The sequence below is a fragment of the Eublepharis macularius genome, chromosome 4 (genome assembly GCF_028583425.1).
Source record: "Eublepharis macularius isolate TG4126 chromosome 4, MPM_Emac_v1.0, whole genome shotgun sequence".
Classification (NCBI taxonomy): Eukaryota; Metazoa; Chordata; class Lepidosauria; order Squamata; family Eublepharidae; genus Eublepharis; species Eublepharis macularius.
In genome coordinates this window covers 68,837,634-68,909,722 of record NC_072793.1, presented here as the reverse complement: position 1 = coordinate 68,909,722, position 72,089 = coordinate 68,837,634, and the positions used below count along the sequence as shown (strand labels likewise).

The 72,089-nt window shown below is 42.1% G+C and overlaps 1 protein-coding gene across 1 annotated transcript; it reads left to right on the top strand.

Annotated features, from left to right (window-relative positions):
- Positions 1–25,991: 25,991 nt before the first annotated feature.
- Positions 25,992–69,742, top strand: HSPA4 (heat shock protein family A (Hsp70) member 4). The gene is made up of 19 exons (XM_054976026.1): positions 25,992–26,381; positions 36,586–36,643; positions 38,980–39,120; positions 45,889–46,011; positions 47,188–47,287; positions 48,204–48,337; positions 49,352–49,596; positions 54,246–54,322; positions 54,786–54,937; positions 56,790–56,896; positions 57,105–57,238; positions 61,642–61,823; positions 62,398–62,490; positions 65,575–65,727; positions 65,864–65,989; positions 66,526–66,633; positions 67,392–67,511; positions 67,904–68,065; positions 68,490–69,742. The coding sequence occupies exons 1-19, from the start codon at positions 26,275–26,277 to the stop codon at positions 68,694–68,696; spliced, it is 2,529 nt and encodes an 842-aa protein (XP_054832001.1). The 5' UTR covers positions 25,992–26,274; the 3' UTR covers positions 68,697–69,742.
- The last annotated feature ends 2,347 nt before the right edge of the window (positions 69,743–72,089 follow it).

The window sequence follows — 72,089 nt, the reverse complement described above, 5'->3', positions numbered from 1 at the left end:
TAAAGAAATACTTGTTTAGTGTTTATCCTCAACCTCATTTCCCCCTCCATTTTAGCTCTCTTATACAGTACAGAGGATGGAACTAAAGATACCTCATATCCCACACCACACTGCTCACTTTTGGGTCTAAATGAATAAATCTGCTTCAGCAGTCAAAACTATAGGATAATTAGATTAGATGTATCACATTTCTCCTTCAATCCTAAAAAAGAAGACAAGCCCCCACCCCACCCCACACCCGCCGTTGCAAAATAGGCAGATACACTCTGGATGAATGCTGCCTTGAAACCTTAGAAAGTTATCTAGGCCTATATACACCAGGGAGGTATTCTCCCCATCCCCACCCCTCAAATTTTTAGTCCCTCTTGAGGAACCTTGAACTGTTCATGGATTGGCCCCATTACAACTGAAGCAGTACTCTGAAGGAAAGTAATTAGTGCTATTCCTCTGATTCTTTCTATAGTCCTAGTGAGTGTTTTCAAAAGGATAGTTTAATCTGTTAAAGGATCAGATCGTGTAAAATTTAATGGCTATAGGGAAGGATCTAGGATGTGCCCTGACAGGCTTGGGAAATCTGATTCCCATTTAAGCAAGTAATGCCCCTCCCCAAGTCTATACAGCTCAGGTCTAAAACTGAGAAATTTAATGCTATTGCTTAGTAGAGGGAGAAGGAGAATTCTCCAGTGTTTCTTCTCCTACCCTGCAACTTATGAACTAAATTCACATATATGTAGATAGTCTAAATTAGCTGTGATTGGCCTGGAAAGATTTGGGGATCATAATGGAAAGTGCACTATAATTTCTGCACTGAAGCAATGAAAAAAAAAATTTTAGGAGTTAAAATATTCTGATTAGATATATAGGAGAGATGGCCAAGGAACAGGCAACCTCAGACTCTTAATGAGACATTTAAATGTAGACATTTGGCTCATATCTATAAAGATGCCGATCCCCGCTACATTGGTATAGAATGGACTGCTAGCAGTTAGTTTGCGGAACATTCAAACCCCATTCACTAGTAATACTTTCACACTGGCATAGATGGACAATTTAGTTTCTTCTCCTAGTATATACAAAACTCTTTTTTTGGTTCATCAAACACCCTAAATCATGCTGGAATCAGATCTTGAAGTTATTACTGAGCAAGTGGAATAAGAAAGAGCCTGGCCTGGATCCTCTGGAAATTTCTGCTGAGTGAAGAGCTCTCCCTCCTTACTACCACTACAGTAGAGTTAAATGTGTCCCAAATGGAACTGGTGCAAATCATCCCCTCTCCATTTGTGGAAGACGACCACAGGAACCAACTGCTGTATAACTGGCTCAGTTACAGCCATCACTGCCAGACAGTCGACATTTAAGAACTTTTCAAACTCATGCCTTACTCCCTACAGAACTCAGAAGATATTTAAAAGATGCTGAAAAGGCAGCCAAGAGGTGTGAACTTTGATATAGATGTGGAGATGGTAGGTCAGTTCTGGAAAAATTCACTTCTTAAATCAGCGAATGCTTGTTTCTTGTATTTTGCCTGGAACATCAAAGGACATTTGCTCATAAAGACTTAATGCTGTCAGTTGCATGGATGCTGTAATGATTTGCTTGTTTTCTTTTAATAACTGTTGCATTTGGACCTTTCACTCGGCTTCTCTAAACTTATACCTCAGGAGGGCTCTGGTCACAACCAACAATCTTTTCATTTCCACTCACAGATCTTAAGGTATTCTCTACTTTACCAGGCTTTTACCTCAAAAACACCTTTCCTTTTGTGTTTCTCTGACCTGTATATTGCTGCTTTCCTTGACTCCCTCAAAAGGCTTTTGCCTTAGACCTTGTCAGTTTAACTGGTAATACAGGAAGGCTTGTTATAGGTAATGGTACCTATAGTGGTACCCCTTTACTGTTTCAGCGGGAGGCTGGGGACCTGGCACGTACCTTTTTTGTGGCCCCAACATGCTTCACTCCGGCCCTACACCTGTGCGATGACATCACTTCTGGTGACAATACTTCCAGGTGATGTCATTGCATAGGTGCTGTTGTGGACTTGGACAACCCAAGAGGAATATTCAGTCCAGTCCAAACTCAGAGCGCAAGTCCAAAGCTAGGGGTGAGTCCAAAATCCAAAAGATAATCAGGAAGTCCATAGGTCAGTTACCAGTCAGGTTAGGTCTAGATGCAGGCAGCGACCGGGCACGGTCCAAAAGCTGCAGGAGCAAGGAAAGGTTCAAGGGAGTGGTTGCAGCAGTAACAGGAATCCAACACACTGCAGTTCCCCTAAACTGACTTTTATTGCCAGGTGTGGTTTGCAGCTGGCTGCTTGGACTCTATCCTGATGTTACTCATCATCGCTATCCCCAAGCAGCAAGCATTGGCCCAGGAGGTAAGCACTGCGCCATCTCTCCTACAGCTCCATTCTCTGACTTCGTCTGCAGCACTCTTTGGGTGTGGGTACACTTGGGGCAGTGGAAGCTCTTGGCTGAGCTTCACCTGTGGTGTTGGAAGTCCTTGGCTGAGCTTCCTCTGTAGTGTTGGGGCTGGAGGGTGCTGGTGGCTCTGCCTCAGCGGCTGGCTGTGGACTCTGATTAGCCAGCAGCTGTTCTTCCTGATCACTGACTTCTACTGAGTTGGGGCTGGCTGGCTACATGAAGCTTCTCTTCTCCTGAGGAGTCCTCACTTTCACTGAGCCCAGCCTGGCCCATGACAGGTGCAGAAGCACATGTGTACTTTGTAGCAGACCGATTTGGGCCTCAAACGGGCCCAGTTTGGCCCATTTGGATCCCAAATCGGCCCATTGCAAAGCACGCGTGCACACTCGGGACAGTGCAATGATGTCACTCCTGGGAGTGATGTCGTCGCACTACCTCTAGGAGCATGCCCAAGAGGCCCGTTCCCACACTCTTCTCCCCTGCCAGCCAGGTGAGTGGTGGTGCGGGGGTGGAGGATGAAAATGGGGGATCTCCCACCCCCATTGGGGGAATGGGATCCCTAGGTGGTAGTTTGATGAAATGGTCAGCACGTGAAGGTGATTGTGAGGTAAAAAAGGGATGTTTTTGCTTAAACAAAAGAATTTATAAGCACAGAAGTGTGATGGTTGCAAAGTTTTACTAAGTGTGTTGATTTCAGTATAGTGTTTAAGCTTGGTAGTTTTAAAAATAATTGTATCTTCTTTTTTTTTAATTTTTTTATTGACATAAAACAATTACAACATACAAGCTTAAACAACAACAAATTGTATCTTCTTAAAGGTTACAGAGTTCTTCTTCACAGTTACAGAGACTAATTTTCCAGACAGATCTTCACCAGCAAACTAAACTCTTCTCATCCACACAGGCAAAGATTCTCTCAGGTCTTCCCTCGCAGTTTGTCTGACCTAGATAGATTAATCTTTCTCAGATATATATAGACTGACCTAGGTGCACATATAGTTTGCCTGACTTGTACAGAATTTCTTAGAACTGCACACAGATTCACTGAACTTTACGGAAAGAGACCCCTTTCAGGCTTCCACAGTTTGCCTGATTTAGCCAGTATCCTTTGTCTGAGACACCCAAAGACTGACCGAAAACCTCTTCCCTTGGCCCACTGGCTAAAATCTATCGTTCACTCCGCCCCCTAGGGTACAGCTACTGTCCAATCAGAACAGACTCCATTCACCCATCCAGCCCTCCCTCCTCTGCGCAGAGGTCTGCAGTTAAACTCACAGTAACGATTATTAAAAACCTCACATTAGCAAGCAGAAATAAAATCCAAATTAAATACATAGCATGTAAAACATTACAGATGCAAATTCAATTGCATTGGAAAGAACCATTATACCCATTATGTATAAAAGGACATTATTAATTTTTAAATCTTTCCAAAAGCTTTTTTGTCACACATAATGTAGACTTTATCGACATATGTTATCAAAAGTTACTGGGAATAGCTTAAGTAAGCAGGAAAAGGAGGCTAAAATAAAGAAGCAAGAATAATGCCATTACAAACTACAATAGAGTCATATTTAGAATGCACCATACAACTGTGACTAGTCCAGAAAAGGATACCATAAGGACAAGAAAGGTGTGGAAAAGGGTAGCAAAAGTCACTTGGAGATTAGAGATTCTTCCCTAAAAATAAACGCTAAAGAATTAGAGAGGAGGGGTTTTTTTTAATTTAGGGGGAAATTACTAGGACGAGTATAATAGGAGATAATACATAGAGAAAAATTTCTCTCTGTCATAACGTTTGAACACAGAAACACCCAAAGAAACAGACTAGCAATAGGTTCAGGACAGTTAAAAGGAAGTACGGATACATACACTATGTAAGTCACTAATGGAATCCCCTACTATAAAATGTGGCAAAGGCTTCCTTCTTCTTTACATGTCTTTTTAAAAATATTGAACATATGTATGAGGAATAGGTCTAACAGTAACTATTAGTCACAACAGCTATATGGAACCTTTATGCTTTAACAGTGCACCGTGGAGTGCCCAGTGCTATCGAAAATGATAGGGGATGGATATTACCATTCTGTCCTGCTTTGATCTTCTAGAGAAATATAGTTGGTCAGGGGACCTACTGTGAACTGGAGATGTGGAGCCAATCTAGTGCCTGACAGCAGTGTAGAAAGGTAAAAAGTAGAGTGCAAGAGAACTGCATGCTCTGGTATCTCCTCTAGGGACCCCAACCACCAGGTAATGGGTTGAGTTGACCCAGAGGCCTCTGGGACAACGACCTGTTTCCTCATAAAAGGAGCACTGGAAGTAAGAAAGCCCTGAAACTTTTGTCTTCTAGATCATTCAGTGCAACAGAGTTTTAAGTGAAGGTAAGGAAGTCATACTGTGGTTACTCCCTCCAGGGTATGTATAATGGGAGAGAATAGAAGGAAATTGCAGTTTATTTACTTGTTTAATTTATACTCTGCCTTTCTCCTCTGTAGGGATCTAAAGTGGCTTACATCGTTCTCCTGTCCTCTCTTTTGTCCTCACAACAACTCTGAAGGAGGTTAGGCTGAGCATGTGTGACTGGCCCAAGGTCACTCAGCAAGCTTCCATGGCAGAGCAGGGATTTGAACTTGGGTTTCCCAGATCCAAGTCCAATCAAACCACTATACCAGACTAGATCTCAGAGGTCTGTGAACATCTTGAACCCGTGGGCTGATATATACCTGAAGCTCACCTTGGTTACTTCTTTTTTTCCTTTTGTGACCAAATTTTGTTTGTTTATAATTACATTTAAATTAGAAGACACCATGCATAAGTTGGGCTTTCCTGACCATACAAGCAAACTAGGAGGATGCCAAGGGTTCAAGGTTTTAAGGGATGAAAATTAGAAGATAATTTCTGGTTTTTTATAAAGATACTAATGTTTATATCTTATAAATTGAATATCAAATATTGTGCTTCTTATTTTTCTCTGTGTAAAATGCTGGTGTGTTAAAGATATAGTTCACCTGGAGTACTAAAAATCCTTGTGTCAGCCTTGCATACAGTTGTACCCTTTATAATATCTATAAAATTCAGAGAAAGCATGAAGAAAATTAGACTACTTTTTAAAACCAGTCTGCTGAACCTTTGTTTTGGAGGGAAGTGGAAACACGTAGTTTCACTGAGAGTGAATATTTTTGTGAACTATGTAACATTAGCTGCAGCATGATCTGAATTTGGCATCTGAGAAACATGATACTCCTGAGTACAGAAGGCTGAAAATCCCCCTTGTGCATGAACATCTCAGAATAGCACTATGAGCAATACATTAAATGACATGTTAAGAACTATGTTCAGTGACGTCAGGATTGCATGAGACCAGTATTAACTAGGGTTTATATTTGGATTACATTTGTTTGGACATTCGGCATCCGGTAGTGCTTTTGAGGTCATGCTACAACAAATAAGGCTAAAATGCCTGGGCATAAACCAGGATGGTAGAGGGCAGGCAAGCCTTAAGTATGGTTCTGCACTGTGTTATGCTTTTCTGCTGTGAGGAGGAGTTAATGTTCTTAATTAGAAGCACTGGTCTTGCAAACACCACCCTCCTAGTCAGGATCATGTCTGAAGTGTCATTTAGCTTAAGGGATGTTAAGAAATTCAACAGGAAAGTTACATGTTCTGTTAAGATGAGGAGGCTCAGTTGTACTACCCTTATCATGTCAAAATCTGGAAATTTGACATCCCAAAGCAGAGGATGTGGCCTACATAATATGGATTTGGACTCCTTGTCTGCTTCCCCAGAGTGCGTCATCCAGAGCAGATATTTCTGGAAAAGGGTCTGATCCACTGTTTTATATATCCTGCAGACTATTTTCTGACTTCATCGGTATACATTGTTGCCTATAGGTCTCCCAAATGTAAAAGCAAATCTAAGGCTGATAGATTCTGCTGGCCTTTGGAAACATGTTCAAGTTTTAATTTTTTTTCTGTACAAAACCAGGACTTTACTGACCCTTGATGAAGCAAAATAGCTTCTCCCTCTGGGGTGGAGGACATCTTGGGTGTTTCTCACCATCCTATCGGGGAGGCAGGAAGTAGAATTTTCTTCCTCTTCCTCTGGTAGGTGGGACCACCCTCTCCTCAGTTCTTTCCTGCCTCCGGGGAGAGCAGTTCTAACTTTGGATAGCTCTGCTACCATTCATCTCATTACTTTCACTTTCCTTTTTTCCTTCTTTTCCCCTTTACTACTAATTGCTATTAATTGCTTCCAATTCTCCTTTCTTTCTGTATTCTTTTCCTTTTTCTCCTTTCATCTGTGAGGGAGAACTGAAGAGGATGGCAGCCAGGGAATCTTCAGACTCTGAAGACAGTTTCCTGGACAGACCATCAAGCAAGACACAGGAGACCGTCTTACCATCGACAGGGCCGAGTGCAGCCGGCACTGGCATGCCACCGCGGCCTGCACATGTTCCCTGCGAGGAACGCTCCACTTCGGAGGCCAGACCCCCCCAAACGGCTCCGGATGACGAAGAAGGAGCAGGGGAAGGCCGCACGCCCCATCCAGCCGGCTGAGGGTGCTGTGGCGCGGCGGAGCTCTTTTTCGGCGGGAAGCTCGGCTGCGGCAGAAGTTTTCCCGCCAGAAGACGACGTCTCCGTGCTTGCCAATCTCCCGGCGGGAGAAATTCGGCCTGCATGCATTCCAGAAGAACAGAGCTCCAGCCGCATGGACCGAGAAGCCTCCGTGAGTACCCCCAACAATGTCAATTCTGTTCCTCCAGCAATCTTGGAGGCGATTAATATGTCCTTGAGAAAAGAATTACTGTCACTATGCCAATCTGAGTTTCAACGCTACAGTAGCGAACAGAGCTCCAGGGGGGCAGCCTGTGCCAGCACTAGTCAGGAAACAGGCAACACCTGGCCCACAAAGGCGGCCAGAAAGGCCATAGGCAAGCAAGTAGTTAGATTTACTGGCTGGCTGGAAGATAGCTCATCCATCAGTGAGAGCTCTGACATTGGGGGCTTCCTCTCTGAGGAAGAGGAGGAGGAAGAGACTTCCAAAGTAGATCAGTCCTATAGATTGTTCCCAGCTGAGGACTATCAATACCTCCTGTCTAAGACCTTGGCAGCCCTTGACCTTAGGGAAATCCCAAAAGGGGAAGAGGAGGAGGCGCAGGGTCACAATATTAGACCCAAGGGGAACAGGGAGTTTTTTCCTAGATCGGAAGAAAAAGCTAGAGTCTTCCCCTTCCCCGAGTTCTTTGAGAGACAGTTGAGGGCAGAATGGGTAAAACCAGCAGCCCCCAAACAATTTTCAAATTCCACAAGAAAGTTGTATGCCTTACCTGATTTTGCATCTGAGTTACTACAGGTACCGGTGGTGATGGCATTTCAGTCACAAGGCCTACTTTCGGAAGACGGACAAGGATCAATAAAAGACGCCCTGGACAAGAAAGGAGATGGGGCTCTTAAGAGAGCACATGAAGCCATGGCTATGGCAGTCAGGGCCTCAGCCATAGCGTCAACTGTTTCCAGGGCCTTGGTGGTGTGGATCCAAAGACTGATAGAGCTCCTTCCAAATAACAGCAAAAGGCTCCTTGAGGGGTCCAACAGAATCCTGATGGCTAACTTGTTCATGGCAGATGCCACTTTGGACGCAATGACCTTCGTGTCAAGAGCTATGGCTACAACTACATCAGCAAGGCGTCTCTTCTGGCTCCACGCATGGCAAGCAGATATACAAGCCAAGACTATACTGATGGCGTATCCCTTCACGGGCGGTAAACTCTTCGGAGAACAGTTGGACAAAATCCTCGTGGAGACCAGACATAAGAAGAGGGTTCTTCCAAGGTCATTGAAAAGATCTGAGAGGCGTCCATTCGGCCAGCAGCCTTTCAGGTTTCAACATACCTTGCCTAGAAGCAGATCAGACACTAAACGCAACTGGAACTCGCAAGGGCCCCAAGCACGCAAGGGAACCTTCCAAAGCAGATCTCAAAGACAACAGTTCAACCGCAACAACAGGCACGAGTTGGATGACAAAAGTCAGAAGCCCTGACTCGTGGGAGGCTCCGGTGGGGGGAAGACTTTTTCTCTTTCGTCAAACTTGGATGACACCCGAAACAGACGCCTGGGCAAGAGAAGTAGTTTCCTCTGGCTACTTAATAGAATTTCATTCAACACCACCAGAGCGTTTCCTAATATCCCCACTGAAGAAAAACCCAATCAGACGAGACATTACTCACAGGGCCATACGTCACCTATTGGAGATACTGGCGGTCAAACCAGTCCCCACTGCCAAGGAATGGAGAGGCGTATATTCCATCTTCTTCACAGTGCTGAAGAGGAACGGGGATTGGAGAGCCATCCTGGATTTAAAATACGTCAACCGGTTCATAAGGCTTCGCCATTTCCGCATGGAGACGCTTCGTTCCATAGCAGAGGCACTGCAGGAGGGAGAGTTCTTAACATCCATAGATCTCACCGAGGCATACATACCTCCATGTTCCGGTAGTTCAAGCACACAGAAGATTCTTGAGGTTCTGTGTAGGAGATTTACACCTACAATTCAGAGCTCTACCCTTCGGTCTGGCCACAGCTCCAAAGAGTCTTCCATCCAAGACACCAATCACATCCTACAATGTCTGACGGAGTACAGTTTCCTGATAAACACGTCCAAGTGTTCTCTGCAACCAACACAGAGCTTGGAACACTTGGGACTGATCATAGACACGCGGGTGGGACGATTCTTCTTACCCAAGGAGAAGATTGCCAAGACCATTCAGCTGACATGGACTGTTATCCAACAGGCATCATCCCACCTGATGCAACTGTCAAGACTCCAAGGACTTCTCGTGGCAGATGCAGAAGCCATTCAATGGGGTCCTCTTCACAGCCGGTCTCTTCAATCCTTTTTGAGACCCTTCCAGGGACAGATCACACAACGAAAGATCTTGAAGATGCAGCTTCCCAGACAAGTGAAAGAAAACCTGAGATGGTGGACAAGGGAATCCAACTTGAGCCAAGGCAAGAGTTTTCTCACCCCGACTTACAAACAACACTTCACAGACGCGAGTCTTCACGGTTGGGGAGCCACCCTCGAGGGCCTACCGATCCAAGGAACATGGTCCTCGGCCGAGCAGACATTACCGATCAACGTTCTGGAAATGAGAGCCATCTATTTGACCCTCATAGCATTCAACAACCAGGTCCTTCATTCACACATCCTCATCCGGACGGACAACATAGCCGCGAAGGCATACATCAACCGACAGGGAGGGACGAGATCGTCCAGACTCCAGAAAGAAGCGTCCAGGATCCTAAACTGGGCGGAGGATTATCTTTTATCGATCAGAGCGGAGCACGTTAGAGGTGTCCTGAATGTGCAGGCCGACTGGCTGAGTCGAGAGCACCTTCATCCAGGAGAGTGGTCTCTCAGCAGAGAGGTTTTTCAACTTATCACAACACACTTCGGTACCCTGGATGTAGACCTATTTGCCACGCACCTGAATCGCCAGGTACCGAGATTCTTCTCCAGGTATTACCATCCGGAGGCAGAGGGCATAGACGCACTGACTTCACTGTGGCCACGGGGTCTACTATACGCCTTCCCTCCGCTGCCGACTCTACCCAAGCTTCTGAGGCGAATAAGAGAACAGAGAGCAAGGGTGATACTGATAGCTCCATGGTGGCCAAGGAGACCCTGGTTCTCTTCCATTCGACTTCTGTCCAGCATACCTCCAATGCGCCTCCTGCTACGGCCGGACATTCTACGACAGGGTCCAATCTGGCACCCCTGTCCAGAGTGGATGTGTCTAACAGGGTGGAAATTGAACGGGGACACCTAACGGTGATGGGTTACTCCCCCCAGATAGTCCAGACCATCTTGGCAGCACGTAAGGCATCGACTGTACGTATATACAACACAACTTGGAAGGCCTTCATGCGCTGGTGTAGGCGTAAGAAGTTGGATCCAATGAAACCGGCTCTGAAGAACATCCTCGGTTTCTTACAAGAGGGTCTAGACAATGGACTGAGGCCAGCTACATTCAAGAGACAGGTAGCAGCTATCAGCTCAGTCATACCCAAGCTGGGCGGACAAGTATTATCATCTCACCCACATGTGCGTAAGTTTCTCAGGGGAGCGACACTCTTAAAACCTCCCACGATGCACAGGTTTTTGACGTGGCGACTGAGCGTTGTATTGAAAGCTCTTACAAGAACTCCTTTCGAACCAATTAGGGATGTGGCCATGAAATGGCTCAAACTAAAGACTATTTTTCTTGTGGCAATCACATCAGCACACCGTGTATCGGAACTGAGCGCTTTGTCCACACGTGCTGACTTGTGCATTTTCCATGCGGATAAAGTGGTGTTAAGGACTGATCCGTCGTTCCTTCCAAAAGTCACCTCAACGTTTCATCGTTCCCAAGAAATTAATTTACCTTCGTTCTGTCCAAACCCGAGACATCCTCAAGAACGGGTTTGGCATACACTTGACGTGCAGAGAGCCCTCAAGGCGTACATGTTCATGTCGTCATCTGCAATATCCCGTGCCATTAAGTCATGCATAGAGGAAGCATACAGATCTCAAAAGCTGAACGTTCCGACAGGGATTACGGCACACTCGGCGAGGAGCGCGGCGACCAATGCGGCTCTGCGAAAGAATGCTCCACTTGAGGAAATATGCAGAGCCGCTACCTGGTCTTCTCTTTCTACGTTCGTTAGACACTACCGTCTACACACCTATTCTTCGGCCTCGGCTGCCTTCGGAAGAAGAGTGCTACAGCATGTAGTAGAGGATGAAGATCTTGTCCCGCTCGAAAACTAGGGCACTGCTTGGGGAGCACCCAAGATGTCCTCCACCTCAGAGGGAGAACGGACCTTTGGACACTTACCGTGAAGGGTCCTTCTCCTCTGACGGCAGGAGGACATCTTGCCCTCCCAAGATCTTCGGGGACAGTAGGGATCTGTTTCTCTCCTGAATCTTTACTGTCCTTCCGTATTTTTTCTTTGTGTCTTCTAACCATTTATGCTCTTGTTTTTTACATATTTTTTTAGAGTATTTCGAGGCAGATGTTAATGAGTTTTTTCCGAGATGCTGGATTAATACTGCTGAAGGGAGTCACCCGAACTGAGGAGAGAGAGGGTGGTCCCACCTACCAGAGGAAGAGGAAGAAAATTCTACTTCCTGCCTCCCGGATAGGATGGTGGGAAACACCCAAGATGTCCTCCTGCCGTCAGAGGAGAAGGACCCTTCACGGTGAGTGTCCAAAGGTCCATTCTTGGCTCTGTTGTACTCAAGATCCTCACTATTTCCAACTTGTCAAAGGTTTGACCTGACCAACTGATGCTTGATTCTTGATGCAGATGAGGACTCTTCCAGGCTAAGCCTTCTATCTCCTGTAATTACTACAGTGTCTTATACTCCTTGCAGCTTTTATTGTCATAATGGCCTGGAATTCCTGCTTAGATTTTGCCTGGATATGGCATCCATAATAGTTGCTTTAGTGTTGCACCTCTTGTTTGCTTATCATGGGTTAGCAGGGATGGTATGCAACTCCATGTGCTCGTCCATATGCAGATGAACTTTTTTGTATAGTAAGAGGCTTAAAGGAGCAATTCTAAACAGATTTAATCAAAAGTCATTCCCATTTTATTCAACTGGGCTAACTCCCAGGAAAGTGTCCTTAAGACTGCAGCCAAAAGCTGATAAAGAACTATGTATATTTTCTGATGCATTCCAAAATATGCATAAACACTCTCCAGTTTTCCTGCACAGGCCACCAGCATTATCTGATAAATTCTCAATTGATATGTTCACTAGTAGATCAGAACAATGAATCTGAAACAGAGTTGGCTAGTTCAGAAGATCCATGTTTGGTGTTTTGGCTTTTTTCAGAGAGGGAAGCACTTCAAGACCAACAGAGCATTTAGCTGTGGAAAATTACTAAAGCAATTCAATATATACACAATAACCTTACACAGGGCTTTTTTTCTGGGAAAAGAGGTGATGGAACTCAGTGGGTTGCCCTCGGCGAAAATGGTCACATGGCTGGTGGCCCTGCCCCCTGATCTCCAGACAGGGGAGTTTAGATTGCCCTCCGCGCAGCTCTAGCAGCGCGGAGGGCAATCTAAACTCCCCTCTGTCTGGAGATCAGGGGGCAGGGCCACCAGTCATGTGACCGTTTTCAAGAGGTTCCGAATCCGGAACTCCGTTCCACCGCGTTCCTGCTGAAAAAAAGCCCTGACCTTACATTTAAGTACAGTCTAATTTATCTGAATAACCATAAGTTTGATTAAATAACACTATTTTGAAAAGGAGCCATGCATTGAATAGAGATAATCTGGAATATTCAGTACGGGTTTCTTTGTAAAACCTTTAGTATACAGTATGTAAAACATTTAAAACATTCATATAAGATTAAGAAACAGTACCCAGTATAGAAACTAAAATATCCATCATAAAGAAGTTATTTTAATAGAAATATGGAATAAAGGGCATTTGTAAACAGTAGTTTTCTGGTACCTTAAAGATCAATGATTATTTATTCTTGAGAACTAGAGCCCACTTTGTCAAATATATGTGGGCTCTAGTTGATGAATGTTTATGCTAGAATAAAGACTTGTTAATGTTTAAGCTGCCTGTTTGTGTTTGCTGCAATGAACTGATACTATTCCTCTGAAATTAAAGTTATTTCAGTGCAATCTTAAGAAGTATTACTCCAGTCTAAGCCTCTTGAAATCAATGGGCTTAGACTGGAGTAATTCTTTTTAGGATTGCACTGTTTGTTACTGATGACACTTTTTTTCCTGAACAAAGGGAAAGATATGCTTGAGTGATACCACTTGGGCTGGGATAGGGTTTGTGGTGGAACGGGTGCTGGCTCTCAGTCCGGGCAGCTGAGCCGCCATCAATTGCCTGCTAGCCCCGCTATCCACCTCCCACCGTCCCTGGTGGGCGTGGCTCACCTTCGTCGCTGCCACCACTCACTGAATTTTACACTGCCTGACTGAGGGGCAGTGAGACCCCTCTGGCTGAGGTTCCTTACTGGGAAGTGAATTCCCCAATCTTTGGGTGGGCCCTGGAGAATTGGCAACCCACCAAGGTCTGGCCTGATCAGTTTCTCCTGGGCTCCCTCCCTTCCTGTAGCGTGCCAAGTGGGGGAGTTTACGTAGTCAGAGCACCACAACGTCCTTTATATTCCAAAAAAGTATAATTTATTAACTATATACAGAGCACTATATACACAGCAGGTAAAGGCACCACACATAGGGGTAGACCCCCCTGTTCAGAACTCATAGGGCAGAAAATCAAACTGAAGAGAACCGCTGTCTGCTTTCCCTACCACACTGTTCCCTACTCTACCTTAAGGGGCTGGTGGTCTGAGGGAAAGTTCACCTTTTATTTCCTTTCTGCTGCCTCCCCGGCCCTCCACACTTAGGGCCTAGGCACCTGGGTTTCACCCAGCAGCAGGAGCCTCTCCTTCAACCAAGAAGGAGCCTAACTGACTTTTTCCCCTCAGGATCGGCTGAGTCTCTCCATTCCGGCTCCACCCCTTATTTTTCCTGCACTTTCTTGGCCCGGGGCAGCTGGGAGTTGTAGTCCACGAAGAAGGGCATCCCACACCAAGACTCCTGCAGGCCTCTCCCTGGCCCCACAGCCCATCAGACCTCTTGGGGAACATTTCCTCCCCTTTCTTTAAAGACAGATTAACAGAAACTGGCACTCATTTCACCCCTGGTAACCATTTCATTACAGGGTTGCTCCTAAAACGCCCACCTTGCCAGTGAAGCCCAACGATAAGATCATATCTACAGTATTATGTATCTTTGTGCCAGCAAAGTTTATCCCTGCTATGGATCTGGGGGCGGGTCCATGTTCTTCCCTCCCTCCAATTCCTGTTTCTCCTAGGTAGACTGATAACACTTAACCGTGAACAGGCTTTCTACCTACCAGTCTTTGGGAAAAGCTGGTTAGCCTCTGAGCATGTACAGAGTTCTGGTACATGACAAGAGAGCAGGCACGTCAGTGAGAATTGACACAACTTAATCCTAATCAAGAGAGGTCTTTATTGAGCTACTAAACACTACAGAATATCGAGAGCACACAAGTTAGGGGAAATAGATCTTGCTCAAAAGGTTTGCGGCTACAAAAGAAAATAAAAAGCAATTTTTATTATGTCTAGAAGGGGAGGGGGGAAGCAAGCCTTGCATATCACCATCCTAGGAGCTCATTGGAGCCACACAGCCAAATGGCTGCATGCTCTTTTGGTACCATCTCTTTCCGAAGGGGTGGGGAGGGGGGAATCCCTCCCCTAAAAACCCAGCCTCCTTCCTAGCTGGTCATGGCTAGTTGGTTCTCCTGGCACATATCTCATGGCCTACTTTTATGATGGAACCAAAAGACAAGAACAACACACAATTATTTATCATAAGTTGTCAGTTTCTCCAAACATTGGAAAGAGAGGTGTCAAGGGCAAGCTCCCTGACTCTCCAGGCTAACTCGGCGTTTGATTATAAAAAGATGAATCAGAGGCCAGTTTTATATTAAAAGGACTATGCTGAACATAACAATCATCATTGGGAAGCCATCAGAACTGGAGGGGGAGAGTAAACAGAACTAAGGTTTAGCAGTTGTCAGTGGACATTTCCTTGTTATTTTGTTTGTGCTGCATTTTCTAAATGACGAGCAGAATTAAATTCTCCTTTTTATAAAATAGCTATTGTACTGTTCTGGTATCCTTTAATGGGTTCTTAAATTACTGTCACAGGTTTGTTTCTTAAGAGTTAGCTTCACAATCACAATAAGGGGAGCTTTGTGGCTATGTTTTTATGCCTGTGGTTCTTTAAACGAAGATTTTTAAAGCACCAAAATGGCAGGCTTTTGGTAGAATGGTGCAGCTTCTAGAAGGACTGTGCTGGCTTAAAAAAAACACATTCTGGTTGTACGGCATTCAGAAGTTTTTGCTTTCTGTGAGTGTGGAGAATAATCTTTGGATGATGGAGAGTTCATCATTAAAGACTAGGTGTCCCCATGTGAATAAATACAGGGAAGCCTGTAAAGGCTGTTTTACCACCGTGGTCATCTCATCTTCTTCCAAAGATAGGACTCAAGACCATATATATTCCCATTGTCTCGTCCTCCCGCCCAAGCTATCAGGTAGCTCATGGTTCTACTCCATGTGAAATCTGCTGCTGTAGCTTCCCTTCTTCTTCGTTCAAGTAGGCCCCATCTCTCTTCCTTAAAAGTATATTCCCTTACAGTCACCGAGACTAACATACTGTATGAAATATTCTGAACATTGTCTGTATAGGATCACTAATTGATCAACAAGAATTGAACCCTTTCCCTTGAAACCTCTGGTTCCACTTGTGGGTCTCCTTTTGCCTGCTGTGCTATTAAGTTAACTAGCTGCTGTGAATAGAACAAGATTCCTGAGTTCCCTGTGAGACCTTGCCTTTTCTCTTGGCAAAAGTGATAATTGCAAGCAGCTACTACCCTTCACTTGTTATAGTTTGGCTAATATGGGATTCAGGTACTGGACAAGGCAGGAGAGGTGATGTGGGCCCTTCTTAGCAACATTGCATGAACATCGTGGGAGTAGGAGGTAGCATGAATTGGACAGGGCAGTGCCAGCATGGAATTTGTGTCATCTCGATGTGTCGACTGGCACCTCCCACACATGGTTAATGCAGGAATATCATCAATGGACAATGTAACGACTGGTATGTAGTGACACAGTTGCCAGGGAAAGAATGCTGTGGGGTTGTATGTTGATGTTATGTTTCTATAGTTATTCTTGTATTTTCAGCTTTGCTAATGGGGCTCAGTCCATATGATCATAATTACATTGCATTGGTCATTAACCCTGGCATAGCAGCTGCCATTATAATAGCACCAAAAGATCAGCCCACAGTATATGAAAATGAAAAAAAGAATGTTGTGGTATCTTTAAGTTTCAACAGTTGGATGCATTGGTTTCATCCCTGACACAGAAGGGTTTTTTTTTTCCTTTATTGCTTCAAGGATTAATAATGCTAATAATACTCTTTTTCCTATGTGCTCAAAATGCTTCACATTCATTATCTCAATAATGCCTATAAGATAGAGCAATATCATTGTCATTCCTAAAGGTAAGAGATGTCTCTGAGAGAAAGAGACATACTTGAGGCCATCCAGTGACCTAACCAAGGATTTTAGGTTCACAGTTTTTGTTTTAACTACTACAGCATACCAGTTGTTTTTAATATAACAGCGGAATCCATTTATCAGGGAAAGGTGCACTAAAATGTTCTAAATACACATCAGTGTATAGACCCAAACTCTTCTGAATATGTTGATCAAGTATATTTTATTTACTTACCAGATAGTGTATGATGTGTGCACATGTATGAATGTATGGTAAAACCCAACTTTTACCCATGGTAACAGTTACCAAAGTGACTATTACTGTTCTCCTGGGATAAAGATCATAAAAGGGCTTTTGTGTCTGAGCGTGGGCAGCATGTTTGCTCAACAAAATCAGTTCCTGATATGAACTCTCATGACAAAATATTGGGGTTTTCCTCAATAAAAACACCACTAAAAGACATATGGATCACATGCAGCTGCTAAATAATATGCAATTATTACATTAAAAATAATCCTCTGGAAAGGCCATTATTTTCTCCCCTATTTTACTGGGAAACCCACCAGCTTCTCCTTAATTTATGTTGGAGTAGATGTTAGAACTCCAGCCTGCAGCAGGTCCAAAATTTGGATTTAAGCAATGCCAGGTGAAGATTCAGTCTATGTATTACTACTCACTTCTGGCAAAAGGAAGCAACTATGGGGCAACCAGCCAGATCATCAAAGAAGCCACTGGAAAACAACAGGTAGAGTATCAAGTGATACTGACCAACTATAAAAACCTTCCAGTCCAGTTACTCATGGATTTTATCAGAGGGTACAGTTTCTGTTCCGTCTAGCAGTCCTGGTTTTATAGGAGAGTCTTGTAATAATAATAGTGTGGAGAAATTTGAAGCTTTTATGAATTTCTGAATAAGGTAACTATAGCGTAGTGGTTAAGTGCCTGGGCTGCAAATCAGCACTCTGCTGGTTAGAATCCCACCACTGCTGTGAGCTCAGTAGGTGGCCTTGGGTAAACCACTCCTCTCAGCTCCAGCTCTCCAGCTGTATTGTGGGATTGACAATAACAATGACTTTGTTCACCACTGTGATTGGGGCACTAATCTGTCTAGAAGAGGGGTATATAAGCACAGTTGTTATAACTACAAAATGAACTCAGTAAACATACTCATTCTGTGGCAATAAGTCTGTAATTACCACATTCTGAGATAGTGGATATATTATATGTGGATATATGTTAACCTGTAAACAAACAAATGCACGTAGAAAGCTAACTTTAGTGGCAATTTTTAAAAATCAGGCAAGCTAAAAGTAATATCCTTTGGTTGACAGAGTTTTTTATAATGCTGCAAATCATGGACACAGAAATATGGTAAGGTGTACTGTTCTGTTGGTAACTAACAATACTATCCTAATTTAATTTTAATTTATTGTATTTATATTCCGCCCTCCCCGCTTTCGCAGACTCAACCATGTAGTACCTTTCTTAGCTCACTGACTTCAATGGACTTATAAGGATGGCACTGTAATTCACTTAGTATTTTTACTGTCTTTTTTCTTCTTGGAGAAGCAAGACAAAAGGGTGGCATGTTACCATTAAATATTGTTACCAGAACTGCTATTTTATGGGGGAAATTAGCAAGCAGTTCGGCTGGAGCTAGCTTGGATCCTTCACCAATGTATACCAGAGTCAGTCTTCCAGAGCACTCAGACAAGAAAGAGGAGGCTAATATTCAAATAAATAATGTTTACTGAAGATGTTGCGTGAGCCTACAATAACACACATACATCGAACATACAAGAACTCAGAAATAAAGGTTGGAAAGAGTTACAGACATTTGTATTAGCAGGTTCCCACTTGAGATCGATGGCAGAGGGGCGATACGTTACCTGATCATGGCAAGAAGCAGAGATTCCAGCAGTGGGGGGGGGGGGGGGCGATGTACAGTGCCTGCACTATATACGCAGAGGGTCTATCTAGGTCAGGGATGGAGTGCACACCTCATGTCAGGCAGAGCCTGCTTAAATAGCCGAAATGTCTTGAGGCAGGGCCCTTGGGGCCACCTCGGAGATGGTTCTCAGGATGTTTTTACAAAAGATGTGATGGGCACATACTGAGGATCTGATGGGCCACTTTAGAGTCTGATTGTGTAGTGGTGACACCCTTGGGGACGGGACAAAAGGAAGGGAAGGAGTGCTGGGCGGGTTGATTGAATCTAACAGGGGGCCAGATTGCTCTTAATGGGATCGGCTTGGAATGTCGATGTTCGATGGGTGTATTGATATGAGTCCATTATTTGTTTTGTTCAGCCAGTACGTCTCTTCCGTCCCAGGGCTGCGGCCAGCGATCTGCATATCAAGGCAAGGCATGGCCTAGGACATGACAGGAGTCTTGTGGTGATATGTCGGACTCAGGGAAAGCTGTCCATAGTAACTGCCTCTGCCCTGAGAACATGGCTGCCTTCTGGTTAGCTGCGCATTCGTGGGCTCGCTGGCATGCTGCTCTAGGTTGTATGGTGGACCCAGGGCCTTCCTGTGGCAGCTTCTCTGCTGGCGTGGGCCAGGGGGTGCCCAGCCCGTCTCACAGAATTCTCCTTGCTTGTGCGTCATTGCTAGCTGCCGGGTCCATGGCCCAAGGTAAAGTTCATGTCCAGCAACTGGTCTTAGGGCGAGAGAGAGAGAGAGAGTCCATAATCCAGGGAGGCAGGAAGCAGGCACAAGTGGCAGGATCCCTGATTCAGGAAGGCAGAAGACAGGCACAGAAAACAGAATCCATAATTCAGGAGGGGGAGGCTGGCAACAATATGCTATTAATGTGTAACTGATTATACCTATTTGTTTGTTTCAGGTTGACATGAAGACATATTGAAAAATGAATGGATGAAGCTGTTAGAAAGCATGGCATAGGAAAGAGAATTTTGTTGAATCCAGGTATCAGTGAAGGAAAATATCAAATTATCATATGCTGATAGTGGATAAAACAGAAAACAAGAAACATCAGCATGTAATAAGGCACAATGAACAGTGCAATCCTAAACAAATTTACAACTTTCTATGCCCACTGACTTCAGTGGACTGCACTGTGAATAGCTGAAGCTTTTGAATGACATGAAAAACCTACCTACCATCAGAATCCCATGTAATTTTAACAAAGTATATAATCTAAAGAAGGAATTAAATATAAAAAAATGTACTACATTTGAAAACAACCGATCACAACTCTACAAAAACTGACCAAAGATGCTACAACTAGTGAGAGAACTTTCAGCAAGCCATGCAGATGTTCATCAGCCACTTCTTTCTCTTCATCTTCTCCCCCCTACCACTTGTAAGTTGATAGGAGCTGAATCTGAGAGCAACCAGATGACCTGCAGACTAGCGAAAGAACAACAATTTATCAAGAACTACGACCCCAGTTTCAGTTTAGTGGCATGAAAATTACACAGCTATTATTAAACTATCAAGGGAAAAGATGCCCCCCCTCTCCGTTCCACAAATCTAACAAACTGATACGTTCAGGCCTCATATTTTGTATTTGGTCTCCTAAATGGATTGATTATTGTACATGTTTGTCATTCTTTGAATTACTGTTTTTCTTCTTTCTACCACAAAAAGGCTTAACTTCTTTTTCTTCTCATTACTCATGTGTTATAGCAAATTAATGTTTTGCATTCTCCTTTTTCTCATTTGCTATCACACATAAGGTAAAAGTAGTCCCCTGTGCAAGCACTGAGTCATTACTGACCCATGGGGGGGACGTCACATCACGACGTTTTCTTGGCAGATTTTTTATGGGATGGTTTGCCATTGCCTTCCCCAGTCATCTACACTTTACCCCCAGGAAACTAGGTACTCATTTTACCGACCTCGGAAGGATGGAAGGCTGAGTCAACCTTGAGCTGGCTGCCTGAACCTGGCTTCTGCCAGGATCGAACTCAGGTCGTGAGCAGAGCTTGGGCTGCGGTACTGCAGCTTACCACTCTGTACCACGGGGCTCTATTGCTATCACACATACCATTATTAAAAATTCTGCTCAAAAAGAGGACTCATCTATAGAGGCAAGTTTTGATTATATTATGAGAACATAATCACTAATTAATGCTACTGTTATGATAGATTTAGTTTGTTTCATATTATTTTGTTACTTAAATGAAGAATGTGTGGACACTGTACAGATAGGAAGACACAGCTCTGCTAACACACAATATAATGACAAATTAAGAGGACAAATGTAACAAAATTAGGAAGAGAGGGGAAAGTAAGATGTACTTTCAGTCACTATTTGTGAGAGAGTTTGTGTCCATGCTGAGTGTGACAGGCTCCCATAAATCCATCAAGGGGCCACACAGCCTCTTAAGATTTGGAGGAAGTGGGCTCTTTTAATATATAAAACAGTCTACAAGATCTGATTCAAGGAATGTTCAACATTACAGACAGCCAATAAGTAAAGATGAGCTGTTCCCTGAAGTTATTGGCCTGAAGATGCCAAGACTATATTTTGCATAAATATATTGAAGAGGCCATTTTTGAAGATGAGAAGAGATGGCATCATGTGAAGTTTAAATACCTCTTCACAACACTCTGAGAAAGAGATATACAGGTAATACAGCAGCTTACTGCTGCTACAGGCAGTGCTCAGAATTTTTGAATAAACATTACAACCAAGTAATGTGCCTCTACAACAACAGTTATGAACGGTTTACTGCATATGTTAGTCCACGGATACCTCCAGAGCCATCCTCGAGCTGACAGCTTTACAAAATTAGAAAGTATCAGTACCAAATTTGGGCTCCATGAATTTATCCACTCAGCCACTTTTCAGAAATTCGATGGGTGGACCAAACCCAACTCCCCCCTACTACAGCCATATCCTACATGGCTTTTGTCCATGAAGATCCTATGACCCTACCCCAGTATAACCTTTTTGGGTGGCCAAAGGGGGCCCCCTTCCTCCCATTTTTCAGCAGTGGAAAAGCTGGCTCGATCCACCTCAGTATGTTCAATGGTTGAAGAAGCGCTAAGTTGAGATTTGGATACAGCCAAGTATTTTCCGTTACCGAAATCCGCTTTCAACATTACCATTGTCTTACCAGACACTTCCCAGAGAATGCTTCCACTGGCAGCAGCTTATGGAAGCAGCTTATGGAAATGTCAACTATCTAAGATTCCTGTTCTTGCATTACTGGTGAATTGGAGAAGATGAAAAGGCATACATGATTCCAATGTTTTCATTTTCATTTATGGGAAATATGAAATATCTTTTCATATTTGGGGTAGGTTGAAGTGACACAGTATGCCCATGCAGCCTGAACTATTTAAGAATCTATAATCCTAGAGTCTTTATCTACAGACATCTACCTCTTTGATTAACTGAGGGCAAATTTTAAATGTTAATTAAAACTCTGATTATTCACACATTCAACTAGAGTGACAATGGTAATCATATTTACTAGTATGCAAACCCCATAGAATTTAAGGGAATTATTTTTGAGTAAAGATTTTCAGAATTAAGCTGCACATCTTGATCCTTTATTTTAATACTCTGGAGCACAGCTGCTCCTGTGCATGAGCTATGGGGGTGCATGGTCCTTCTACCTTCTGTAATGGGCATTCTTAGTTACTCTTTCAGAAGGTATGAAGTAGAACATGATTTGACTCCTTTGCCTCTTTTCACTCCATGAACCCCTTTGCTTAGATCTCCCCACCAGTATCTGTGTCTATGTACCCAATTAAGGAGGCCAGTAATATCTCCAGTTCTGCATTGCTTTGTTAATGATATTCAGGTCAACTAACTTTATGACCCCAAATAGGATCTCTCTTTAGCCCTTTTCTAGAGGAAGGCTGGAATCTATCTTATTTGGGCTAGAGGCCCTGCTGAGGGAGGAACAGGTGCAGTAGCACCTTCTATAATGTGGTTTCTTATAAAGTCATTTTATTATGGCAAAGAGTCCAGTAGCACCTTTAAGAACTGTGGTTCTCAAAAGCTTATACTAAAGTTGGTTAGTCTTAAAGGTGCTACTAGAGTCTTTGCCGTTTTGCTACTACAGACTAACACAGCTAACTCCTCTGGATCTACAACCATTTTATTATAGTACTCCATCCTGGGTGTAATTTTTAAAAAAATTAATTGGCAGGAGGGCAGGGGCAGGGTGGCAGTTCTGCAACAAGATCGGCCCAGCTGGAAATAAATATGGTCAGGATGAAAGTAATGCAGTACAACTGCATGTGGAATGACGACCACTCCCTTGCACCCTGGAGATCTATAAAAGATTGCACAACTAAAACACACGGGCGTCCGAGCTGCAGCCACAGTTTTCCTAAGAGGAAGAATCAATAAAGAACCTGGAGAGACTTCCTAGGATGCTCCAATATAGAAACCTAACAGAGGCTGGTAAATTGCCACCTCATATGTCACTCATACATGGCAATACTGTAAACGCATCTCCATTTAAACCAGTGCTATCAACACCTCTTACAGAGAGCTGTTTCAGTTAATTATTCATCCAGCCTCTTCTTGAAAACTGCCAGTGGTGAGCTCCCCTTCACTGGCAGTTTTCAAGAAGAGGCTGGATTAATATTTGTCAGAGATGCTTTAGGCTCATCCTGCATTGGGCAGGGGGTTGAACTAGAAGGTCTGTACAGCCCCTTCCAACTCTGATTCTGTACATAAGAACATAAGCAAAGCCATGTTGGATCAGGCCAGTGGCCCATCCAGTCCAACATTCTGTCACACACAGTGGCTAGAAATCCAGTGCCATCTAAAGGACTGTCAGTGAGGCCAGGACACCAGAAGCCCTCCCACTGCCTTCCTTCCAGCACCAAGACAACAGAGCACCACCTCCCCACAAAGAGAATACCATCTATCTCCTGTGGCTAATAGCCACTGATGGACCTCTGCTCCATATATTTGTCCAGTCCCCTCTTGAAGCTGGCAATGCTTGTAGCTGCCACCACCTCCTGTGGCAACGAATTCCATGTGTTTATCACCCTTTGTGTAAAGTAGTATTTTCTTCTATCTGTTCTAACCCGACTGCTCAATAATTTCATAGAGTGCCCACGAGTTCTTGTATTGTGAGAAAGGGAGAAAAACACATCTTTCTCGACCTTCTCTAACCCGTGCATTATCTTGTAAACCTCTATCATGTCTCCCCTCAGTCGTCTTTTCTCCAGGCTAAAGAGCCCCAAGCGCCTCAATCTTTCCTCATAGGGAAAGTGTTCCAACCCTTTAATCATTTTAGTTGCCCTTCTCTGTACTTTTTCCAGTGCTATGATATCTTTTTTAAGGTGTGGCGACCAGAACTGTACACAGTACTCCAAATGAGGCCTCACCATCGATTTATACAAAGGCATTATGATACCGGCTGATTTGTTTTCAATCCCTTTCCTAATAACCCCTAGCATAGCATTAGCTTTTTTTATGGCAGTCGCACACTGTGCTGACGTTTTTAGTGAGTTATCTATCATGACTCCAAGATCTCTCTCTTGGTCAGTCTCCGCCAGTTCAGACCCCATCAACTTGTATTTATATTTTGGATTTTTGGTTCCAATGTGCATTACTTTGCACTTGGCTACATTGAACCTCATTTGCCACATGGATGCCCACTCTTCTAGCCTCGACAGATCCCTTTGGAGTGCCTCACAATCCTCTCTGGCTTTCACCACCCTGAACAATTTCGTGTCATCTGCAAATTTAGCCACTTCACTGCTTAATCCCAATTCCAAATCATTAATAAACAAGTTAAAAAGCATTGGACCCAATACCGACCCCTGTGGCACCCCACTGCTCACCACCCTCCACTGTGAGAAGTGCCCGTTTATGCTCACTCTCTGTTTCCTATTAATTAGCCAGTTTTCGATCCACAAGAGGACTTGGCCCTTTATCCCATAGCTACTGAGCTTACTTTCTGGAAGTCAAGATAAACAATATCTATCGGGTCTCCCTTGTCCACTTGTTTGTTCACTCCCTCAAAGAACTCTAACAGATTGGTGAGACAAGATCTTCCCTTACAGAACCCATGCTGAGTTTTCCTCATCAGCTTTTGGTCATCAATGTGCCCACTAATTTTATTTTTGATAATAGTTTCCACCAACTTACCCGGTATTGACGTCAGGCTGACTGGCCTGTAATTTCCCGGATCTCCCCTGGAACCTTTTTTAAAGATGGGGACAACATTAGCTACCTTCCAGTCCTCAGGAACAGATGCAGAGTTTAATGACAGATTACATATTTTTGTGAGGAGATCTACAAGTTCACACTTGAGTTCTTTCAGAACTCTTGGATGTATGCCATCTGGGCCCGGTGATTTATCATTTTAAATTATCTAGCAGTCGCATAACCTCCTCTCTCGTCACCTCAATGTGACTCAGGTCTTTCAAAACCCCTCCCAAAGTCAGTGCTTCCGGAGTGGGCATGCACTTCTTATCTTCCACAGTGAAGACAGAAGCAAAGAACGCATTCAGCTTCTCGGCCATTTCCCTATCACCCTTTAGTAATCCTTTTACGCCTTGGTCATCCAAGGGCCCCACGGCCTCCCTAGCTGGTTTCCTACTTCTAATATATTTAAAGAATTGTTTATTGTTTTTCTTTATGTTCTTTGCAATATGCTCCTCATATTCCCTTTTTGCCTGTCTGATCACAGACTTGCACTTTTTTTGCCACAGCTTATGCTCCTTTTTATCAACCTCACTCCGACTAGTTTTCCACTGCCTAAAAGAATCCTTTTTACCTTTTACAGCTTCTATTACATTGCTTGTTAACCATGCTGGCCTTTTCCTAAACCTATTTGTGCCTTTCCTAACCAGCGGTATATATTTAATTTGAGCTTCCAGGATTGTAGTTTTAAATAGTCTCCAAGATTCCCCAAGTGTTTTGACCTTTTTTACTGTAACCCTTCCCCCCCCGCCCAAAAAAACAAACCCAGTGTTAAAGGAGATATTATTGCACTGAGGTTAGCTTTTCTTTTACTAGAAGAAAAGAATCCGGAAAAGAAAAATGTTCAGAGCATTTCTCCGAACACTAACAATGCATCCCCAAGAGCGCTTTCCTGAGAGTAAGGCCCACTGGATAGCCTTCAGTAAGATTCCGAGTAAACTTTTTAAGGATTGCATTGAAGGTAGAATTAGCCAATATGATGACCTTGTCTCTTTATTAACTAATGCCAATATTAACACTAACAAAGCAAATCCAAAACGGTATTAACCCGGCCACCTACAGCCGCAGCGAGGGCTTCTCGTGAAGCTGCCACCTCCCCGAGTACATCCGTACTATAGCTTCGAAAAAGATGATCTGAGCACGCGCGGAAGCCGGTTTTGGCAACCTGCCCACCGGGATATTCCTCCTGCCTCCCTGTACTTTTTTTAACCATGCCGCTGGAGGCGGGGCAAGCGGTGACGCTAGCGCGCCTACCTAGAGGATCTCGCGAGACAAGCCTGCTCTCCCGCCCGCCCCTTGACGGGACAGGACAGGATCTTTCGAGATCTCTCGCCTCCGCCGCCGCCTGTTCGCCCGCTCTTCTTTCCCGTTGTGGGGAGCAGCGCGCCGCCGCCGCCGCCGCCCATTTAAACAGTCCGACTTGGCCGCGCTCACTCGAGCGGAGGGAGGGTCGGAGGCGGACGGGACGGCCTCTCACAGCGCAGCTCTGTCCCCGTCGCCCCCACCCGCTCGTCCTCTTTCTTTCCCGTCCAGCACCGGCTCCGAGCTTCGCCCTTTCCTTTGGCCCCCGCACCGCTCCCTCTCGCAGTATGTCTGTGGTGGGGATCGATTTCGGCTTCCAGAGCTGTTATGTGGCTGTGGCCCGCGCGGGCGGCATCGAGACCATCGCCAACGAGTACAGCGACCGGTGCACCCCGTGAGTAACGGGCACTGGGACGGCTGAGGGACCGGGGTGGGTGGGTGGGTTGTCGGCAGAGAGAAAGGGAAACGAAGGGGAGCGCCAGAGACTTGGAAGGGAGACGAGGAAGGGGGCATAATAGCGAACTTTTCAGCCAAAATCACACTAAGGCAAGTTTTTAAAGAAAGGAACTGCCACAGATCCTGTTTTTTTCCATGTTGGTTGGTTGGTTGGTGGGGCAGGTGGCTTTTCACACCGAAAGGCAAAATCATTGGCGGCTGTAGGCTTAATCAGTGAGTAATAGAAGGCGCCGCACATTGGAGAGGAAGGAAGTGCCCTTCCCCCACGTGGGTGAACCTGGGAAAAGATGGTGAACGATTCAGCATAGTCTGTGCACGTTAGTTTGGGGAATGTTCCCAACAAGGAGAGGGTGGGGACATAGCTCCTTTTAAGTGTGTAGTGCTCTGCGTTTGTTGAAGTATACATCCAGTGATTGGGAAGTAACCATTTATTTATATCCAGCTTTCTCTCCTAGTAGGGACCCAAATGGACTTATTTTAAAAAAGGCACAAGCATGGAGGGAGAGGGCTTCTGAATACAGAGCATGTCTGTCTCTGCTTGTGGATCTTCCCCTAGCTCTTGGCTATGGCTGAAGCCACTTATGGTTCTGGTCAAGCCCAAGCTTTTAAGTACTATAACAGAGCAGAAACAAACTCAGCCAGGTCTTACACAGTTGCTAGTCAGCTATTTTTTTTAATTCAATTTATATTCTGCCCTCCCTGCATCAGCAGGCTCTGGGCAGATTACATTTAATACAGTAGTATAAAATATATATAACTTTAAAACCAATAAAGCTCCTTAAATATTTAAAAACACACAACAGAACAATGCAGCAGCAGATTTTAAGGACATATAGCAGCAGATTTCTCCAGCGACCACCACCTAACCACCTTCAGAAATATTTGGCAAAGGCTAGGTGGTAGGCACCCTTTGTAGGGGCACAGCTTCCTCTAGGTGGCCAGCAGGGAGGCCCAGGGGCATCAACCATACGCCTGGCAGAACAGCTCTGTCTTGTAGACCCAGCGGAAAGATAGCAGATCCGTCCAGGCCCTGATCTCTTTAGACAGAGCATTCCACCAGGTTGGAGCCAGGACCGAGAAGGCCCTGGCTCTGGTCGACGCTAGACGGGCCTCCCTGGAGCCAGGGACCAGTAACAACTGTTTGTCACTAGATCGAAGCATCCTACGGGACTCATATAGGAAGAGGCGGTCCCGTAGATACACCGGACCCAGACCACATAGGGCTTTATAGGTTAATACCAGAACCTTGAATCAGATCCGGTACTCCACTGGTAACCAATGCAGCTGATGCAATGCCAGTGTTACGTGTGCAATAAAAAGCTAGCACTGTCTTCCCTCTTTAATGCATTAAAAGACTTCAGTTGCAAAAATCTTGTGGTGTTTAAGAATATATTAGTAGTTATTTTTGTTACTTGTCCTGAAATCATTTGCAAATGAACAGTTAACCCATTATCAGGATTAAGCTTGACATTCTTAGGTGTGTACCTGTTTTTTGCACATGGCATTTTGCTTAACCATGATATTCATGTCTGCCATACACTATTTCTGCTGCAAAAAAATAGTGAATTAGCCACCCACTGTGTTAATCTTTTGTGGAACAAGTAAACCGGAGTTTAATCATACATTAAAGGCTAAAAAGGTTTTATTCTAGTAAAAATTTTCATGAAATGCTAACCACTTCATCAGATGCAAATAGTTGGTCCTCACTAAGCAGCCAAGTGTTAGATTAATATCACCAATACCATTCTTGATTACAAACGTGTTATAAGTTATTGGGCAGAATTTTAAATTTTCTCTATTAGATGGAGCATTTTATATATAAAACTAAATTTGCAGGCCTTGATATTAATGAGTTAGCAGAAGGTTTCAGTCACGGAATGTTTTTACAGATACTTCTTTACAAAATCCACTGCTTACAGTACTAGTCATTTCTATTCGTACATGTTACATGTTCTGTCCTAACAACATCATTGTTTAGGGTGTCTGGGCAAGGGTGGTGGTGCAGTATTAAAGATAGGATTGAATTTTACAAGCTGTGAAATGTATTAAATATCAATAAAATATATTAAAGTATCAGTATTGATTAGTTTTATCCTATTCTATTAAACCGCTTCTGTTCGAGGAAGGCTACACACTTAATTAGAGTGGTAGGATACAACCCACTGCTTTCAATTTGTTAATGTTTCTTCTTTTAATCAAACCCTTTAGTGTTTTCATTCAGGAGCCATATCTTCCCTGAATGAAAACACATTAAATCCTGGCGGAAGCTGGGTTTAGGTAGCCGTCTCAAGGTTGACTTAGCCTTCCATCCTTCCAAGGTCAGTAAAATGAGAACCCAGTTTCCTGAGGGTAAAGTGTAGATGACTGGAGATGGCAATGGCAAACCACCCCGTAAAAAATCTGCCAAGAAAACGTCATGATGCAACGTCCTCACGTGGGTCAGTAATGACTTGATGCTTGCACCTTTACCTATCTGCCCAGCGAACCACCACATTTGGATATTACATATTTTCACTAGGTTCCTGTGGGACAGTGGTGTCCCTTTAGAATATTAATGTAGATTGTGATATTAGCTATGCTTTGAGATAGGCAAAAATGGACAAGAGACAGTTTGATGCCCATCTGAATAAAAGCTGATTGTAAAAATAATCAACATAATTGCATTTCTTACTTAAAATTCCGATTTTTTAAAAAAGCTTCAGCTATAATAAACTTTCTTAAAAATAATAGTCCAGTTGAAAATTAAAGATGGACCTGGATTCACCTGAAGGTTTCTGTGGATGGAAGGAGCTTCCATCAACAGAACACAGCTTCCTTGCCTCTTCCCCCCCCCCCCCCCCGCCCCAAGAGTTGAACATTTTCAATGTTACAAATTTTAACTTGGTAACCAAATATGCTGGGAGTCCTGTTGTAGCTGTGTGTTTTTCACCAAGTGATAAAAATCCTTCTGTTCTCTGCAAAATTGGTTTTCTAATGTCAACTTTTATTTTTTTCCTGCCTTTCAGTTGGTGAAAAATATATGTGCTAAGGTAGCATACGATGTTGCTGTTTGTAGCTCACTTTCTCAAGTATTAGGTATATTAGCAATTGTGCTTCTGCTTAGTAATGTGATAGGCATTTATTCATTTTAATTTATTCATCCATAAATATGCCAAACAATCTAATAGTAAGTTTAAACAGTAATATAGTTTAGAGTTAATAGGGAAAAAATGTATATATTTTTCTCAAAATTTCAGTTTTCTATTTTAAAACCCAATGTTTTCCATTGCTTCAAAATTTCTGCCATTTTATGTTTCTAGTTGGAGGTTTTCCTTAGAAAGGGGGAGTTTTCAGTGCTTCCCCTTATGCACAAAAATTCTACAATGGATGCAAGTATGTAATCTCTTAAAACTTACTATATGGCCTATTAATGAGACCCTGTTTTTCTTTGCAAATAAGAAAACCTGGGGAAACATTTTAATCATTATATGGAGGAGTAGGCAGTTGACTTATTTTGTGGCTTGATACTGGAGTTTCAGCGATTGCTAAATCAACCTAGATATTATCTACTGATCCATCTGCGTGACCTTTTTACTCCTGCTTTATACTTAGAAATGGCTTAATTGCTACAGTTGAGTCAGTATTCTAATACATATTTAGGACTACCTATTGATCAAAGAACATGGAGATTTATCTTCCATCTCATAGAGAGTAATGATCTAACTTGTCCCTTGCTTCTGCATGAGATTGTTTACTTGCACTGAAAAGAAGCACTTTTTAGTATACATGTGCCTCTTCAAAGATTTGCTATGACTGCGCAACTATTTCAGCTTAGAAGCAATATGTTGAGCATCATTTAGTAAAATAGTGGCTGTATAGAGGCTGTAATCCATTTGAAATCAGCGTGTTTTATGCTTACAACAATGTTGATGTCAATTTTTTGGAAGCTTTGTTTTTAATTGCTAATATAAATAGATTTACTCTGGTATAATCCACAAATTGTGGAATCTGTGTGAACAGAGGCATGTATTCTTGGGATAATCTTGGGTGAATAGATAATAAACAAATATGCCGAGATTCAAGCAGAAATGAAGCAACTCTTAAGAGGGCAAGGTGAATACTCAAATAAAATGTGACAATGTATTTATTTAAAACTAACACCAGAGCCCATTATGTGAATAACAATACAATGGGCTCTAGCTGTGGGGACTTGGGAGGGCCACACCAGTGGCATGGCCCTCCCAAGGCTGCACACTGGGCTGCCCTGTCCCACACTCCGGCCTGCTGGGCTGGGCCTTCACAGGCTTTGCCTCCACAGCCCCTCAAAAAATGGGCTTTAGAAAACGGCTCCTGGGCTCCACAGCAGGCTGATTTTGGCCCCAAACAGGTTTCATTTGGCTCACTGTGGAGCACAGGAGCACTCCAGGGCTTGTCATGCTTGCTCAGGGCCTGTTGCGGGGGTGCCACTGCACCAGGCCTTCCCACCACCTCTGCGGCCCCTAAAAAAAAGGCTCTAGAAAAGGGCTCCTGTACTTCGCAGTGGGCCGATTTCAGCTTTAAACAGGCCGAAATCAGCCCAGTGTGGTGTGCACTCCAGGGCCCGTCACGCCACCCTAGCCAGCTTGGGGCCTGCTGTGGGGCTGCTGCAGGCCCCACCCCTCAAAGTGGCATTCCTGCTCCCTCCATGGCACCTCAGAGGCCTGGCACGGGTGGCAGGGAGGCCCGGCCCTCCCAAGGCTCTGCAGCAGCCACAGTGGCACACCGCGCCAACAACTCCTCTTTTATCCTAGTGCAGGCACACCCGCAAGACCCTTAGTGCGCCTGCTCCAGGATAAAAAAGTGAGTTGTCGCCAATTTGGCTTGGCTTTTATGTAGTAGGATATTTCCCACCTTTCCTCCAAAGGTGCTCTGCCTTGAGTCTTGGTGAGATAAATGATATAAATAAAATCACCCTGATTCTTGCCCCCTACCAACTGTTCCTGTCTAAAAATGTAACATCATTTGTAATGTGGTACAGGTACATTACTAATTTGCAGGAGCAGCAAATCTTGAGACTGGGCCATCAATAATTCACTAAATAAAACAATAGGTGAAAGAAAGCCAGGTAATGTGATAGGTAGTATGGTAGCAACTACAACAGATCTAGAGGAATATGGACATAAGGTTTGTTATTATTCTCCTATCCATAAGGTTTTGTTAAAAGACCAAGTTGCATACAGAACACTTGTAAAATTTGCTCCATAGTTGCTGAGTTCAAGGACAGAAGTGATGAAAATATGGGCCCTTCCTTGTTATAGTGTTATGGTCTTGTTAATGAGAAAAACCTGGAAGAATCTTAACGTCCATGTTTGGATAATTTGTAGATAGGTATAAGAGGAAAAGGCAACGAAAGATTGCATCTGCATCCATCCTAACAGAAGATGGGCCAGGTAGGAAGGAGAATTAATTATTATGTCCTCTGTTTTAAAGTTGAGAGTGAAGTATTGTAATTAGAGATGGGCATGAAACAAACCACGGAACAAAATTCTGAACGGAACAGCTGGTTCATTTTCAAAGAAAGGCGTTCCGTGGGTCTGCATTTTTACGGAACAAACAACTTTTCCTACTGCTCCGTTCCATTCCATTGCTGGTTCGGGAAGCCAGACACTTTGCACCGTTCAATCCATCACCCAGGCAACGGAGGCAGTCTTTTGGTTGCCCCCAATCTGAGGCCTCCACTCTTGATCGGCAGCTGTCCCTGCGAACTAGAGAGCTTCCACTCTGGCCCATCCAGCCAGGAAAAGGGCCAGCCCCTCAAAGTAGCTGCCAGCAGACACTCCAGTTTTTGCCACTGCGAAGAGAAAATGACAGGAAAGCGGGGACCTATGGATCATGCCTTTCCCTGGGTTCAATCTCTCTGAAACTTGGGGGATCTTTAAAGGACAGTGAGGACTATGTCCCCTGCAAATTTGGTGGGTATTGGACATTGGAAAATTCTTGTTTAGTTTGGCTGTGAGCTTGAAGGTGCCTGTTCTGGGCTACCTCGAACTGGTTAAGAACTGGCTCACGTTTGGCTAATTCATGGTTCGTGTTCCGTGAAAATAAACAAACCATGAATCTTGTGGTTCGTTTTTTTCCCGTTCTGTGCCCATGTCTAATTGTAATTCATAACTCAGCCAGTTGATAGACTTCTCAGCCAGCTCTTCCTTCTGGATGGAAATTCCATTTTAAAGGCTTTAGAGTACAATTAAACCACTTCATTACATTTATTTTTACAATTTGTGATGAGGAATGGACTCTGTTTCAAATAACATGGAAGTACACTCCATGCCTAAATTGCTTACTCTTTTTAAGTAGTAAATAATAACAGGCGATGCAATAGAGATTTATGAACAATTGAAGCAATACAGTATTATACTGCTGTGTAATGTCAAAGTAATTTTTTATTTTACAGTTTCAGGCCTTATAGTATGACATTGATTTGAACTATTCATGTATATAATTTATTTGAAATCTGTTCCAAGATGTAGATTGCTGTTTTTCTGAGTATATTTTTTGTAGATAAAGTAGTGCTGTAGAGGTTTTTGTAAAAGAAACAGTGATCTTCAAATTTCTGTTTTCTATATAAATAAATAGTTTGAGTTTTATTTGTGTCTTTTAAAAAATACTTGTTGCTGTGGTGTTAAATGCAGGCCTCTGAAGTAGGAAGGAGAGGGCCTGGATGGATGATTGAAGCATGCTGTGGCTGGATGGTACCTGTATCCTAGGAGTCAGTCAATCTATGTGGAAGACTGTTTGCTGAGGGGAAAATTACTGTTATTTTGTTAGAGAAGAACTGAGGGAAAGAAATCTTTATGACCGTTTATTAATTCTAGCTTAAGTGGCAACCATGTGGAATTAGGGTTGCCAGGTCTGGGTTGGGAAATTCCTGGAGATTAGGGGGGTGAAGCCTAAAGAGGGCAGAGTTTGGGGAGGGGAGGGGCTTCAGTGGGGTATAATGCCATAGAGTTCACCCTTCAGAGCAGCCATTTTCTCCAGGGGAACTGGTCTCTGTCGCCAGAAGATCAGTTGTAATTTCGGGAGGTCTCCAGCCACCACCTGGAGACTGGCAACCCTATGTGGAATTTTAGTCTTTGTGACTGGTTCTGTGAATAAATTCAAGGGTCTATGCCTATTTTGAAACCACTAAGCTTATGAACCTATTCTGAAACCAATATGCTTATCGATAATCTGTAACCACTATGTATATGTACTTTAAAATAAATTCTATTTCTGGTTAAGCAGATTCCTATTTCGTCTTGAATGTAGGATCCCTTTTTTACCTCACAATCACCATTCTGTCATACCACCATCTATAACTAAGTATTCCTGTAATACAAGACAAACTGAAGAGATCTAAGGCAAGGGCTTTGGTGCTGGCGAAAATTTTGAAACACAAAACAAAACACATGGAGGCAGCATAATACAGAATATTTCAGAGCTTTATAGCAAGCTGCCATTACAGGAGTTAAAATATACAGGTCACATAAAGGTAGCAAAACGCCACAGGTGATGTTAGCAGTGGGATTCAAATCCCAAAGGGAAGATATTCTCAAGGGGGAAAGCCTGGGTAAAGTAGAGAATACCTGTAGCTCGGGGAGGGGAGCGGTGTTGGTTGTGACCCAAGCACTCCTGAGGTGAAAAGTTTAAAGTAACAGAAGAAGTAGCTGTAATAAAGATCTTAGGTAGTTTAAAAGAAATGTCAGAGATCTTCAAATTTCTCTTCAAGGATTGAAAAAATACATTTCAACTTATAAGTAGCAATATGTTTATTGTACTTACACTATCTGTATGCTGTTTTTCAAGTGTATGCCCCATATAAAAATGTAGGATGCTAGATAAAGGGATATTTAATTCCAAAGAGAGAGTGCTTATTCTTGAGTTCTGATTTTTTTACTCCCCAGCGTGTATCTCTTTATCATATGTTCCATTTGTCAAAGAATTATAGTATTTTAGTGTGCCGTAACGTAGAAATATCTCTTCTAATTTTAGTTTTGTAGCTTCAGTTTGTGGTGTCAAATCACAATCAGATTGGTGTGATGAAAATGTGGGCAGATGTTACTAAATTTGGCATGTTAATGTATATTATATCACCCTTGTCACTTTTGTGAACTCCACACTCTATCCCACTCTTATAAGCCTCTCTGCTTCCAAAAGAGTTTTTGGCTAAACTTTAGGAAGAACTTCCTGATGATAAGAGCAGTTCCTCAGTGGGACAGGCTTCCTTAAGAGGTGGAAGACTTTTCTTCTTTGTGAGTTTTTAAGCAGAGGGTGGATGGCTGTCTGTCAGCTATCCTGATTCTATTACTCAGTATGTACTTAGGCAGATTGCTTGAGGGTGGGCAGGAAGGGATGAGCCAGTAGCTGGTTCTCATTGCCCTTTCTCATGGGTGTAATGCCGATGGCCACTTTGGGGTCAGGAAGGAATTTTCCTTTCAACCAGATTGTCCAGGGATCCTGGAAATTTGCTTTCCTCTGTGCATTGAATAGAGGTCACTGCGGGGAGTTAAGGAAGCTGTGAATTTCCTGTGTTGTGGAAGGGGTTGGACTAGATGACACTTATGATACCTTCCAGCTCTGCTATCTATGCAAGCAGTGTTCCCAGATCTTTCACATATTATTAGTGTACTTCAAACTTAGTTCTCATTGATTTGGCAGTAAAGAAGTCTAAATATGGAAATACTTAAAGACATCTTGTATCTATCTTCGTAGTGGATTTACTTTGACTTCAGCTTTAAAACCTACAGCTGAGTTCTCAAATTATTAACTCCCACTAACTGCAATAAATGTCTTCAAAGTAAGCAAGTTTAAGATTCCAACCTTAAAGATATGATTTCCCTATGTTGGTCTAAAGTCCTGAATGCAAACATGTTGGCTAACATCAGATATGAATATGAGAGTACCTGGCAGTTGGAAGGTTGGCCCCATGCTCCCAAACATCTATGCTGGCTTGTTTGTGCTGTAATAGTGAATAAGAGGCCTGTTGCACATATACCAGTGTGTCATAACATGATGGCTTGTGCAGCAGGCTTGGGGAACTATTTGCCTTGAAGGAGTTGTTGTTCATTATGCCAAGGTGGCTAACAGGAATAATAGCGTGACCTATTAGTTTGATACAATGACAGCATTCAGATGACATGAACAAGAATGCAGGACAAGAATAAGCCAGAAGTCCTTTTTTTTCTCCTTTCTTCCCTTGCACATCACACTGTTAGAATATTTCCAAGCTTCAAACTAATTCCAGTTTGGTGTAACATTCAAAATGTGTGTGTGTGTGTTAACAAATTGTGATTTATTTCTGTCCTAAAACAAGATTCTGAACTATTACAGTTAGATTGATGTGGGAAGCATGTAATTTAATGTTCCCCCTGCATAAAATGTAGTATTTTTCTTTGTGTTAAGCTGCGATTCAGTGAAAATTTGACAGGGATGAGGGAAGCAGAACCTCTTACATAGTTAAAATATACTCTAGTCTTAATAGGTTTTAAAGCTTTTGTCACTGTACTTAATAGCATAGTAACAATAGTTAAGCCTTGCTATTTGTAAAATCTAGTGCTGGTGCTACTTGTGGTTTTAGTATTTCAGTTAGTTCAGTGAGACTGTCTTTCTGCACTGCTACCAATATAGTTATGTCGTATCTAATTTTGAACATGGCCCTATAAAAATCTACAAAACAAGTCCATATTCAGTTAGGGGGCACTTATCTGCTGACACAGGGGAATCTACAGTTTTATGTAAAAATCACAGGAGGAAGAGGAAACAGGGACCTGGTCATGTGGGTGAAATCCCCATCACCACCACCACCCATGAGATTCGTATGAGTCCCTGCTTGTTCCGTAGTGACACGGGGGAAAGATGTTGGCTTAGAAGAACCTTGTGGACAGATTGCAGTGATCTTACAATACTTTAGTAGTTTACATCTATAGAAATTAATGGCTTCTTGCAACTTTAGTTTATCAAGATGATGAACTCCCATGGAACTGGCTGGTATTAAATAGCACAGTTGTCAATAAATCCACATTATTAGATCTTCATTAAGCTTTCCACTATCCAAGCTTCATTACTTTATTTTGGTTTGTGACTAAACTGATTTAGTTCAACTGGTTTAGAATTATTTTTAGAACTAGTTTTCTTTTTTGTTTTAGGTCATGTATAGCGTTTGGGCCCAAGAATCGTTCAATTGGAGCTGCAGCTAAAAGCCAAGTAAGGATTTTGTGCTTTCAGGAATGGTGTATGCAGGGGTCGGCAAGCTTTTTAAGTCTGTGTACACCTTTGGAATTTTGAAAGAAAGTGGTGAGTGCCACCACAAAATGGCTGCCTCTAAAGGTGGAGCCAAATAGAGTATCTCCGTCTGCACACCTGGGAAGAAGGAAAGCATGAAGGGGGAGTAAAACCACACACTGACTAATTAAAGCCCAGGCACTTACCAGTCCTCCTGATCCTCCAAAGGCGACTCCTTTCATTTGAAAGAGGGCAGCCAATAACAAGCCCTGCCTTACAATGGCCCCACCTACTTTCTGAAAAGCTTAGTGGGGGCCAGGAGAGATACTGGTCAGTGCTATGGCGCCCTCAGACATCACATTGGGGAACCCTGGGTTTATGTAATCAAACAGAGCAGCAGCTACCCCCCCCCACACCGCACTGTTAATTACAGTGCTATTTGCTGGTTATTATAGTTTTATTAAATGCTTCATGCAGTTACATGGTAGAGTTGTCTTACCTTTATCTGACTGCTTATGAAAATGTATCACGCCCTCCATTGCTTTGTATTTCTTTTTCTGTTACCATGTACAGATATTAGGGTTTTGTTGAACAGCATTTTGAATTTCAAAAGATGTATCCTGTATCGATTAATCCCCAGTTTTGAGAAACTCCACTTTGTGTGATTCTCCTTGGTTTTCATTCTAGGCTGGGAACCTGATTATAATAATTACTTAATTCAGTGCCTGCAATATATCTGGATGGTTTTTTATTTACAAAATAAAGGTATCTATTTAAAGTCTTGCCTTTTAAAAAAGTTACAATGTCTTTAAGTGTTAGAAATTGACTGATCTAAGGATTAATGACCTGAAACCTGCTGGTGTGTATTTTGGTGCCTACTTGCTGCTTGGGATAAAAATGTTTTTTTTAAAAAAAAAATCCTTCAATAGAACAGAAGAAGGAGCTTTGAGCTATTACCTACCAGCTGATTTACTAGTAAGACACCAAATTCTTTGCATCACAACTGTATGCCCTTTGTTTGGACATGGATGTAAACTTAGTCATTGGGCTTGGCAACGTCTGTGTGGCTGCACAAGGAGCAAACTTTCCCCATTCTTTGAAAACAGACCAAATAGCATCTCGTCTCCAAATTAAGGCATCAGTTTTCTTCTACCTTACTGGTGTATGAGATATTTCAGAAGAACCCAGAAAGCTTCACCATTGGGTCTTTAGGGAATGACCATTTGGAGCAGTTACCTTTCAGAAAGTACTTGACATGGAACTTTTCAGTAATTTATAATCCCCCCCGCCCCGCCAACCCAGTAGCCAGTTTTTGATCTGCCCTGTATCTTGGCAGCCATTTCATGGCCGTATCCGCTGCCCTCTCAACATTTTGAAAGTGCCTGCCCACTCTACTCGGTTGAGAAACCCCTGCATCAGATACTTATATTTGGTTCAAGAACTCTATGCTGGGAACATTTTGATATGTTTGGCATGATTTATGTTAAGTTTGTGGTCTCAGAACATGTTTTGGGCCAGGAACAGTTTTATAAGAGGCTTGACTTTCACAGCTGGATTTTATGGTTGCTTAGAGCCAAAATACAATGGGCTTTAACATCCAGTAAGAATGGTATATGTCCAAACTTACCACTGTAGAGCTAAAAATACAAGGTAGAGGGAAATGTCTTGCAGTTATACCCTTTTAAACCTGCTTATTTCCAAAAAGATGTACATCTGCTTAGGATAGCATTGTAGGTATCTTAAGCTTTTTGCTCTGATGTGCATTCTTAGTATGAGGTATTAGCCAAGAAGGGTGGATAGTATCTTGCTAGCTTGTGCAAAATTGATGGTGCCATGGGAGCCTTTAAGAACTTGCCAAGGAGCAATACAGCCATAATTTCCTTTGTATCCTTTTACCATTAAGACTCAGAGAGCAGTTAGCTTTGAGCCAGAAGGCTGGGGAGTTGTGGGGGGGGGGGGACAAGGGGCAACTAGGTCTAAGAGCGCAATAGTTTGTTGGGTAAGCCTGTATCTTAACTTGTTCTTCAGGGAAAAGGTGCCACTTCCAGCTTCTTGAAGAACAAGAAGCTGGAAGAACTAAGTAGAACTGTCAAGGTTATCACTTTCTATATGGTACTTCAGTGTATCTTTGAATAATTTTTGGCTGTGCATCCGATTGCTTTGTTTTTATTTCTTGGACATTAAATATTTCTCAAGAAGAACTTTGTTTGTATATGCTGCAAGTATGATTGAACAAGAAGGCATGTTAGAACATTTGTAGAACTGTGAGGAAAATATTTAATCAGGCCAGATGGGACTGAACTCTTCTCCCCATTTAGGTAATTTCAAATGCAAAGAATGCAGTGCAAGGTTTTAAAAGATTTCATGGACGCGCATTTTTGGATCCCTTTGCTCAAGATGAAAAAACAAAACTTGCTTATGAACTTTCCCAGTTGCCGACTGGCTCAGTTGGAATCAAGGTGAGTAATCTGTACAAAAAATGGAAGCTGTTTTAAGTTGCTTTAAATTGTGTAGACAGAGCATTTGCCTATACAAATGCAGTGTGCTATTTGACTATTAGGAAGAGGAAATAATAGCATTGAAGAATGTCATATAAATGAAATAGAGGTGAATGTAGTTTATTTTCTTAAATGTTTGCCATCCTGATGAAGTCTTGAAAATTTGCCCAAACAGCTGTTGTCTGTCTCTCATAAAATAGGGCAATGGCTTATATCAGGCTGTTGTGAAACATACGTGTTTTACAAGGTCCAAGATATATAATTTAATTTCAGAATATGACCTGCTGCTAAACTTTCTGTGAAATACTTAAAAATGAATAATTTCAAAACGTCTTTAATATTTATAAAATAGAGAAGAAACCTGTACATGCTTTCGGACTGCTTTCAAATGTCACACTTAACTCGGGTTAAATAAAAATGCAGTAACCTAGTTTGCTAACTGGCTTGTACACATGATTTACTCCTTCCCTCTTGTAATGAGAATTACAACTAAAAACCAGCATCGGTTACCCATGATGTATAAATGCAAGCATGTGAGTTAACCAGAGTTGGTTCCCCTCTCTAAGTGGAATTCTGAACCATGTGGCTCTGATGTTCCCTTCTCTTTTCCTCTTTTTTGTCCTTAAACAGCAAAAATGGCAGCAGAGGCATTTTTAAAATTCAAAGTAACTATTTTATTTATTTTAGAGGGAAAAGATCAGGTGAAATCAGGGGTTGAAAATTTCCGAGGTAATTCAACATAGATATCTCTGACGTAAAATCAGTACATGCGCAGACTGTAGTTCTTATACTCTTCACAGATACTCTAAAGACTCTAAACATAAGAATTTTAGAGTCTTTTGTTCCTGTGTTTCCCCCAAACACTCTGGTACACTTCTTTTGGTATTCTCTCTCTCTTTTGGGTTTAAGAATGCTGGTACTCACTTTCTAGTACCCTGGACCTCTTCAAACACCAGTGCTTTCCTTCAGTTTTTTAAAAACTGAATCTTAAAGGTCTCCAGACGGCAGTTTTCAACCACACCCAACCAGGGATCTCTCCACTTTCCAGAGTTACCTCCCCGTTCTCCCTCTGAGGCGGAGGACATCTGTGAGTGTTTCCCACCATCCATTTGGGGAGGCAGGAAGTAGAAATATCTTCCTCTTTCTGTGTAGGTGGGATCACCCCTTCTTCTCCCAGTTCTTTTCCTGCCTCTGGGGAGAGCAGTTAGTTTGCAGGCTAGCTTGGCTACCTTGACTTCTTTTTCAGATTTTTCCTCTCAGTTTCTTGCCTTCCTTCCCTCTCTCTCTCTCTCTTCTCTGCCTCTTGCCTGTGCCTTTTTTCTACAAAAAAAAAAATCCTTTTGGAGAAGGACAGAAGACGCGAGGCAACAGCAATGGTGGAGAGCGGCATGGAGCCACGGGAATCCTCTGATTCGGAAGAGAGCTTCCTAGAAAGGGTCCCAGGCTGTTCCCATGGAGTTGTCTTGTTGGCCGTGGGAACAGACCCTGCTGGTGCCGATAAGCCCTCGTGGGTGACCTGGCTCCCTGGCTCACAAGCAGCAGAACCAGATGACAGACCCTCCAAACGGCCCCAGATCTTGAAGGAGGGGACTGTTAAAAAGGCGCGAAGCTCCCAGTCAGCTACAAGCGGTGCCGTTGATCAAGGCTCCATTTTGGCGGGAACGCAGGACGCGGCCGCGATCTTCCCGCCGACGAACAAAGACGTGCTTGCCAACCTCCCGGTGGGAGGATCGGCACAGCCTGGCACAGCTAGTGCCCAGATCTCCAGCTCTTTGACTCAGGAAGCAGGAGTAAGTGGCTATCACCCTGTTTTGTGTCCTGAGGTGCTAGCGGCCATTAGGCAGTCTATGAGGGAGGAGATCCTGTTCCTCTGCGGTGGGGATCCCTTCTCCAACACTGGCCATTCTCCATCCTGGGCTTCCACCTCCCGAGGGGGTAGGGAACCAAAGCACCCCATGGCCTACCAAAGCTGCCTGGAAGGGGATCCCGGTAGCTCACCAGGATGATGCCGCCAGATGGGCACAGGGAGAATCTTCCCCAAGTGGAGACTCTGACGAAGGGAATTTCTTGCCAGAGGAGATGGAGGAGGAGGAGATTCCCAACACTGATCAATCCAATAGACTATTTCAGGCCGAGGACTATCAGTACCTGTTATCAAAAACTCTAGCAGCCCTGGACCTTCAGGAGGTCAAGTTGGGTGAGGAGGAGGAACCCAAAGCTGGGGGATCCAAAGATAGACCCAGGGGGAACAGGGAGTTCTTCCCAAGGGAGGGGGGGAAAGCTAAGGCATTCCCTTTTCCAGAATATTTCGAGAGACAACTCAAGGCTGAGTGGGCTATTCCAGCAGCTTGTAAGCACTGCCCTAATACTCTCAAAAAATTGTATAATCTTCCTAATTTTGCAAACGAGTTGTTGCAGGTTCCAGTCATCGATGTTCCAGTAGCGGCACTTCAATCACAGGGCCTACTCTCTGAAGATGGTCAAGGGGCTATTCGAGATGGACTGGATAAAAAAGGAGATGTGGCCCTAAAGCGAGCACATGAAGCAATGGCAGTGGCGATCAAAGCCTCAACTGCTTCATCAATTGTCTCTAGAGCAGCAGTCGTCTGGACTAGGAGACTAATCCAGCTGATTCCTGACAACAACAAGCGTCTCCTGGAAGGGGCCAACAGAATTTTAAAAAGCAAGCTCCTTTACAGCCGACGCCACTCTAGACTCCCTATGCTTCGTCTCCAGGGCGATGGCAGCAGCCACGGCGTCTAGGCGGCTCTTGTGGCTTCGAGCCTGGCAGGCGGATTTGCAAGCAAAACTCATCCTGATGTCCTACCCCTTCCAAGGAGGGAAGCTGTTCGGGGACCAGCTAGAGAAGATCCTGATAGAGACCAAGGATAAAAAGAAGGCCTTGCCCAAGTCCCTGAAGCGCTTCGACCGGCGTCCTTTCTATCCTCAACCTTTCCGATCTCATCATACGCTACCCAGAACACGTCAAGACTCTAAATGTTCATGGAGCTTCCAGCGGCCCCAGACTTGAAAGGGCCCATTTCAACCCCGGAATCACAGACAACAGCCTAATCGGGGCAACAGGTTCGATGCAGACGACAAGAGCCAGAAGCCCTGACTCGTTCGCGGCTCCGGTGGGTGGACGTCTACTTCTCTTTCAGAATGCCTGGATAGAATCTCAAGCGGATGAAAGGGCCAGAGAAGTAGTGTCCAAAGGTTATTCTATAGAATTCATCTCCTTTCCACCAGAGCAGTTCCTACAGTCACCTCTCAAAAAGGACCTCCTCAGACGAGAAATCACCTTCAAGGCCATACAACATCTGGTGGAAATCAATGCAGTAGAACCTGTTCCCCTCCTTGAAAGAGGGTGGGGAGTGTACTCCATATTTTTCACGGTTCCCAAGAGAAATGAGGACTGGCATTCGATTCTGGACTTAAAGCACGTGAATCACTTTATCCGACTACGTTACCAAAGGGAAAATTTAAATAAAATATCTTGGAATAAAATATTCCTGGTGGCAGCAGACTACCCAGAGGGTTAAGGGATAGATTAAAAGAAAAATCTAACCCAAGGAAAGTAAATATCATAACACCGTGGTTCTCCACGCTTCAGTCAATGTCCATCAGCCAGCCCCTGTGTCCTCCTGTCCAACCGGACCTGCTGCATCAGGGGCCGATATGGCATCCACGTCCCGAGTGGCTGGCATTAGCAGGCTGGAGATTGAGCGGCACTGTTTTCATCAGAGGGGGTACTTACCAGGAATTGTTGACACCATATTAGCTTCCAGAAGGAAGTCGACCATCAAGATTTATGAATTTACCTGTAAGGCCTTCTCCAGATGGTGCAGGCACAAGAAGGTAGACCAGCTGAATCCATCCTTGGGAGATATCTTGGGATTCCTCCAAGAGGGCCTGGACAGAGGACTTAAGCCCGCCACCCTTAGACGGCAAGTTGCGGCCATCAGCTCAGTTATCCCTTCGAGGGAACAGGTACCTCTAGCCAACCACCCCCACATTCAGAGGTTTCTTCGGGGAGCATCCCTGCTGAATCCCACGGTGATTCATTGCTTTCCGACGTGGCGGTTACACGCAGTCCTCTCGGCCCTTACCAAATCACCGTTTGAGCCATTGCGGACAGTGTCTCTATGGTGGCTGAGGTTAAAAGTCATCTTCCTCAGCACGATTACCTCAGCGTGATGGGTCTCAGAGCTGGGAGCTTTATCCATCCGTCCAGACCTCTGCATCTTCCACAAGGATAAAGTTATGCTTAGAACTGATCTAAGTCTTCTTACCGAAGGTATACTCCAACTTCCACAGGTCCCAGGAGATTGTCTTACCGTCCTTCTGTCCTGAGCCAAAGCATAAAACAAGAGGAGGGATTTCACTTCCAAACTTGTGCACAGAAAGGAAGAAAGAAGTGAAAAATCACATTCATGAATTATTTATGCTTATCGCAATTCACATTACCAAGGTCCACACTGTCTACCAATTCCCAACATACAATAATAAAGTTCACGATATGTACAGTTTACAATAATAAAGTTTACAACATGTACAATTTCCAAAGTCCTGAAAGGAATCGATCCTATATTGCAACGCAATATCCAAAAGTTCAGTCAATGACAAGATGCAATCCAGAGAAGCAAGGCACCGTTTACAGTGAAGCAAAACACCGTTTGCTAAGGATGGCAATGAGTATGAGCCGGCAATGTCTCTCCGCTCGTTTCAGACCGAATCGTCTTTCCTCAGGCCAGAATGTTAAGAAATCTTATGCGGTTGGGTAACCGTTTCACATCAAATGCTCCGTAAATTTCCTGTGTGAAATTTACGGAGCATTTGATGTGAAACGGTTACCCAACCGCATAAGATTTCTTAACATTCTGGCCTGAGGAAAGACGATTCGGTCTGAAACGAGCGGAGAGACATTGCCGGCTCATACTCATTGCCATCCTTAGCAAACGGTGTTTTGCTTCACTGTAAACGGTGCCTTGCTTCTCTGGATTGCATCTTGTCATTGACTGAACTTTTGGATATTGCGTTGCAATATAGGATCGATTCCTTTCAGGACTTTGGAAATTGTACATGTTGTAAACTTTATTATTGTAAACTGTACATATCGTGAACTTTATTATTGTATGTTGGGAATTGGTAGACAGTGTGGACCTTGGTAATGTGAATTGCGATAAGCATAAATAATTCATGAATGTGATTTTTCACTTCTTTCTGAGCCAAAGCATCCCAAAGAACGAGACTGGCATTTGTTGAACGTAAGGAGAACTCTAAAGACGTATCTAATTAGAACCAAGGGACTCTGTCAGACCGACGCATTACTCATCAACGTCACCCCTCCGTGAGTTGGACAAAAGATGTCCTGTTCAGCCATTGCGTACTTGATCACAACATGCATCAGAGAGGTATACAAGGTACTGAAGCTTCCCATTCCTTCAGGGATTACTGCGCACTCGGCACGGAGTGCTGCGACAAATGCAGCACTCCGCAGAAACACATTGGTAGACGATATATGTCGAGCTGCTACCTGGTCATCAGTATCCACCTTCGTAAAACACTATCAGTTACATACCTACGCCTCATCGGATGCTGTGTTTGGCAGAAGGGTGCTCCAACATGTGGTACCAGACGAAGATATCAACCCACCCGGAAAGTAAGAACTGCTTTGGGAGTTCCCACAGATGTCCTCCGCCTCAGAGGGAGAACGGCCCCTTGGATACTCACCGTGAAGGGTCCTTCTCCTCTGAGGTCAGGAGGACATCTGGCCCTCCCTGTTCTTCTACTATTTTTTCCACTGTCTGGTCCTTCTGCCTGTTAGTTCTATTTCTGTGGTTCTGAGAGCTAGTTTTTTCTATATGTTACAGTTTAACAGTTGTTATTCTAGTCATTAGATTGTTTTTTCAGTGGCACTGCTGTTGGGAGTCACCTGAACTGGGAGAAGAAGGGGTGATCCCACCTACACAGGAAGAGGAAGATATTTCTACTTCCTGCCTCCCCAAATGGATGGTGGGAAACACCCACAGATGTCCTCCTGACCTCAGAGGAGAAGGACCCTTCACGGTGAGTGTCCAAGGGGCCGTTTAACTGGGTAGGGACAGTCTCCTCTTCTTAGAAAATCTATCGCCTTTCTTTGGCCCAAATGGGAGTCTGCATGAAACTTCCTTGCCAACTTTCCCCCTGTTCTCCTGTTGGTGTTAAACTGCTCTCCATTAGGACTCTATCTCCCCACTGTTCACACTTGATTCCTCTCAATTCCTCAGACCCTCCTCTTTCCAGCTCATGCTGCCCAATCAGATTCATTGGAGTACCCACTGTCACTCAAAGCTCTCTTAAGTCTGTGGGTATTCCTTGGAGTACCCACTGTCACTCAAAGCTCTCTCATGTCTGTGAGGGATTAACCCTTAATAGTCATTCAGCTATTTGTACAGCACTTCCAGGCTTTTAAGAAGTGCAGTCTGTCACAGTGGCTGCTGCATTTGTATGATACGGATAACCAGTGTTAGTTTTTTAAAAAAATAAGGATTCTCTACATGAGACAGAAGGTTGGGTGAGAGGGGTGGATGGGCAGACAACAATCCAGGTATATGTACTTAACTACAATTAAGTATGACTTTTAAATTCTGACATTTGGCATTAATAAAAGACTACTAAAGATGTTCTTGAAACTTTAAACATTTTATGACTTATAAAACCAAACCGTAATTTTTGCTTACCCTGAAGGTTATGTATATGGAAGAAGAACGAAACTTCACCATTGAACAGATAACAGGAATGCTCCTCACAAAACTAAAAGAAACTGCAGAGAGTGCCCTTAAGAGACCTGTAGTTGATTGTGTTGTATCTGTAAGTAGATAATTTTTAAACTAATATATTGTAAATGCGAATGATCGTGATATTTCAATATTTTAACCAATTGCTGATTTTTTAGGAACTTAAATTAACACTACTTGAACCAAATTATACATGAGACTTTATTTCTAGAGGATGTCATTCTTATTGTTTAGGTATCCTTTGTTTTCTCCAAATCAAACACCTCATTTCCCAAAGCATGAAAGTATAACTCAACAAGGTGAATGGGGTATAGCCATGTGAACTTCATAAACTATGCAAATATTACTTGATACATTTTATTTATTTTTATTGAATTTTATTTAGCAAGTCTTGCTGTCATTAGCTGAGGCAGTGCCACCTATATTGGCAAGAGTAGAAGGGAAGGTTTGATAGGGTTACTATTGGACTGAAGCTGATTGTGTTGACACTATGGCTATTTCCTCACAGGTTATTTGCTCTGAGTTCAATGCATTACCCTGGATCACCCAGGTGGATCGCCCAGGTGTTCCTCACCCTTCTCTGATCTTTCCCAAATCGGCTTTGCTGTGAAATTTTGGGAAAGATCACTGCAAAGCCTGAATGGCTGCCCCGTGTGCAGGAAAGTTTGGATTTTTCTAGATCTACTAACACAGCAGCCATTTTTTCCTGCCACTGTCCCTGCAGAGGCCATTTCTTTCCCTTGCCACTGGAAGGCCTTTTTTGTTTTTAATCAGTAACTAAAATACTTTTATACCAGTTGGTGTATCAGATTCTCTGAATTACTGGCTTTCATTTTTAAAACAGCAAGTCTCTAGCTCCTTTGGTTGTGAAAATGTAAAGGGAAAGGCCTAGTTCCACAATAAAAGGAGCTAGACATTTAAACTATTTTGAGTTTTTTAGTAGAAACTTTTTTTAAAGAATGCTCCTCCAGTTGAGGAGTAGACATGTATTAAATTGATGCCAACAGTTATGTTAGGCAAATTTTGTGAACCGTAATGCAATCACAGCTTTATAAATGAGTGCCTGAAATATATTTCTCCACTATAAACAATTACATTTAACATTTAAAACAACAGATTATTTGCATTTCATTGGTTAATTTTTTTTTTTGCATCATATAGCTCCTCAAATTATGGCTTTGTTTAGGTTTAAATGACAAGCAGTTTTGTAATGAGGATGTCTTTTTTTAAAAAGTGGTTTGTCTTGTAGGTTCCTTGTTTCTTCACTGATTCAGAGCGGAGATCTGTGATGGATGCTACACAAATTGCTGGACTGAACTGTTTGCGATTAATTAATGAAACCACTGCAGGTAGATAGTAAACTTGAAAATATAAAGTATAGTAAATATAAAGTATAGTGCTTTTTCCATTCATTTTATTATTCAAGTTCTTTTTTTCCAAATTTGTTCTAACATTGGTACAGTTTTCAAAGGAAAGGGTTTCTTAATAAAACTATTTTAACTTACTCTAGATACAGTTTGAAAGCAGTAATTTTTACTGTAGGGCTGGTTTGCACATGGATGTGTATAAATTTATGGAAATTTTTTTATCTTGGCTCTCAGTTCATACATTGTCATCTCTTGGATATATAGTCAGCATACAATGACCATTTGTATAATCTAGTTTTCTAGGTGCCACATTAAGATATGTTGCGTTGTCAGTTGTTTTTGTTGCTTTAACTTATATGTTGGAGGGAAGGAAAGGGAGAATCCTTTTACTTTAGTTCTTGTGCTTTTTTTGTATTTTCATCTGAACTTTATTAAGCAGGGGATCTCATTGGAGGTGCATTCCAAATAAAGTTCCTAAATCTCAAGGGGATTTTGTAGCATTCCTAGGTACATGACTAAAACTGTATGGCATCCTATGCCATGATGGGGGATAGACGGTGGGTCAGTAGAAGACCCACCTTTGCATGAAGAAAGCCTCAGGGTTCATTCTGCGTCCAGTTAAACGATCTCAACTATCAGATGCTGAGAGACTTCCGTGCCTGTGGCCCTGGAGAACTGCTGCCAGTCAGAGCAAACGTCACTGAATGAATTAGATACCTGATGATATATAAGACAGCCTCATATGTTCATATGATGCTTGCATTTGTAGTAACTGTTTCTAAACATCTATAGTTTGGTTGGATAGTTGCATTACATATTATTAACTGTTTTATAAATTGTACACTTAGCCGAGAATAAGAGTGATGTTTACTTATAGTGGTCTGAATTCTTGCTTTAGTTGCTTTGGCATATGGAATCTATAAACAAGATCTGCCTGCTCCTGAAGAGAAACCAAGAAATGTGGTCTTTGTTGACATAGGGCATTCAGCATATCAGGTTTCTGTATGTGCATTCAACAAAGGGAAACTGAAGGTAAGAGTGAATCACGTGTTAAAAGAGGGCATTACTCCTTTGGTCAGTATGCTAGAACAGAGTAGTGAAGTATTAGGATGTGAAGATAACTAAAAATTCAGCCATTGCACTGGCTTCAAGAATAGATGCACCTTCCCTTCCCTCTTAAAGGTTTTCCATGTGTAGGTAATTCATGGATTCTTGGTAGTTATTTTTTAGCATGTCTCAGATTTCCAGAAATAAACCAGTCTGTTGCTGGCTTAGAACTCCCTTTGGTCATACATGAAAAGGCCAGCGTAAAATACCAGAAATGCAATGCATAGAAAATAATAAAATATTCTTCAAGGGCGGTGTCATGAGTCTCCTTTTTCATGGTTGAAATGCCGGATGATTTGGGAGAAGGTTGAACAGCTAGCAGAATATATAATGCCTCATTGTCATTCTTTCCTGTTACAAGTATGTACCATATATTCTTTCATGAAAAAGAGACTGTAGCAAGAAAACGCTGGCAACTAGCATATACTTTTGAATGGTTTTTTTAAAAGTATAGCTCAATGGCCTGAACTCAGGTTCAGTGAGAGAGATCAGTGATCACCTTACAAGTCAAATATAAACAAAAACCTGACTTACAGGGTGCTCACATTGCATTCCTTGTGATGAAAGCATCAAACTATTACTTAAAACAAGAAATCCTTTAATTTTATATTAATTTTAAAAGAATCTAAATGCAGATGTCTCTGAAAGACAGTGGCTATGCCAAGTCTGTGAAGGTACGTATGTATGCTTTGTCATCTGTCATCAGCTTGTGCTGTTGACAAACAAGCTTTAAAGCTGGCAGGTTGATTTTTAAAAAATGTGTGGTGGTAATTTGGGGTTGGGCTTTTGGACTGTTGTATTGCTGCTACTCTATGGTTGCTTCATAGAATTTTGTGTATGACAATGATCTTTAGTTGTTTGTAATCCAGAGCTATGACCAGCCCTAAGTGATTCCTGAGAAGCAACTGACTAATTAACATGTTTCTTTTTATTATAAAGGTCCTTGCAACAGCATTTGATACTACTCTTGGTGGCAGGAAATTTGATGAAGTATTAGTAAATTATTTTTGTGAAGAATTTGGGAAAAAGTATAAACTAGATATAAAGTCCAAAATTCGTGCATTGTTGAGGCTGTCTCAGGAATGTGAGAAACTAAAGAAGTTGATGAGTGCAAACGCCTCTGATTTGCCGATGAACATAGAATGCTTCATGAATGATATTGATGTTTCTGGGTCTATGAACAGGTATCCTATTTTAATCTCTGAATACATTTTTTTCTTAAACCTTTCTCCTTTATCAAGTAAACATTCTACTTTGCTTGACACGTTTGCTACAAATCTATACTTACCTATTAGGCTAAGGACTAGTGGACAGTGAGGTGGGGAAAGTAGCTCTTAATGTTTTTCTTGCTTCAACAACTTACTGTTGTGTATAGAGAAACTTCAGGATAGCATTATTTTAGTGTTTAAATGATATAAACCAGTACAATAAATCCTGTAGTGATGCCGTTTACATATTTCAGTTGAATTCAAGGCTTTCACAAATGAAGCAATTTTCTTTTTCCTGCTCTCTCTTTTCCCAGCTGCTTCTGAGGCTTTTTTTTTTTTTTGGGGGGGGGGGGGTCCAGTATACTGTGCCATGTAGCATCTGTGGCTGTATCAAGGAAGGGGGGGGGGTATTAGTTGAATTCTCCTGTCTCTTCTGTTCAAGTGTTTGCTCTGTTCATATTCTTTTCATGTTTTGTTCTGCTTAAGTAAGAATATATTCCTCTATATGAATTAAAATACTGTTTTGCAAAGTTTCCCAGCTCTCATTGATGACTTTTCTCATTGATGACCATGGGGCAAATTGCTTCCATGAACTTGTGTGGTGGTTTCTGTGAGTTTCAATCAAATCCAGTGTATACATGTAAGATAGATCTTATGGAACATGATCATAATCTGCTTCTGAAGCCAGGAATATACATTGATTCACACAAAGCAAAAATAAAAGGGAATAAAAGCTCCCATAGTGGAGGCTTTTGGAATGGGAAGGTTAACATTGCAGTAATTGTGATTTCTAAACATTGCTTTTATATTCCAGCAGAGTATGTAAAAGACACACCTGAAACCTCTTCTCTTAAGAGCAGAGCATTTAGGCTAAAGTTTTCTTAACAGTGGCTGTCCATATACAGCACAAAATCTTAAGTATTCATCTTTGTGGCTTCTGTGCAGGCATGCATTGGGGGCTGCGCAAGTGCAGACCAACTACAGAGAAGATTCCCAGAGGTTTTTTTTTTAGAAGACTAGGAGTGGTCCCTCCTCCCCTTCGTACTTTCCTGCCAAATAATCACATGACCAGGAGGAGGGGCAATATTCCCTCAGTTCTCTTTTATCACTGCAGTGAGAGGATCTCCATTGCTGTTCTCTTTTTTTCTTCACCTCATCCTTGAGGCTGAGGAGACTTATTTCTTTTAAAAGTTTTAAACCATCAATAGCTGTTCTCGTGAATAGTAAAACTAACGAGAGCCAGTTTGGTATTGTGGTTAGAGCATTGGATTAGGATCTGAGAAATCCAGATTCAGACACCATTGTGCCTGCCTGTGACCTTGGGCCTGTCACGTTCCCTCAGCCTGGCATGTTTTACAGGGTTGCTGTGTGGATGGAATGTAAAGGTATAAAATGTTATAGACACTTTGAGTCCCCATTAGAACTTAAAGGTGGGGTTTAGATAAACACACCCATTCTTTTAAAGGACTGCTTATGTTTATACTCAGAAAGGGTGCCGCAGGACAAGAAGTGCCCCTATTGCAATCTTTTTTCAAATTTATACTTAATTCTGGTGGTCATCGTTACTGTTGTTGATGGCATGGAGATTAAATAGTCCTTCATCTTTAATTCAGTGACTGTAGCGTGTGAATCCTATAAGCTATTGGCCTATGTGGAAAACAGAATTCTTCGATTGCAATTTTTCTTTTAAGCTCCTAATCAACAGGCCATTATAGTCCTTTTACTATCCCCTTTGAAGAGAGCATGACACACATTTTAACCTCACCCTGGGGCATAAACAGTATTTGCCAAAGTGTTATAAATCCATTGAACATCTCCAGTGGCAGAGTGCCTCTTTGTATAATAAAATAACAGCCCAGTGACTCTCTGTAGACTAACATTTATTTGATACGAGCTTTTGTGAGTTCAGTTTCTGCCTTCAGGTATATGTGTCTTTCACAGCCTATAATTGTAGTGTATGTGACCGCTGTTCGTTTAATCTGGAACTGCACTGCCCTAGTCCATTCTAGGACATAGTGTTTTTTTTAAGTAGCTGCTGTTACTGTGAGTTCGCACAGACTGAATTCTTCAGATTGGATAGATAACACTCTGTGAGAATGCTTGCTGTTGAATCCTTTAAATTGATTTGTCTATCCTCAATGATGATTAACTCTACAAGATCAAGTAAAAATTCAGTGGGCTGCTGCCGTGTTCACCACTCACAAGTTTCCTACAATTCTTTGTCACATCTTTGTTGCTTTGTGGGCTCAAAACACCCAAGGTCTTCCCCACTTTTCTCAGGGGAGGCAGCCTGTCACCATTGGTTGAACTATTCAGTTAAGTATTTTCCCTGAGACAGAAAAAAGGGTGTAATTTTTGAGTGCTCCTTACTTGTTAAGGAGGACAGAAGGAAAAACTTTTAAGTCCAGGTCATCTAATTTTGTATATTGTAATCTTTATGATTGTGCTTGGCTAGCTTATTCATACATACCTCTACCCTTCCGGCGGAGAGTGTCTCTGCTGTTGGGGGATAAGACTGCTAGTGGCAGAATTCGAACACCTTGGACATTTATAAAATGCATGACAACTAGGGTATCCCACTTGAAGCTGCAATAGAGGTTTTTTTTTCTTTGCCCTGTTCAGGGTCGGTGACTGAACCTTTCTAGGGCAGACCCCTTTTTTGTCTTACTAGTTGAAAAAGAATTTTCTTTCCCTTTTTGGTCTTAGTTGATTCGTATTTTACTAAGATTATTCAGTGTTTTCTCTTTGACAATTGCAGTTTTGTGTTCTTTTATATGTCACCTTGGTAGAATTTGGACTTCCGTGGAAGTTCCACTCTTCAAGGGATGCCCACATCTTGTTTTCTTCTTTCCCAAACAGAGCATATGGGCAACTTGCAATGCTCTGTTCTTCCTAGAGCACTTTTGTGAGTGCTCACAATGGTAACGTGTCCAGTGCCATGACCAGGATTGCCTACCAGGGTTTGGTTTTCAACCCTCAGGTCTCACAATGCTATCAGTTGCATTAGTCATTCAGACTCGAAGAGAGACCTGGCAATATCCTCACACTGCCCTTCCTATATGGGCTGGTAGAGGCTATCACACTCTCAGGTGCATAATTGTTCAACGTCTTTTACCTTGCAAGGTTCTCCTGCCTAAAACACTGTTGTTTCCTTGCTGCATTCCTGATTGTACTTTGGCGGGGACACTGTTAGAGAGCTTCCAGCTTCTTTAGAAGCATGTCTGGGTGAATGTCAATGAGATGCTAAGCATCTGTTGGGAAAGTCTCTTACTTTTAAGAGATTCACACCCACCTCCTTCAATGGTGCTACTCTCTCAATGTGGGACTGCACAGAAGCCACAAAGATGAAAACAGGATTGCATTTATCTGTAACCAGGGCTTTTTTTCAGCCGGAATGCAATGGAATAGCCTTCTGGCACCTCTTGAAGCATTTCCAGGAATCCCCACCCTGAAGTTTAAAGCACGCATGGGCTTCAGTTCGGAGGGGGGAATCCCCCCAGCTGAAGTTTCAAGCGCCTGTTTTGGGACTTCCCCGTGTTTCAGCTGGGAGGGGCCATGCCCTGCACGATGACGTCACTTTCAGGAAGTGACGCCATCACACAGTCCCGGGAGCCTGCGCATGTGGTGACAGGGTTGCCACCTGCTGGGAGTAGCCCCAGGTGTTGACAACTGAGTTCCACCACCTCTTTCGCCAGAAAAAAAGCCCTGCCTGTACCTGTTCATCAAGTGGTTTTATGTGCAGGCATTCATTCCATCCTCCTTCCATACTATGAACTCTCTGGAACCTTAGTTTTGGGAGGGGGTGGTCTCCAGCAGCAGCAGCAGCAGGAGAACAGATGGAATAATGCCCCTCCTTTGGGACATATGATGATTTTGTTGGAAAAGCACCAAGGGGAGGAGGGGCGTTCCTAGTCTTCTAGAAAGCTTTGGAAATCTTCCCTGTGGCTGGCCTGCACATGTGCAGTCCCAGTGTGTTTCTCCACGGAAAATCACTTGATGAACAACAGTTACAGGTAAGTACAACCATGTTTTGTTCCAAAATGTAAGTTGCTTTCCAGTGGTGAACATGTGCATGGCTGTTGTTTGAATGTTTCAGTAACTCAAACAGAAATTTCTGCTGCATTGTTCATTGAATTGTGGTCCCTGTATGAACTGGTGTAGGTAACATCACTTATTAATACCAGTCTAAATTATGGGGAGGCATGCTTGAGACTCTTTGCCATCCAGTCAGCTTTTGTTGTAGAACTTTGATGCAGAGAAATAACAGACATCTGTTTTCATCATATGCAGAAGACAACTGAGGGATATAACATTTCAAAGTACTTGACTTGGATCCTGTCTAGATTTCAGGGGGTGGGGTCACCAATTCCTCCTTCTCATGGCAGCTGAAAACGCACTGTGAACTGCTGTTCCTGAGGAATAGGGAAACGCCAGGAATAGTTTGGCAAAAATTACACACGCCCTTGTACCTGCAGAAAGCTAGGTGGGGGTCCAAGTCCTTGTTTTTTGTACACATTCTCCAGTATATGCTGTTTTAGTTTATGACTTTCCAACAAATTGTATACTATTCAATGTTTTACTTTTGTCATAGAAGACAATTTAACTTTTTCCTCTCTCCCCTCCAGGAGCAAATTCTTAGAAATGTGTGATGACCTCTTGGCTAGAATAGAATCACCTCTTCGTAGTGTCTTGGAGCAAGCTAGTAAGTGCAGCTTTTGCTATGCAGAACGTTACATACGAAATAATTGCTCTGTGAAATAAGTTGTATAGGAATTGGTATGTTGAAATGATAGCAATAATAGCTGTTATAGGTGGTTAGACTTGCAAACACCTAAATGCTTCAGGATTGTAGTTCAAAGGTTCTTTTTTTTCTTTTTTTCGCAAAAATACCTATGGAATGGGTGAAACATTTTATCCTGTCCTTTGCATTGCCTAAAACAAGGCTCAATGTACCATTCTTTCTCAGTTGTATGCCTTAATCAGGAAACTACTGAAGTCCAATTTCATTGGCAACTGCTGTTCACTCCAGTGGGGGTTTCACATCATGAATGTATGGGTGGGTAGAGTGGAGCTGATACACCTGTTTCTGCTCAGGGTTAGAATGTCTCAAATGTGTCGATATATTGTCGAAGGCACAACCATCTCAAATGTGTGTTTCTTTACAGAGTTAAAGAAGGAAGATATCTATGCTGTAGAAATAGTAGGAGGGACTACAAGAATACCTGTTGTAAAAGAGCGTGTCAGTAAATTTTTTGGTAAAGAAATCAGTACAACTTTGAATGCAGATGAAGCTGTTGCTCGAGGCTGTGCACTGCAGGTAACAATTATTGTTTGCATGTTAAAAGTGAGATTCTGTGTAGCATAAATAGAAGGCCCTGACTGAGGCAGACTCTTCCTTTTACGTCCCTTGTCCCAGCAACAGTTTGAACCTTGAAAAAGACATGCTGAGGGTTGGGGCACCTGCACGCATGAGAAGCCTCGCACTGTGGCTTGATACACTGAGATTCTCCTGCCTAGTCTAAAGGCTCTTCTGGGGCTATGGAGCAGAATTCTGCTTTTCTTCCTATATTCATGTCTTTTTTTAATTAAGAGTTTTATATGATTGAAGAACAAGCGTAAAAACACTCTAATTACACACATGCTAATAAAACACACAAAAACAACTAATCAACAAACAAGTATACATAATACAGAAAAAACACCAGTAAAAGAAAAACAAACTATCTAAACGAAAAGTTTCCCAATTGTCTCCAAAACAAATATTCGTATCATGTCAAATTTACACTTTCTCTAGATAATGATTAAAAGCTTTCTTTTTTAATGTCAAAATCCCTTAGTCCATAAATCCAGAAACCATCAAATCATTATCTATTTCATGTAAATAATCTATGAAGGGCTTCATCAACAAACATACATTGACTTTTTTCTAATCAGTGCCATCTTTGCAGGATCTTCTGTATTAATAATTGTATTGGTTTCCAATTATTTTAAGTCATCCAGCTAAATTCATCGTAAACAACTTACAGTCATTATTTAATAATGGTATAGGCTTGTAATTTGTAGTTAGTGTCTAATCTTGTACATCTTTGGGTATTAATGTTGTATTAGTGTCCTCCCATGTCTCAGGCATCTTTCTTCCCTCTAAAATACCCGTGTTCATGGCTTTTGAGGCTTGGAGGTGGCTGGTGGGAGAAGGAAGAGTCTGCCAGCACCTTCCATTACTGTTGAATAGAATCCAGGATAGGAGCTGCTGCTCTTACTTCAAGTGCTGCACTCAGTTAGCAGCAACCCAAGATTATCCAAACACTAAGAGATTAAGCAGTGCAGGAGAAGCAGTAACACTACTGAGGTTGTCTAAACAATTTGTATTTTAAATTGCAATTTGTACTTTAAATTGTATACCCTCCATGGGTCTATTTCTAGCTGCGATCATAGTGCTATCTCCTGCTGTTTGATTTTTAATCTTACAGACAGTTGCATGGAACATGATCTAATGCAAGGTACAATATAGTTGGAATATTTATTTATTTATTTATTTAAAACATTTATTAGCTGCTTCTGCTCCAGAGGTGCTCATGGTGGCAAACAGTACAGTTTAGCCCATATTAAAGAGCTATCCTAAATGAAAACCGTCTTCAGCTGCCTTGTGAAGATAGAGAGGGAGGGAGCAAGTGTACCTCCCTGAGGAGATTGTTCCACAATTGTGGGACTGCCATCAAAAAGTCTCTCTCCCATGTACCCACCAACTGAGCTTCTTTGGTTGATGGGAAAGTCAGGAGGGCCTCTCCCTGGGATCTTAACTTCCGGGGTGGAATGTATGGATAGTTATGGATAATTATGCACAGTAAAAAATAAGTATTCTGCTTATGACGCTTAATAATTAGGCAACATGTTTGCCTTCTTCCCCCAACTCAAATTAAAAGAAGCATCACATTACTTTTGATTCATGGACTGAGAATGAAATACTGTGCCCTCCTTGGGAGTGAATTAACTAAGTGGATTTACTGTTGGATAAATATGCATGGTATCAGGATCTGCATTTCTCTGATGGGCAGAATGCATGAAATTCAGGTTTCAAAATATATATTTTAATAGCAAGCTGTTGACCTTACAGCTGACCTCTGTATCTTTATCTGAAACAACTTAACTTAATTTTTTGTTTCTTACAGTGTGCTATTTTATCCCCAGCTTTTAAAGTAAGAGAATTTTCTATCACAGATTTGGTACCATATCCTATTTCTTTGACATGGAATTCCCCAGCAGAAGAAGGAGCAAGGTAGAAACTTTAAAGCACTTGTGAAGAACTTATAGCCAATTTATAGATAATTATCTATCAAATTGTGTGGATATTTATGAGACTATGCAAAGTAACAATTTTTAGCTTGTGACTTTCCTCAAATTAGTGCCATTTGGCAAGCAGTGTTTTTTAACTAATACTTTATTAGTCAATATGTTTGGTATCTGGACAATCTTTTTTTCTGCAGTGATTGTGAAGTCTTCCCTAAAAACCATGCTGCACCATTCTCCAAGGTTCTCACATTCTACCGGAAGGAACCTTTCCGTTTGGAAGCTTATTACAGTTGTCCTAAAGAATTGCCATACCCAGATCCTGCCATAGGTATGTAAAGGAATAGAAAGCAAAACTGCCATGGCATAGGCAGCTATCTTCTCAGTCATCTCAGTTGTTTGGATTTTTCTGTCTTGCCACAACATGTATTCTAAGGACTTGAGTGAAGAAATTCTTGCGCAATCAGGTTGAATAGAAATAAAGGCCGTTTTCACACTGTCTATAAATCGTGTGAGACTCATGGAAGGCTGCCGGCTTCCTCCCGCGATTTTTAACACCGTCCGGTTACGAAACGCCGTAAATCTCTGTTTGTGGTGTTTTGTAAACAGATGGCATCAAAAATCGTGTGAGAAAGCCGGCAGCCTTCCATGAGTCTCGCACGATTTATAGACAGTGTGAAAACAGCCAAAGTATCAAACACCATATATTACTGGAAAGATTCACGCTGAATGGAAAGGCAAAGATGATTCGCTAACCAATACGACTTTATTGATAAACATCTACTGTTCCTCATTTATTTAAAGTGGTTTACAAATTTGTATTCCATTAAAATACAACTGTAAATCTGCTAAAAATAAAAATATAACTAAATAGTCTGTTGCTTCATAAACAAATAGCCTAGTCTACAAAAAATCATGTTGCAAAAGCACACTGAAAAAGAACTGCTTTGCAGCGTTTGTAAAGCCAGTTTGGGGAACATGCTCTGTGGAAGTCTGTTCTAAAGAATGGGATCTGCAACTGAAAAGGCATACGACCTTGCTACAGAGGTTCAGACCTGGTTGCAGGAGGGCACAGCAAAAAGCTGATGAGTGGGCCTAAGTTGTCATGCAGTTCTGTGTAGAGTGAGGCAGTCCTTAAAATATGTGGATTCCAGGTCATGAAGATCTTTAAAGGTAAGAGTCAACACCTTGAACTGTGCCAGAAAACAAACAGGCAACCATTGCAGCTATTTAAAGGCAAGTGTTCTATGTACAATGCCTACTAAGTAGTGGGCTGCTGCATATTGCCCACATTGAAATCTCCAGGTTCCTATCAAGACATTCCCACACACGGCACTTTACATTACTCTAATCTAGTTTTATGAAAGCATGGATGATTGTTGGCTGAGCGAACAGGTTGGGGAGGGGGGGGTCTTCAAATCGGATGTAAAAAAAAGGAAAGATTTCTAGCAACATCAGACTGCTGTGTCAGTGTGCACCCCCCAGATGCTTCAGCCATGCATTCCATCTAACATTGCCATATCAGTCTTTTAGAAAGCCTGCTTCTCCACTTGAACAGGACCCTCTGAGACACTTGGGTAGTCTCCTTCCTATGATTCCTGGAAGTAGAAAGGAAGTTGCTCTTTTCCATCTCCAAGGGGGAGGGAGTGCCCTCCATCTTCAGTTTGGAGATGTCTGAAGCTCAGCCGTTGACTGTTTGGTGTGTCTTTCAAAGACCAGAATCCTGGGCCATTAACCCAGAAAAAACATTATTCAGCTGGCAAACATGGGAACCAGCTACAGGTGGTATACAAAGAACCACAGAAAAGAAAACAATAAACAGTACTGGAAAGGACATTGTAGAGTCTAGGTTGGCCTAGCAGCTTCATCCCCATGCTGGACAATTCATACAAGTCTCATCCAAAGAACAGCACCTCTGAAGCAGGGTGGATCTAGATTGTTCTCTATTTCAAGTAAAAGGAACCTTTGTAGTAAGTGCAAGGTTCTGTTTTCACTTGGAGAGGGGGACACTCAGATGTTTGGGACTTCGGCAAACAGTATATTAAAAAAGGAGGGGGGACTGTCATCCAGCCTTGCTCTTTAAGGTTCCTCAACCTGTTGTAGGACCTGCTGCCTAGAAGCTGCATCAGCTGAGTCAATGAAGTCCTTTTGTAATGCATAACGAATGTAGTCACTAATACTCAAGTGGCTCTCATGCAGATGGAAACAGTCAAGACATTCATTTTGAAAGCTGCTGATGTAATAGCACTCTTACATGAAAATGCAGAAATACCGTCTGGTGTTTACTGGCTCTGATAGAAATACTGTTGCCAAGTAGGCCCCCTCCCCTGCTTTAAAGCCTGCCATGGACTGTGTTAAAGTTTCCTGCATTGCTGTTTTACTGCTACACCAAAGACTGCCTTGCACGTGTGTGTGTTAGTGCACGTGTCAGTTTCCTGCCTGCGTGTCAATTGCCTTACTGCTGCAATAGACTGTGTAGTTCCCTGACTCCATGTTTGGATAACTGCACAAAGGACTCTCTTTCTGGGCAGCCCTGCCCTGACCTGTATCTGGACTTCCCAGTGTGCGTTTGGACTTTATTACAAGTGTGCCCCGTGCCTGCATTGCCATCTGCCACGGACCGTGCCTGTTCCCTGCCTTGGGCTGTGTTTTAAAGTGCTGTTCCCCCTGCCTCCATGGAAGCCTGCCTCATATGGGCCCAAGCCGCTGCTAGCAGCCGGGCGCCTGCCGGGGAAACTTCCAGCGAGCCTGGCTAGGCGCTCCCTGGTCAGTTCCCGCCTGGAGCCTCCCGCGGGCCGGTCGCCGAGCTTGCCCTCGCTACCGGGCAGCCTGCTGTCCAGCCCCAGCTATGCCCAGCCGGCATCCATGTTCTCAGGCAGCCAGAAGACCCTGGGAAGAAGACGGCTTTGAGAAGCCATTTCGGCGAAGCGGGCACACCACGTCCGCAGCAAGAGTACCTCGCCCCGCTCTGCATATCTTAGGAGCCGCCCTGGAGAAGGAACTAAGTGCCGACCATCCCAAGCACTTAGAGAATGCATCTCAAAGAAACCTCCGCATTCCAGAGCTGATGACATCAGGACAAGCCCTGTCCGCTGGAACATCCTTTCAGCCCACTTGGATTTCCCCCTCCCTCTTTTGTCCCCTCTTCCTGAGGTGTCACTTATCACAATCTGATTACCAAAGTGGCCCATCCAAGCCATTCAGTAGCCCATTAGAACCTTTGTTTTAAACTGTGAGAACCACCAAGTACAGCACCAGCCCCAGGGTACGTTTTGGGGTATTTAAGCTGGTCTCTCAGACCGCATGGTGCGCGTGCCATCCTATCCAGAACCCCTCGCTGTCCGTCTGTGGTCCCAGTGCTGGCATTGGGCCACCCTCGCTGCTGTGTCTCTGCTTCGCTCCAGGATTGTGAGTATTTCCCTTATCATCGTTGGGAACCTGCTAATGCGAAAGTCTCTACCTTTCCTACTCTGTATTTCTTAGGTCTTGTATGTTCTTTGTATGCTTGTGCAAGTTTAGGCTTACGCCACACTAAATACACGTGTTTGGAACCTATTTGTAGTCTGCCTCTTTTTCACTTGAGTGTCTGGGATCGGGACCTCCGTAGACATAGGTTAAGATCCGCGCTAATTTTAAGTTACAGACTGCTACAGCTAATTCCCCCTTATAATAAAGAGCAGTTCTGGTAACAATACGCTAATGCTATACATTTCCTTAGCTACCTACTAAGGGTAGATCTGGAGACTTTTTTGCCCTTGATTGCAGGATGGAAGGCTGAAAATTGTCCAACTTCCCAAAATGTCTAGTGCACCTAATGTAGATACATAGAGCTTATCTAAGATCCAACAGGTGCCAATTCTTCTTTGGATGAGAGAGAATCCTGCTTCCAGGGATCAGGAGCAGGAGGGTGCCCAGATGTCTCGACTGTCTTCCTCTGCTTCAAGTAAAAGGAACCTTGATGGTTAAGTTCAATGTTGTTGATTTAAAAAAAAATCTATCTGTTCTGCATTCAGTATAACTATCTTCTATTTATTTGACCATGACATTCAGACACTAGTTCTGCATAAAAACAGCTGCATTATGAGTCTTTGTCAATGAAATATTTAAGTCATTAGTATATGATTTTAAAGGCCATGGGTAAAAGTGTCAAACTGAATCACACTCAAGGAAATTGTCATTCTCCCTTGAATACTGCTACTGTCCAATCACAGCACACTCCATTTACTCATCCAGCCCTCCTCCTCCTCACTCCAGAGGCCTGCATTCAAACCCACAGTAACCAGTGTATTCAACCCCCCACATTAACACACAGAAATAAAACACACAGCCTTATTTATGTGCAAAATATACGGACTCACATAGCCATCATTTGTCAGTACTATATGCCAGGGCTTTTGGGGGTGGGGTGAAGGGCATGGATCTCTTAACTGGGGGAGGGAGAGGTTTTATGTTGCTGTTACTTTAGAAATGTTTAGAATCATTTTGTAAGCAGCCTTGAACTATGTGGAAAGGTGGGGTATGTATGCTTTAATAAATTAAATAAATCTGGGTTTTTTCAATGCCTGCCAAAAATAAGGAACTAATGCTAAATGGGGAGGTATTGTAAGTATTAAAGTAGAATGATGCCTATGTTGATGGTAAAGGCTGTTTGATTTCAATTACTGCTTTCAGCTAACAGCCCATCTTTATGGGTTTCTGAACTATTTACTAAACTACTGTCACATTCCTTTTTAGGTCAGTTTTTAGTTCAGAAGGTAACACCACAAGCAGATGGATCCAGTTCAAAAGTTAAAGTTAAAGTCAGAGTAAACATCCATGGCATTTTCAGTGTTTCAAGTGCATCATTAGTGGAGGTTCACAAGTCAGAAGACAGTGAAGAGCCCATGGAAACTGATCAGCATGCAAAAGAGGAGGAGGTAATTCCTTTGGGGTTGTAATATGGTCTTTGCACAACTTGAAATAGCTTTGTGTTTTCTACTTCGGAATTGAAATCCAGACAAGTACATCTGTAGGAAATGGCTACACTAGAGATACATCACTGTCATATTGCACATAGTACCAAGGAGTTCTTGGGCTTCTGAAAGTAGTGAGCTGATATTCTGGCAGCCATGGCCTCTTTTTCAGCCTGCTTCTCTTCTGTCTTTGCCTCATCTTCCTCCTGCTTTCCTCTACTGCCCAGTAACTTACAAAAGCTAAGACATTATATGCTGCTGTCAAAGCACTGCACCACTGTCTGTTCAGATAAGTAGAACCACAGAACTGTCTGCTATACCTCAAACTCAACTATAGGTAAGCCACCCTTGTTCTCGAGACACAGCGTTCTTTCCCAAAACTAAGAAAAGTTGTGCCCTCCATTCTCTTAATGGCTTGTACTAGCTTGTGATTGGAATAAGGTGAAAAAACTTTCCATGTATGCAAGAGATTGATATTGTTGGTCATATTTAATATGATAAGGTCTTCAATGTACACAAGGCTTTTTTCTCATTTCAGAAGATGCAAGTAGATCAAGATGAGCAACAAAAGACTGAGGAACATCCGCCATCAGCCCAAGCTGAAAACAAGGCTGAATCAGAGGAAATGGAGGTAAAAATGGTGTTTGGACTAAAATTTAGTTTTCAGATTGTTTAAATAACAAACTGGTTCACTGAGGAGCTAAGACTAAACTGGCCTCTTCTAGATCCATGAGTTTCCCGTTCCTGCTGCTGTAAGCATGCGTGCTGGGAAATACATTTCAGGTAACTCAGTGGAACTGAAGAGTAAACATGTTTAGGGTTACACCGTTGGTGTAATTGGTGACATCCACTATACACATTTCAATAAGAAAATGTGACATGAATTTCATGTAATGAATGTGTAACTTTATTTCTTAAAAAAATAACATTTTTAACCAGGGATTCAAAGTGGCTTATAATAAAATTGAAACTATAACCAAATATTAAGCACACAAGACAAATACAAGACATAAACCAACCGTACCGTTATTTCAAATGCACTGAAATGCACTCTCAAACAATCTCATACCCCTTCATAAAATTTGAGGGAGAGTGACTTCCTGGAAGGCTGCTCTCTAATATAGGAGCTGCTGTGGTCAAAGTCTAAGATTAGAAAATAACCATTGTTACAGATCTGCAGGTAAATTTCAACCCTGCTGGGAGGATTAGAACTGTTGGACAGGTTCCTATGAAGGGAGGTCATTCCAATATGTCAGGAATGCATACATCCCTGCCATTGATGTATATGTGTTTTGCTGGCTATTCTGAGTTAATGCTGTTTTGGTTTGCAACTTCTACTGAGTTACTAATGTGCACTGTACTGGATGGAGGAGGATTTGTTTATCAGTTATAAATATGTACTTTCATTTTTAACAAGGAATGGCCATGAAGACGTATAATGAAACTTGTAACTATTCTCACAGACAAAAATGACCTAACACTGTGCTGTGTCTAAAATGCTCTTATCAATTTTCACAGAGCTCTGGGATGTTCGTGCCAGAATGCAACGGACCCCAGGGCGGGAAAATGTACCTATATCTAGTTAGTCTCTGAATGATCGCTTCTGCCAATGACTATCTTAGAGTAAAGACCTTGTACTGATAGATCCTTAATAAAGTTACCTTAACCAAGAACACCTGCGTGCTTGCTTGTAAGGGGCTTTGGGATTGAACTGCCAAGGACTGACACAATATATGGATTCCAGGTTGTTAAAGAGCTTTAAAAGTAAGAACTAGCAACTTTAACTGCGCTCTGAAACAAGAATCCAATGTAACAAAATCCGTAATGTATGTGAAGTGACTAACTGAAGTTTCCAGATTGCTTTCAAGGCTAGCCCTACATAGAATATATTAAAGTAGTCTAGCCTTAAGGTCATTGTAGCATAGGTCAGTACAGCTAGATCAGCAGATTCTAAGAGGGAAGACCATTGCCATGCTAGACCTTGTCTAAAGTAGGCAGCACAGTTCCTTCTAGAATTGTCTACCAGTATCATTGCCATTCGATCTGGGTTTATATTCAGCTTTGTCTCCTTGAGCCACTTAACTACAGTTTCTTGGAACTTGCCAGGAAAGAGGTAGCTGCTTCTGAAGCTTTATTTAAAGAGATGTAAAGCTGAGCACAATCAATGTATTCGATGGCATACCACGAGAGTTTTGGAGAATCTAATTCAATACAGTTATATAAATGTTAAAAAGCATGGGAAATAGTACAGATAGATCCCTGTGGAATCCATCAGGTTAAATCCCAGTTATCATACTCAATCTCTAGCAACTCCCCTCTGAACTTAATTTGATAAGCACTCTTTTCCTGATACCTATTCTATTTTCCAGGTGTTTCAACAGTGTGGCATGGTCAACTGCATTGACCACCACTGAAAAAGCAAGCAAAATTAAAAGGGGATGCCTCCTTTAATTATAGGGCTTAAAGCTTTATTGAAAAGGGTCAAAACAGATGAGTCATCCGGAAAAAAACAAAATTCCTCTGCTGCCATCAGCTCAGTTCCTTTCAGCCCATCTTTACCCCACCTATCCTCCAGGGTTCTGCAAATCCAAGTGATAGGCAGCCAGTCAGAGCCCATGGAATTCCACGGGATGGGAGGGGGTAAAGCAGCATCAGCTTAAGGAGGGAAAAGAGACAGGGAGATTGCAGCCCTGGGTATGGGCATCAGCTTATTCAGGCTCTTTATTTTGGCATTTAGTTACGGTTAGGGAAGGAAACTTGTTTTAAGAAAATGAACAAGCACTCTGTGAAGGGCCTATCAGGTCTAACTTTCTGTGTACAGGTTCCATGTCCAGGATCTCTGAGGTAAAGGAGTAGCCTGGAACCTGAGCAGTAAGCCTGTCAATTGTGGTAAAAAGGTTAGAGTTGAACCTTGAATGCTGAGAAACCCTGTCTGGAGAAAAAGGAACCACACCTTCCCTCAGTGTTTTGTCTTTGGTTAACTTATACAATTTCTGGAGGAGTGCAGTGGAAAACCAGTGGTACATTCTATACTGATTATTCCACATTAAACCTTTACTATGTTACAACTTATTTTCTGTAAATATATGTTTGTTTCTCAGTTGCATCTGTGTCTTGTCTGTCAAGTCAAAATAATTGTGTGAAAGAAGTTATACTTACCTCACAATTAAGTACCATATTACTCTTGCAGGGTCACAAATAAGAATTCTGTAGGAAACACAAAGCTTACATGCTACTAACCAGTAAGATAAAGCTTGTGTGTCCCCTTTTTGCTGGTTGTGGGTTGGTGTGTGGGGGGGGGGGTTGAATAAATAAAAGGACAAGCCAAAGTGTGGGATTTGGGCAGCCATAAGTCCAGATGGCAGTTAACTTCAGAAGTCTCCCTAGCCCCTCTTTTCACCTTCCTCATTTTATTGTGGTTTCTGCCAGGCCTGACATTGCACAACATCAAAGTTGAAGTAGGGAGTTCATTGAGAGTCCTCGCACGACATTACTCAGTATAGGAAAGACTTTGATGTGAAGCAGGCCTGTGTGTTGTGGTGGGAGAAATGTTCGGTTTAATTCCTCACCCATGCTGCACTTTAGTACCACTAATGGCCATTTCAAATGTCCACTCACCATGCCACAGTTACACTGAAAATCCCATCCCCAAATTGAGGCAAATGCCAGAATGGATTTATCATGCTTTCTTTTCCAACAATCTGTTTTTATTCAGACCTCTCAAGCTGGACTGAAAGATAAGAAAACAGATCAGCCTCCTCAAGCTAAAAAGCCAAAAGTAAAGACGACTACAGTTGACCTTCCCATTGAGAACCAACTAGTGTGGCAAAGAGGAAAGGATATGTTGAACTTATTTATTGAGAATGAGGTATGCCATAAATATTGACAGGTTTTACAAACTATTGGAGAACAGAAGTTAATTTGTCTGATGTTGGAGTGAAGGAGTAATAAGCATGTAATAGTTCTTAACTGAAACAAAGGTGTAATGAATGTTTCTTCTTCAGGGTAAAATGATCATGCAGGATAAACTAGAGAAGGAACGGAATGATGCCAAGAATGCAGTGGAGGAATATGTTTATGAAATGAGAGACAAACTCTGTGGCGTGTATGACAAGTTTGTTGGTGAAGAGGTAGGTGTTGCTAATAACAACAGTGTATCAAATGCCTGCTCTGTAGCTCACATAATATATTACCCAGAGAACACTGCATGACTACAGAGATAGTATTTAACTTATCACTTATTTTGTTTTCCTTGTCTCATGGGCAACGTGGAAATCTCACACTGCTTTAACTACTTCAGACTTGATACCTGCAATGATGCTACTTGGACAATTACCTACATATCTACACGTCTTTGTTTTTGTTTGGCTCGCTGTTCCCCTGTTGCAAAGCTCCTGTGCCTACCCCCACTTTCTGCTTGTGAGAAACAGCCCCTTTTGTTCCTAGTTCTTCCATGAAGTACACCAGCATCCATTCCTCAATTCTTGTCTCACACTTTTCCTTTTTAGTTTTCTGTTTTTTGACCAATTCACTTCTCTTTCAGCTCCTGTCACTCCCCCTATTTAGCATACCTGTCCTAATTTTTAAGTGTTGGGATATGCTATTCATGGAAAAGTAACTTTTATAAATTGTTTTTCAGTTGGCTTCTATTTTTTCTTTTGTTTAGGATCGTAATAGCTTCACTCTGAAATTGGAAGACACAGAAAATTGGCTATATGAAGGGGGTGAAGATCAACCTAAGCAAGTTTACATTGATAAGTTAGCAGAGCTAAAGGTCTGTGATATTTTTGCATTAACTGTTTAGCAAAAACTTGATACACAAGGATGTATTTGCATGGATAGGAAGATCTGTATTGCATCCTGAAGAGCTACAGTTTTTACTTTCCTGTTCCAAGTACTACATGTTTTGAAATTTCTAAGATGATACAAACTCATCTGTGTTAATCTGGTTCTGCGTAATTATGAAAGCTGTCATGGTTACAGATACTTCTCACTTGAAGATATGTCCTGTCTTCCGTCATGTAACTCAAAAAGGTGTATATAAGATTTCCAAGAGGTCTTCATTATGGATACTGACTAGAAACATAACTGCAGCAAGTGTCCTACAATGTGCATTGCAACCATACCCTGGGACTCTAGGATACATCTTCCCAGCTATAGACCATTTGTCTAACCCTTTAGCGATACTTGCATATCGTTTCTATTAGACTGTGCACAGAAAGGACAGAAAATCTAAAGGGGGGGGGGGACTGCTGTAGTTATCCATGCCACAATAGCAGACAGTTCATTAAATTGATAATAGGAGGAGTTGAAATGCACAGGGGGCATGTTGACTCAAGTGCATACCATATCTGCTGTGTGTATTAAGCTAAACATGGGAAGCCACCTTCTAAAAACTATTAAAATACACCATGGAGATTTAAATATTTAGAACTTCAACAGTATTAGGCCATGTTGAGGAATGAGCGTACCACATTTCACAAGGGCAGTTCAGCTTCTGACTGTGGTTCAGTAAACTTCTCTTTAATTCAGGCTGTGGGTCAGCCTATTCAAGCACGATTTCAAGAATCTGAAGAAAGACCAAAAGCCTTTGAAGAGCTGGGAAAACAAATCCAACTCTGCATGAAAGCTGTCCATGCATATAAAGCAAAGGTATCTAATCTCATTTCCTCATCTCACTTCTCTTACCTATGATGCACAATATTTTCAAAATTCTTAAATGTTTTCAATAGTAAAGTTTAAATTGCAATATTGTTTTTTCATTTTCAGAGAACAGTGTGATTAGTCACCTGAACTACACATGCAATCTATAGCTTTCTCTTGTTATACCAAATCAGCTGTTTTAATTCTCCTTTTAAAAACTGAATCTTTATTGCTATGATAGTATACAGCAGGAAAGTTGGTTTAATATCAACTCTGATTTCATTTTCAGTTTGTTGCTTTTATCTGGTTGCCGAGGCTAAAGTTTTTGATGTGTCAAAAGATTAAGTGGGTAGCTGCATTACCATATGAATTGCATGATGTTTTTATTTCTTTAAATGTAGGATGAACAGTATGACCACTTAGATGCAGCAGAAATGGCCAAAGTGGAAAAGAGTGCAAATGAGGCAATGGAATGGATGAACAACAAGCTCAATCTTCAGAACAAGCAAAGTCTTGCTTTGGACCCACTTGTCAAGGCAAAGGAGATCGATGCTAAAACAAAAGTAATTCTTTCAACTTGCAGTAAAAACTGTTAAATTGAATGGGGCTGCATACCTTTAGTATTTGATTCTTGATTTTTTTTATAATGGAAATGATAATGTATTTTATATGTGTAGAAGAAAAAACATTAGTTAGTCCATGCACAACACTTCTGTTACTGTGGGTAAAATAGAGCTGACTTAGAGTAGTGACAAAGAAAATTAGCTGTGATATGGATTGGAAATCTGCCATGAATCTGATATGGTTCGAGCCATTCTTATCCCCTTCCTCTCTCTGCAGTATGGGGAAGATAATTGCTTTCCATGCATCAGTATTGTAAGAATTACAATAAAATGTGTGTGAAATCCTTTGAAAACTGAAAGTATGTATATAAATGTTAGGCTTTATAACATCAGGAAATAAGTCTTTCTCCCTCTTTAATTTTAGGAACTGATAAACACATGTAATCCTATAATCACCAAACCAAAACCCAAGGTGGAGCTTCCAAAAGAGGATCAAAAACCAGCAGAACAAAATGGTCCGGTAGAAGGCCAAGGAGATGGCAACAGAGGGTCTCAGACTGCAGAACAATGTTCTGATTCAACAGCTCCAGCATCTACAGAAAAGAAACTTCCTGAGATGGACATTGATTGATTGAATTCCAGCACCTGTTTATATTAGAAATTATAATAAAGCTTTAAGTTGTCAACATGTTTGGAATAAGAACTACAGTGAGAACTGCAACTTTCTTGCAGTTGTCCTATTTGGGTAGGATTGGTCATTATGAAGCATTTTGACTCTTGGGTAGCAAACTATTCAGGTGAACAAGTTTGTATGTCTGCCATGTGACATTAGAACCCTCTGGTAACCATTAGACTTGCAGAAACAGCTACAGCTGATCCTTCAGTTTTAATTATACTCCCGCTGAATTCCATTTTAAAAAAAGTGAGGGCAACTAGACAAGAATGTTCTACCTACCACAAAGTTGTTACTGTGGATTGCAGCAGCACTATATAAATCCACTGAAAGAATGCTAGAGGTGTTTAACTTGTTCCTAGTGAAAAAATAGAACAAAGCAAAGTACCAGTTTGAAATCCTTCTGCAATTACAGAAGCAATAATGGTGTGCTTTGTAGCAGGAAATTCAGTTCATTTCATGTTGTGCCATTGATAGTTAACTTGAAGTATACTACACCATGGATCAGATTACATGTTTGTGCTAAATACAAATAATTGAAAGGGCCAGAGTATTTGTTTGTGGCTTTTTCAAGGTCATATCCACTCTCAGTTGTGGTACAGCACATAAAATTGCTTATCTGATATACAGGGCAGTAAATATACATCTAAACCTGCTATTAGATATGCAAATATGTATGGACATGGTAAATTCTTTCCATCTATATGAAATGTTTAAATTTCTGTATTTTAAGTAGTTGCTTGTAGAGAAAATGAGGACATACTGCTAGTTGTCACATATGGATGATTCTGATTGCTAACCTTAGAAGGGAAAATTTGCTTCCTATATTTAACTTTCTTCCAACAACCAAAAAACCCTAAATCTGGCAGTTTTCTCATGTGCTTCTCTACCCTTTGGCTGTTTTGCTTCTAGTATTGATAATTGTCATAAACTTGTATGTGTTGAAATCAAAATGGAAACATCCGTACATATTGCAAGAAATAAATGCACTGGATTGTACTGGATTTTTAAACTGTTGATTATGGGTGAAGGAAATGAAATTCTTGAGAATCTGGAAAAATTGAGTAGTCTTCCTAATGCAATATCTCTTTAAAAGAAACCTGAAAACCATGTAAGTTCAACTCATTAAACAAACTGTTAATGAGATTCTTGAATTTATGAAAGTTATACTTAACAATAACACAGGTTGTGCAATCATTCTGGTTTACACCTTAAATAAGTTCTTAGCTACTGACAAATACTTATTTGTAGCACTGACAGCGTACTGGTGTTTCAAAGCATAATCTGTTCTAGATGCATGGTTGGACAACATACAAAATATATTATAAATATTCAACTTTCAGTTAAGATGCAATTAATTTTTATGGATTTGGAAGGTACTTCAAATTCAAGAATACCTTGAGTGCATTTCTTTTTCTGCCCTACCCAAAATGGCAATCATTGCTGCTGTTTTTCTACCTGCTCAATCAACTGCTGCCTGTTAATGACAGCTACAACTCTTCTAATGAAATAAAAGCTTTAGATCTGCCCCATTGTTTTGTCAGCTTTTATTTCTTCATACCATTTCAGCACAGTTTTCCTTAAAGCCCAAAGATCTTTCCACTCTGTGCAACAAATGGTGAAATAAGTGTTTTCAATTGCTGCAGGAAACGTTTGGCCTGTTACACTACTGTGAAATGGCTTTGTATAAAGTAGTGTGCCACTTGCCATAATCTCTGGTTTAATATGTCAAACTGGAATTAAATGATGCTGTGTTTAGTGAAGGGGTTGCTTGGAATATCCCAAGAAAGAGGAGGGTAAATGGCTTGGAATTCAGAAGTAACAATAGTTCGTTGGGGGAAAATGTTCACGGCAAGGGATAACTTTGAATCCTGTGGCCCAGAACAGAAGCGGTCTAGCATGTTGTTGGATATTAATCAAGCCAAGAGAACTGAATAGTAAATACCAACCTAATGCCTTAAATTCGAGAAAGCAAAATGGATCATCATGTAGTCTAGTGGAACTTGTCATCTTTAGATAGCATAGTGTTTAATCTCTGCAAACTTGCTGACCAGGACTGTACTGTATAAGCTTAATGTCCTTGTAATGCTTTGATTATTTTTGATACCTCCCTGTAATTGTTTGTTTAGTGTTTAAGCTTTTGCCTTTGGACCTTTAGTTCATCTCATTACCTTAAACTTACACCTCAGGAGGGCCCTATAGGAAGGCTTGTTATGTTTACTAACCAGCAGGGCCCTCTGTACATGAAGATCTGTCTTGATAGTCAGACCAGCTGTTCATCCTAGCCCACCATTCTGCCTCCAGCAAAATCCTGCCAGATGTTTACATGCAGAGCACAATGGCCAAAGCTCTCTCCTCTTATTTGTTCCTCTCATCTGGTACTTAGTAATATATTGTTGTAAATATTTGCTTAATTTTGATAAAACCCTTAAACCTTCTGTTAAACTTTTGATAGAGTGGTTGTGAGGTAAAAAAAATTCTTAGAAGTAGAATTTATTTGTAAGTATAAGTATGATGGTTGCAGAGTTTTGATAAGCATATAAGTTTCACAGTAATTCTTAAGCTTGGTGGTTTCAAATATAGTTATATCTTGAAGGTATATTCACAGACTTGGTCATACAGAGTAATTTTCTACACTGGCCTGCACTAACAGAATAAACTCCACATAGCTTGCCTGAACTTACTAGATCAAACGCTCACTCAAGAGATACACAGACTGCCCCAGGTGAGCACACAGTTTGCTGACTAGGATAGAATTTCTCAGAACACCACACAGCCCGTTCAGACTCCACACAGGTTGTCTGCTTTGCCTAGAATAAATACTTTCTCTCAGAAACAGACACTTGGGACAAATGTGTATAACAAAATACTTTTAACATTGCATACCTCTTAATCATTGACCTCAATGGCTGTTGGCTTAGCTTTCAGTTTTCTGTTAGTGTTTCCTGGAACAGATTCCCTTCATATATGTAGAACAGAACTTTTTAGTTCCTACTGCCACTTAATCTCCATTTATTTTTAAAAAAACTTTCTAGCAAATACTTTCTATCATAGGCTTCTTGGTACTCAGAAGCTCCTAAAATCAAATTGGTAGATAGATATCTGGTACTGTAGCACAAAGGTATAATTATTTCTCAAGACTCTCCATGACTGGCTCCTTTGTACTATGAAGACCTCTTCTGCTCTTTTCTGTAGATATGCACGTGCAATCTGTTATTAGACTGGGCATATTCAGTCTAATACAGATTGCTGGATTGCATTTGTAAATTTCCACACTGTTTAACGTCTGGATTTTTTACAGTTGCTATGACCTACCTACCACTTCAATATGCACATCTGTATTAAACAGCA

What these genes read in the sequence shown, in the direction of transcription:
- HSPA4 (XM_054976026.1), top strand. Translation starts at nt 26,275, where the DNA reads ATGTCTGTGGTGGGGATCGATTTCGGCTTCCAGAGCTGTTATGTGGCT. An exon ending in GTTTCTGGGTCTATGAACAG is followed by an intron (nt 49,597 to 54,245) that starts GTATCCTATTTT and finishes TCTCCCCTCCAG; the next exon opens with GAGCAAATTCTTAGAAATGT. An exon ending in AGCATGCAAAAGAGGAGGAG is followed by an intron (nt 61,824 to 62,397) that starts GTAATTCCTTTG and finishes TTCTCATTTCAG; the next exon opens with AAGATGCAAGTAGATCAAGA.